We start from the raw sequence: 72,089 nt of genomic DNA, 5'->3' as shown, positions 1-72,089 counted from the left end.
TTCATCAAAAACTTGTTTAAATCTATGCAACTTGTGTCCAACACATCTCATACCTATGTCCTAATGCTTACAACTTATCCCATGGTTGGTTAAGCTTAAAAACAAGGTTGAGACATCTAAATCAGAGGTTAAAACCTCATAAACTTTCTGTTTTTAATTAGGGTTTTACCCACAAGTAATGTTCAAGTGTGAAACTTGTTGAATGTGTGATGGTTGGATTAGCTTGGGCTATCCTTCATAAGAATCCACTCATTACTTGATGTTTTGCTATAGATTAGTTGTTGTTAATACCTTGATACTTGTATGTTCATGACCCTCCTTGTTGTTTATAACAACAAGTGTAGTGGTGAACAATAGAGGTGCCTAAATGGAAGCTTGTTCTTCCTACCTCATGTATGTATTCTATGACACAAAGAGGTACCTAAATGGAGACATTAATCTCCTACCTCATGCTTGAATCATAAGACTTGTAAACTATATAATATCTAAGTTATTCTATATGTATACATCTAAGTAACTAAGACTTGATGATGACTTAATAGTTATTTGTTAAGTGGACGTTACATCATCTATGACCATGCCCTTGTTATGACTCTAATGGATCTTAGAATCCATGAAATCATACCAACTCTTTTGAGTTTCAATAGTGTCAAGAACAAGAGTTATGCGTACAAGATGATTATTTTCACCTATGTTACTTTCTATATATTAAAAACTCCGAATCTATAATCTTCCGTTATACGCCAAACTCACACACCTACGTTTCCTTGTGTAGAAGGACAGGGTGCTCCGAACTAATTCATCTACAAACTTGCTCTCGGAATTTCAAGTCACCACTTGTAAACCGTGAGTATACTCGTATTTCCCCCTTTTTACTTTTACCACTTTTGGGGTGTAACATGTTTACCTATTAACTTACACATGAACACTTTGTTAAACACTTGAACGTTCCTATAACATGCTTGTATACGTGATGACTTGATACTTTAAACTTGGGTTATTCTTATGTGTTGAACTTATCATTAACTTCGTACGAGCCAAACCTTGACATATGTAGCGCTATAGGATTAACGACCCGCCCGTAAACTTGAGGTTATGTCTTGAGCATATTGCGTTTTCTTGGTTTGATATGTTAGACACATGCCATATTTAAGGTTTATCTTGAATCATATGCTTGCCATGAGGAATTGATCACACTTTTTAACTTATGCTATGTACGTACCAAACTTGTATACTCGCCTTTGCTTTTGCATTGAATTGTATTTTTAAACATGTTACAGGTTGATGATGATGAAATGAAAACGGATAGCAAAGATGCCTAAATACTCACTTAGACGTTTAGGTTTAAAGTGTTGTATCAATTTTGTTTATGTTATGTTGAACAATGTTGTTATTTGCTTTTCTTGTAATGTTTTGACATTTATTTTGGAAATGAAATTTGGATTATTAAATTATTGTCACAAATAGCGTTATGATGTCTCGAGCAATCTTCACACTTCGTCTCATCCCGATGTTTCCGCCATTGGTTGGGGTGTGACAAGAGCAACTTAGAAAATACCTTCGCCTTCTGGCACGGGTGCATTCATCACATCACGTGTGGGAACGTGGAAGTTGCCAACAATCTGCAAATTAAAACCTTCCCGTACATCACACGGAATCAGCTCAACTTTGCCCTCAAAATCGGGCTCAAACATCCTCCACAGACCGACCGCATCCTCTGATAAAACACATACACATTACTAAAAGGATAATGAAGCAAGGAAAACAATAAAGAGTAACAAGCTTACCACCACTCTTTTCCCGCAGAACAGGCCTTGCCTTCCTATCCGGTCTGGTGAGCATCATCCGCAACACCCACAACTGGTTGTTGTCTAACTTCTTGAGTTCAATAGGCCGCAGCCTAGAGAACCATTCCACAGTCTTCGCGGTGGCAATTGGAATATCCTCATTGGTAACACCCACATTAACGTCCCGAAAAGTCATGTTGGCATACACCTCACATGCTTTAACGTAAAAGAATTTCCTCTTCCAATGGGTCACACCCTTGGGAGGTGTCATCAACTTCAAACTCCCATGTCGTTGATTAAAAGAAAAAAATCCGGTGTTCAATGTCAACTGGTAAAACCGCCGGAAATTCTCTACGGTAATGTCCAAACCATGGGCACGAAAGGTGTACTCAAAGTTCCTAATCCGGAACATCCCAAATGGACTTAGTTGGGAAATATGGAGATGATAGTATTCTAACACCTCAGCAACGAACACCGTCACCGACAATCGAAGGTTGACCTCGGTGAAACAATTAGCCCACAAGGTGATATAGCCGGCCGGAGCATCGGCACCGGTGTCCCCCTCTTGTGGGTAAGCGGCATCCCAATCCGACGCCATATGTATGGTGGTCATTAGGGTCTTAAAACCACCTTTCGACCACTTCAGTACCGGTAACCCACCACCGGGAGCGCCACCGTCATCATCTTCATCTTCCTCAGCCCCTGCCAGTGGCTGCTCAGGGTTTTCACCCTCCACATTGTGTACATTTGATGGTTCAGCCATCAAAAATATGGACGAAGGGAAGAACGTGAGTGGAAAAACTCAAAATAACCTCACCGTAAGTTCAGAAAATCTTTTCGGAGAAGACAAAGGAATTGTTTCTCTCACCGGAAAAATTTTGAAATTTCGAACAAGTGAGGGGAAACCACGAATGGTTTCCCCTTATATACTCATCGCAATAAATTGTAACACCCTGCTTACTAATTAACGATTTTATATGTAATTACCAACAATTAGATGTGTAGTTAAGACTACACATGCTATAAAAATACGGGTTTACTAAAACTTTTACAATTCATAAGTTATTCTACAAAACGTGATCGAAATCGTTGTTTAAAAATTTACAACGTTACAAAGTGCGGAAGCGTGTATCTTTATCGTGTTCGGTTCTTCGTTGAGCTTGATCGTCTTCCGGCATCCCATAGTGTACCTACATTTCATAAACATGAAATGCTTTAGTCTTACGGGTTTAAATCATGTCCAAACGAGTCCGGGAAACAATTGATTATCAAAAGAAAAACAAGAACTTGAGAATCATCTCCACCGTAAATTACGGTGTCACCGTAATTTACGGTGGCTCCTGTATTCATATCCCTCTACCGTACAACAGTAGGTTACCTCCGTAACCATATCAGCTCCACCGTAAATTACGGTGTCACCGTAATTTACGGTGGACCCTGCATCTAACTTTTCCAATTTGCCGTAGTTTTGACCCGTTCATGTTTTTATCAAACGAAACATGTTTGTTTGATCCTTATTCTCACGGTAATCATAATTTCAATGATTCCTATCATATTAGGTTCAAGTCACGGGTTTCTTACGTATCTTAAACCCGTTTACGCTCATATGCGTAATTTGACCCGTTAAGGGTATTTAGGCATATTTTGAGCATGAAACGCTTTCATTTGTTTCTAGCGTTATTATACCACATTACTTATTATGAGATCTTCAACCACAACTAAATTTGTGGTGAGCTCAATGAGATGATCTATATAATCCGAGTTTTTCTTGTCGGATTGCTAATTTACGACAAAGACTCATATTGAGTCTTTTGACCCAAGATTTACCCTTTTCATTCTCTATACTTATTCAAAGTATTTGCTTGATCATATAACTTGTTTTTAAACGACTCTTAAGGTTCATTTACTCGATTTTGCTTACGAGGGCGTTTTAGTCATCTTAAACCCTTTCTTTACAACAAGGACTTTTCATGTCGTAATTGACCAAAATTCCACTGTTTGAACTAGGATCCTGTTTAAATAGACATCATGTTCTTAAAACACAATGACAATAACTTAAATCATTCGGTTTACTTAAAAGATAACCCAATGTCCATTTTAACTTGTTTAGCCCTCATTGAACTTCAAGTTCTAAAGATGATTTGACCAATTATACATACCTGGCTCGAATCAATATATTGATTCGTTTCGATACCTTGCCTTAGTAGCCGCTAAGCGATAACGATGTACATATCCATCCGATATTTATTTCTATAATCACATAGCTCAACAACTATTAGTCAATATTGTCAAAGGGTCATAATTTCACCTTTTGACCCGTTTGGTCTAAAGGACCATGAAACTCTATGAGGTGGCATTTATTACCATCTTATCTATATGACTAACTTCGGTTTACACCGTATAGTCGTTCTACTTGTAAATCATTTATTGATTTCTTTGTCCCATTATGACCCAAGCTATAATGTGTCTTTCCCCAATTAAACGGTTGTTGTCCACAAATGACCAAAGTACCATTTTACCCTTATTATTTGCAATGGTTTACCTTATAAGGTAACCATTTAAAAACTCATTATCTTTTAGTCATTTCATGACTAATTAACCGCATTAGCTCCTTTTTATCCATTAAACATGATTTATGACCGTTGTCTTTTGTTCCGGACCGCACTTGCCGTGTCGGAACATCATAATTTAAAACAAGACTTATTATTCACGACCTATCAAACCAATAGGTATCAAATAACTAGAATGTAAGCTTTACTTACCTTGCATCCGAATTGTGTTTTTCCTCCATTCTTGATTTGTTTGACCCGCTTCCTTTCCCATGCCTCCACCTAGCTCGTTAGGCGTCAAACTATTTTAAATCATTTACGAGGCGGTTAAATTAGTCATAAAATCACGACTATTCCACCTCACTTATTTTCTATGCCGAAGCTACTATTCGACTTCATGGTTAGTTAACTTCGCTTATCAAAAGTTAACTACTTTTTGATCACATGGTTTACGCAATTAAGTCGAATCAACATTATGATTAGAACCCGCTTTACCCCATCTTTCACGTAATTAGTCAAACAAGGCAATTATGCGTTTCATTCAAAAATTCACAATATGAATATTCACTTAGGCATTTTAACAAACACCTTGTGGGCATATTCTATAAAATCAACAATCAATTTTCATAACTAGTTATTTAGCCAAGCTTAATACCAATTAAGCATGTTCATATCAATTTTCACATTAACAAAAATCTGAGTTCACTTCCTAGAGCTCAAATTACACTAGAACAACAATCAAAATTCTAGTGTTTAACATATTCTTACAAAACCCACTTATCACCTTCAATGGTGATTGTGAATTAACAAGAATTAAGCAAAATTTCAACAAGTAATTGACTAGGGTTTATCCCTAATCACTATCTCATTCCTATTTCATCCAAGTAACTATCATGCATCATGAATTTCGAGTTTCAAGTATTGGTTCAGAATTTCAATTGGAAACATTCAACGAAATTTCACATACCTTATGATCATTTCACTGAGGTGATCACTAATTTGTGTTCATGCATAGATTTGGCTCTTGATTTGGGCTTCAATTTGATCGATTTGTTGAACTAGGGTTTGGAACCCCTTGTTCTTGCTCCTGGGCGTACGCACACACACACACACACAATGTGTGTTGTGTTTTAATTTTTGTTTTTATAATTCAAATCTCCTTTTTGGCAACTTAGGTCCCTCTAGTTTAGTTAGTCATTAAGTAGACCATAACCCATCTATTTCTAGTAACATTCCCTTTATTAACTAGGTTAAACATTCCTAGTTAACTTAACGGGTTCGGGAAGTCATAACCCGTTTTTATTTTAAGTCCCGTTACTCGGCCTCTTATAAATTTCATTTCATTAAAAGCTTTTATTCACTTCTTATTTAATATTAGGATTAATTATTTAAATCCTAATATTTACCGGGTAAGTTTTACCGCTAACGGTATTTTACCCGTCTTTTAGTGCTAATGGGGTTTTATTACCAAACCCATTTTCGGGGTGTTACAAGTCTACCCCCCTTAAAGAGGTTTCGTCCTCGAAACCTTGCTTACATAGTTCATTGAGTTTCTAAACTCAATGCGTTTGACTTGAGTAATCTCTTAAGCATTACTCATACTTTAATCAATTATTATCATTACCAGAAAAATTATGGTAATATCTTTTTGGTTACAGAACCTCTACATATCTCATGTGACATAATGTAACTTGAAATAACGTAATTCCGTTATTTTTACTAGTTTAGTTAACTTAGCGATTTCCATCGCTTTTATATATTATCGAACTCTTGGTGCATTTGTCACCTTGACCCGTGTAAGGGTCCTTGGTGAAATATTTCACTTTTAGCAATACTTTCTTTTGTTTTCAGATTTATTTATTTGGTTCAGTTATACCGAACCTACCGCTTACAAGCAAACCCAATTTATTTAAATGACCTTGCTAGGTCTCACTGTTTAGACTTATTAGTTGTCACAGCCCCCGATCCCTATCTCCCGGGAACGGGCGGCCGTGAGCCAGTTTCGGTGGTATCACATTTATTTATTCAATTTGGCAGCGGAAATTTTCATCAGGACCGTAGTTAGGAAATATTTTAATCAGAGTAAACCACCATGTTTATAACATTAAACATATGGGTAAAAACCCAAGTTTTCAATACACACGTTTCATAGGAATACATCCTATTTATTTGAATAAAAACATCCATTTTATTCTTAGGTAACTTTATTGCCACTTTTCCAAGCCTTCAGTGCTGTCCAGCTGGCTTCTATTTGGCTTTCACATTTTGTTACCTGAAACGCGTTTTAAAAACATTTTGTCAGTGGGAAATACTGGTGAGTGAATCCCAGTTTAATCAAGTTTAAGTAAAAACCAATTTGCAGTATTGAGGGCACATCCGCAATTACATTTGTATCCAAGACATCACAATTAACATCAGTGGTACGGTCATACTCAACTTATGGGATGTTACCACGCCAGTAACCAATTTTGTATACAAAACCCCAACATACCCACTATAATTGTATTCTTCACAAATACTCAATAACTGTCATTTGCATGGAAAGGTATTTAAGGTTTTGTAAAAACATTTAACAAAAAGGAGATTACTCACAAAAATGAGCATATAAAAAGAAGGATCAACTCACATTGCTGTTTTAGGTTTTTCGTAAGGGTTTCCTGGAGATAATCTATAAATTACACAAATGCACGTGTGTTAGTATAATAACCCATTTTAACATTAGTAATACCCTCCCCGAGACGGCATTCCAACGACTACGTCGGGCAGAACCACGACAGCCGTTACGGAACCCTAGATCAATCGGGCAGCGTATCTAATACGTCTCCAGGGGTTATAATACTTACATCGTAGCAGAACCTCGCTATTTTAGGGGGTATTGGACTCGGGTATAATGCCCACTATTTAAAAGCTAGAGAGAAAGAAAGAAATTTGAGCGAAACTGACTGAAGGCCGTTGCCCTCTATTTATAGTTGTGAAATCGCGTTCCCAAGCGGCCCGCGTGGAGTTTGGCCAGGCCTTACGCGGCCCGCGTTGACCCAAAGTCAACGTATAGCTTGTTCCGGTCATCATCTAGGGTTGACACGAGTTGGACACGTGGCCGCACCGGGTCACGCCACAATTCCGGACACTCGCGGCCCGCATGGACTTAACCCACCATGTACGCGGCCCGCATCAACTTGTGTTTTAGGAAAAGTCTGGTTAAACACTCTCGCGGCCCGCGTTAACTTGAGGTGAGGCCCTACGCGGCCCGCCTCAACTTAAGGATTATTGTTTTTATTTGTTTTATATAATATAATCTATTTTGGGGCTTGGTTTTCACATACGGGGTACATATAAAGACACATAGATACATTTAAAGATATATTAGGGTATCGGAATTATTATGAGGATGTCGGTTTTACCGAGGGTTGTTATATCCTCCCCACCTTGTTTTAGAGCTCGTCCTCGAGATCTACTGGAACAAGTATGGATATTTCTTTTGCATTTCGGATTCAAGTTCCCACGTGTACTCGGGTCCTCTTTTGGAGTCCCACTTTACTTTGACCAGAACCAATCTCTTATGCTTGAGATTTTTAACTTTCCTATCTTCAATTTGTAGAGGCTTCTCCACAAACTTGAGTTGCTCATTAACCTCTATATCCTTAAGAGGTACTACGAGTGATTCATCAGCTAAACACTTTTTAAGATTGGATACATGAAACACATCATGTATTCCTGCCATTTCCTCTGGCAGTCGTAGCTGATAAGCTACAGGTCCTATTCTTTGGATAATTTCAAAAGGTCCAATATACCTGGGACTAAGCTTTCCTCTTTTGATGAATCTTACCACTCCTTTCCAGGGAGAGACTTTCAATAACACTTTATCTCCCACTTGAAATTCTAATGGTTTGCGTCTGTTATCAGCATAGCTCTTTTGGCGATCACGTGCTGTTTTCAGTCGTTCCTTGACTTGAATGATTTTATCAGTTGTTTCTTGTACTATCTCAGGTCCAGATAATTGTTTTTCCCCAATTTCTGCCCAACAGACTGGGGTTCTGCACTTTCGTCCATAAAGTGCTTCGAATGGTGCAGCATTGATACTTGTGTGATAACTGTTATTATAAGAAAATTCTATTAAAGGTAAGTGTTCGTCCCAGTTACCTCCAAAATCAATTACACAAGCTCTAAGCATGTCCTCCATTGTCTGAATTGTCCTTTCGCTTTGTCCGTCCGTTTGAGGATGATAAGCTGTGCTTAGATTTAACCTGGTTCCCATTGCTTTTTGGAAACTTGACCAAAAATGAGAAGTAAAACGGCTATCTCTATCAGAAACAATTGATAAAGGAATGCCATGTAAAGAAACGATTTCATTTACATACAATTTGGCTAATTGTTCCATACTAAAGGTTTCCTTCATTGGTAAGAAATGAGCTGACTTGGTTAACCTATCTACAATCACCCAGATTGTATCATTACCTTTCCTTGTTTTAGGCAATTTGGTAACAAAATCCATTGTTATCAATTCCCATTTCCAAACTGGTATTTCTAATTGTTGTAATAAACCTGAGGGTTTCTGATGTTCAGCTTTAACTTGTGAGCAAGTTAAACATTTAGAAACATAAGCTGCTACATCCTTTTTCATTCCTATCCACCAGAAATTTTTCCTTAAATCCTGGTACATTTTATCACTTCCTGGATGCATCGTATATTTAGACTTATGGGCTTCTTCTAATATACGGTGACGTAAATTTCCTAATTTAGGTATCCACATTCTCTTTTTATGGAACCTCCAAATTCCATCTGTTCCTTGTTCTAATTCCTTAATCATTCCCTTTAACTTTTCAGTATCTTCCTTGATTACTGATTTTTGTGCTTTTCTAATCTGATTATTTAAATCTACTTGTAGATTTAATTTAAGAGAACGTACCCTTTTTGGTTTTTCGTGATATTTTCGACTTAAAGCATCAGCCACCACATTGGCTTTTCCTGCATGATACTGGATATCACAATCATAATCACTAAGCAATTCCATCCAGCGTCTCTGTCTCATATTCAACTCTTTTTGCCCGAAGACATATCTTAAACTCTTATGATCTGTGAATATGGTAAACTTACTACCATAAAGATAATGTCTCCAAATCTTAAGGGCAAAAATTATGGCTCCTAATTCCAAATCATGGGTTGAATAATTTCCTTCATGACTCTTAAGCTGTCTAGATGCATAAGCTATAACCTTTTGACGTTGCATCAATATGCATCCATAACCTAATTTAGAAGCGTCACAAAAGACTACAAAGTCTTCAGTTCCTTCTGGTAATGCTAGTATCGGTGCATGGGTTAATCTTTGCTTAAGGATTCTAAAGGCTTCTTCCTGTTTTGGTCCCCATTCAAACTTAACAGATTTACAGGTTAACTTAGTTAAAGGAATGGCTATTCTAGAAAAATCTCGAATAAATCTTCTATAATACCCGGCCAATCCTAAGAAACTTCTAACTTCAGTTGGTGACTCTGGGGTTTTCCATTTGGTAATTGCCTCGATTTTCGTTGGATCTACATGAATTCCTTCATGGTTAACTAAATGTCCGAGAAATTGTACCTGTTCTAACCAAAACTCGCACTTTGAAAACTTAGCATAAAGCTTTTCCTTTCTTAATAAACTTAAAAGTAAGTGCAAGTGCTTTGCATGCTCATCTTTACTTTTAGAGTAAATTAGAATATCATCTATGAAGACAATTATGAATTTATCCAAATATGGCTTACATATTCGGTTCATCATGTCCATAAATGCGGCTGGGGCATTGGTTAAACCAAATGGCATGACAGTAAATTCATAATGACCATACCTTGTTCTGAATGCGGTTTTAGGAATATCCTCTTCCTGTACCTTTAATTGATGATATCCTGATCTTAAATCGATTTTAGAGAAAAATCGAGCTCCTTGAAGTTGATCAAACAAATCATCGATCCTCGGTAATGGGTACCGATTCTTAATCGTGACTTTGTTCAATTCACGGTAGTCAATGCACATACGCATTGATCCGTCCTTCTTTTTAACAAATAAAATTGGCGCTCCCCATGGCGATGAGCTTGGCTGTATGAATCCCTTTTCCAACAACTCGTCTAGTTGTTTCTTCAGTTCTTGCATTTCAGCGGGTGCTAAACGGTAAGGTGCTTTGGCAATCGGTGCTGTTCCGGGTAACAGATGAATTCTAAATTCAACTTCCCTGTCTGGCGGTAGTCCTGGCAATTCTTCTGGAAAGACATCTGAAAATTGGGACACTACTGGAATATCTTTTACTTCTTTTCCTTTAGTGTTAGTGATTATTGAAATCAAATACACTATAGATCCTTTTCTTATACAACTTGCAGTTTTCATCACAGAGATGAATTTCGTGGATCTAAAAGGTTTATCTCCTTTAATTGAGATCTTTTCACCTCTTGGTGATTTTAATTTAATTGTCTTTTGATCACATAAAATACTGGCTTTATTGGCTATTAACCAATCCATTCCTAATACTACATCAAATCCAACCAGATTCATTGGGTAAAGGTTTGCCATAAATTTTTGATTAAAAATTTCTATTCTTGCCCCCTGCAAGATTTCAGAAATCTTAACAGTTTCTCCATTTGCGGTTTCCACTAGACATTCTTGTGGTAGTTTAGTTAATGATTGATTTAGGAGTTTGCAAAATGAAGTATTAATAAAACTTTGGTTTGCACCAGAGTCAAATAATACTTTAGCAAAAATATCATTAACTAAAAACGTACCAGCAATGACGTCTGGAATCATCCTGGCTTCCTCTGTAGTTAGCACGAATGCTCTGGCATTTTTAGGATTTTTGTTGGTTGCAGCTGGAGCCAATTTCGGACAGTTTGTCCTAATGTGACCTTTTTCCCCACAATTGAAACACATTCCATTACTGGATTTCTTCTTGCAATTCTCTTCCTTGTGTCCTGGGGCCTTGCAAAAATTACAGTAAGTAGAGCATCTTCCAGAATGCTTCTTTCTGCAGGCTTTGCAGTAGGGTGCAGAGGTAGAACCTACATTCCTACGATTGGAATTCCCAGAACGGAATTCTTGAGTAAGCCTTTGGGTTAGGTTTCTCCTCTGATCTTCTTCTCTAGTACGGATTAACTCATCTGTCAAGGTATTAGCTAGTTCTACAGCTTCCTCTATGGTTTGGGGTCTAGCTGCCTTGACTACATGTCTAATTTCTCCAATTAATCCCCAGATGTAACGGGAGATTAACACTAGTTCAGGTGATGCAAGGGTAGGTACTATTCTGTGGTAGTGTAACCCTTACTATCTACCCCGGTCATTCTTAGATTCAGAAACTTATTTGCTATCTGTTCTTTTTCATTGGGAGGGCAGAATTTCCTTTCTACCATGTTCTTGAATTCTTCCCATTCCATATTATAAATCCTATCACTTCCTCTGGATTGGAGGATAGTGTTCCACCATTCTAAGGCTGCATTTTTAAACAGATTTGAAGCAAACATTATTTTATCTTCTTCAGCACACTTGCTTATTTTCAGAACTGCCTCAGTTTTCTCTATCCAGCGTAAAGCTGCAATGGGTCCTTCATTGCCCGAGAATTCTATTGGTTTGCAGGACCAGAATTCTTTGTAAGAACAACCATGTGGCATGGTTCTTCTTCTTTTGGGAATGGGCGCTTGAAGTATGGGTCCATTGTTCACGCTGTTTTCGGGTTCAGTTGGTCGCTTACTGCTATGCTTACTTTTATTATTCGCTTCCTGAACTGTTTGAATAATAAATGGCATCGCATCTATAATTCCCTGTGCCACAATATGCTGAACGGCACTATTATCCATTTGATTTCCGTTGTTATTATTGTCCGAATTCTCATTAACCACGTTAATGTTACTCTGGTTATCGTTATTCAGATTTTCTTGATTTCCCGCGTCGGCCATCTGAATTTTAGACATTTACCAAATATTAATATCACAAATAATATTTATATATAGCCAATCACATGACACGCACTTTTTAACCAAAAGCGTCGAGCATTGCGACTTTTACTCTTTTTATATAGTATGCATCAGTACACACCAGTACAGAAATAAAAATTACAGTACCGACTGAAATGTAAAGCTACAATACTAATAGTATGCATCCGTAGTTTTTTTTTTTTTCTAACACATACACACATATATTATTTTATTATTATTATTATTACTGTTTCTACCATCACCTTCACTGATATGGATTCATCCAAAAATACATATTACGCTCATCGTATTTCCATACGAGGCGTTCTCCCACCTGTCGCATACGATCACTGCTTTCTAAAATTTCTTCCCCAAAAGTCCTAAGTTCCTGGACATTTTCTGCACTCATTGGGGGTGCAGGTTCTAGGACTGGGTTTGGAAACTGAGGTACGGGTTCCTGATACGGAGGCATAGGGGCTTGGTACGGGTATGGATTTTCTAAAATTTCCCTAACATATGCGTCACTAATGTTGTAGGGATCTTGAGGATCTAACCCTGGATAAGCTCCTAAGTTGGGTATTGGCACATTTTCCTGAATTGGGTTTTGTTGCACGTAGTCCCGAACATCGTCCCACCAGGGGTCGTAATTGTTTGGGTCTAGAGGATCAGGTGCAGGTACCCTAGGTATCTCCTCCGGGTTGAAATCAGGCATTTCTATCTGGTTTTCTATTTCCATGGGTTGATCAGGATTTTGTGGTTGTGGTGCTAGCATTTGTTCCAGGTTTGGGTCGGCAGCAGTGGTTGCTAAAATATGGATATTAGCGATACCCCTATTGAGCATATCCTGATTATAAGCATCAGTTTCTCTTTTTGCTGCGGCTAACACTCGCTGTTCCTGCAACTTTTTCATTCTTTTCCTACGTTCGTGCGCTCCCCTACTGAACCATCCCCTCTTTTTCTGAGGAAATGGCTCTTCAGACTGAGCCTTAAACACAAAGATCCCTTCTTCTGTGTCAGCAGAATACCCTGAGAGGGCAGGCTGAGAAGAGGAGGTGCCTTCGCTCCTAGGCGAACCAGACAGTTGACGATAGGCGTCAGAAGGTCCTTGGTCACTCATACTGTAAACTAACAAATAGTCAGATAACACATAGCAAGAAATACAATTATACACGTATTTCCATAATTTATTTCCTAACACTTTGAATTTTGATGTCAGCAGAACACTTCTGTGGCTGAATCAGTGGCATAGCTCTGATACCACCTTCTGTCACAGCCCCCGATCCCTATCTCCCGGGAACGGGCGGCCGTGAGCCAGTTTCGGTGGTATCACATTTATTTATTCAATTTGGCAGCGGAAATTTTCATCAGGACCGTAGTTAGGAAATATTTTAATCAGAGTAAACCACCATGTTTATAACATTAAACATATGGGTAAAAACCCAAGTTTTCAATACACACGTTTCATAGGAATACATCCTATTTATTTGAATAAAAACATCCATTTTATTCTTAGGTAACTTTATTGCCACTTTTCCAAGCCTTCAGTGCTGTCCAGCTGGCTTCTATTTGGCTTTCACATTTTGTTACCTGAAACGCGTTTTAAAAACATTTTGTCAGTGGGAAATACTGGTGAGTGAATCCCAGTTTAATCAAGTTTAAGTAAAAACCAATTTGCAGTATTGAGGGCACATCCGCAATTACATTTGTATCCAAGACATCACAATTAACATCAGTGGTACGGTCATACTCAACTTATGGGATGTTACCACGCCAGTAACCAATTTTGTATACAAAACCCCAACATACCCACTATAATTGTATTCTTCACAAATACTCAATAACTGTCATTTGCATGGAAAGGTATTTAAGGTTTTGTAAAAACATTTAACAAAAAGGAGATTACTCACAAAAATGAGCATATAAAAAGAAGGATCAACTCACATTGCTGTTTTAGGTTTTTCGTAAGGGTTTCCTGGAGATAATCTATAAATTACACAAATGCACGTGTGTTAGTATAATAACCCATTTTAACATTAGTAATACCCTCCCCGAGACGGCATTCCAACGACTACGTCGGGCAGAACCACGACAGCCGTTACGGAACCCTAGATCAATCGGGCAGCGTATCTAATACGTCTCCAGGGGTTATAATACTTACATCGTAGCAGAACCTCGCTATTTTAGGGGGTATTGGACTCGGGTATAATGCCCACTATTTAAAAGCTAGAGAGAAAGAAAGAAATTTGAGCGAAACTGACTGAAGGCCGTTGCCCTCTATTTATAGTTGTGAAATCGCGTTCCCAAGCGGCCCGCGTGGAGTTTGGCCAGGCCTTACGCGGCCCGCGTTGACCCAAAGTCAACGTATAGCTTGTTCCGGTCATCATCTAGGGTTGACACGAGTTGGACACGTGGCCGCACCGGGTCACGCCACAATTCCGGACACTCGCGGCCCGCATGGACTTAACCCACCATGTACGCGGCCCGCATCAACTTGTGTTTTAGGAAAAGTCTGGTTAAACACTCTCGCGGCCCGCGTTAACTTGAGGTGAGGCCCTACGCGGCCCGCCTCAACTTAAGGATTATTGTTTTTATTTGTTTTATATAATATAATCTATTTTGGGGCTTGGTTTTCACATACGGGGTACATATAAAGACACATAGATACATTTAAAGATATATTAGGGTATCGGAATTATTATGAGGATGTCGGTTTTACCGAGGGTTGTTATATTAGTCCAGTTACTCTTTACCGCTTGCTTGGTTATATTGTGATTCTACTTCACATTACATTTCTTGACCATGATTTTGTTACTTCATGTTTAATTTATATCAAATTTTCATTTTCGAAAATATCACTTTTCGAATATATAGTCTTGCGCCTATCAGTGTCAAGACTTGTATCTTTCATGCTTACTATTTAATTTCCTATCAGAATTTATGTTTGTAAAAACATTATTTCTTACTAAAGCCGAAGTTTTAGTTTTAGAATCTTCCCTTTAACTTTTGTCAATCATCCATACCAGGATATTGACAGTCCATAATTTAACCCTTTACAGTCTTAGTTTTTATGCGGGGATTCTTAACTGATTTCCTCGCTTTATTCCATCTAACCCGTAGGTTTTATCACTTAGCCTTAAGGGCTATTTTTGATTAGACATTCACCTCCTCAAGGCGGAGTCCTTATAACTTCTTTCTAATCATGACCCATGGGTCGTTTTAGTCCGTATATCTCTCATTTGTTTATAACCCTAAAGGTTATGTTGATCCCGTAGATCACTCTTTTATTCTTGTCTGTATTCAAATGTGTATATATATATATATATATATATATATATATATATATAGCTTCAAGGCATCTCTTATTATGTTTGGAATCGTTTATTTTCGCTCTTGAACTTCAATTGACCTTGACCGTAGTCTAAGGTTTCATTTTTTTTTTATATTCCGACTTTGTCCTTAAGTTTGACGTTTTACAAAAACGACCCGTTAAGGGCATATTTGCATTTTTCCGGGTTCGAGTGTAAGTACACCCCCTCCCAATACTTGTCTAAATCATTCTACATGCTTGCGTTTTCTGGGTTCGAGTGTAAGTATCACTCCCTCCCAATACTTGTCTAAATCACTTTACTTGCTTGCGTTTTATGGGTTCGAGTGTAAGTATCACTCCCTCCCAATACTTGTCTAAATCATTTTACTTGCTTGCGTTTTATGGGTTCGAGTGGAAGTATCACTCCCTCCCAATACTTGTCTAAATCATTTTACTTGCTTACGTTTTATGGGTTCGAGTGTAAGTATCACTCCCTCCCAATACTTGTCTAAATCATTTTACTTGCTTCTTTGTCCCTTTGCTCGGGCTCATTATCCTGATGTAATACGCTTCAGTCATTCGGTTGTGCGTTTACATTATTATCAAATATTTTGCTTATCTGATTCATTTGGGGTACTTTTTAATTAGTCCCATTTACTCTGCCCTTACTACATCGGATGTAAATGTGTCCGCTATAAGAAACTCGTGGTATCATATGCCACTACTTACTTGGCCAGAGTAAGCGATTTAACACATGACGTACACGAACTTTTTATAGTTTTCACATCACGCCCTATGTAAGTAACGCCTCAAATTATCTCCATGTTTATGGTTTCATTTGGTAAAACTTTATTTAATTGTTAGTTAACAATTATTAGTTTTAGTCGTTTATTCCTTGAACATGTACAATGTCTCTTTTTGTAAACGTTTATTCACATTCATTGATGTGATCATTACTTTTCTCAATAGGATTTATATTGAGAATATTTACTTGGATGATCACTCTTGTCCAAGTTTCTATATAAACAAGTCTTGTTATTTATTTGTTATTCATCATTGTGAATAACACATTTCCTATTAAATTTCTCTTGGAAATCAGGTTTTCCAAGTTCTATCATATGTGTATGCAACCGTTATTACTTGCGCGTTTGTTGCATATAACGACTCGTACGATTAAATTTAAAAGTGTGCACCTGGTAATGCTTGCCCTAACGGGCTTCTCTTGTCATTAGTCTTGTTCGCGGCCGTTACGCGATTTTGGTCCTTGATGAGTATGCTCTTCCTATCATACCTCGGACCGTTCCATCATCATATCCATAATTCGTTCAACTCCCGCCATCTTCAGACGCGGTTGTCCTTCAATTGCAACATTCACAAGAGTTAGTAATGTCAACTTCAATAATCGCTCGTATTATAATACAAGGCTTTTTCTACTATACGCGTCAACGCGCGTATTTTCGTCAACCATATTAATCATTTTAATTGGGGTAACGTGTATCACACGATAGCCCTATATGTTGTTTACAACACTTTAGCATGCTAAGCTATTAACATACATGTACTTACCGGATTTGCGATCAAGCCTCGAACCGAACACACCTTACTCTTTAACCATGAGCTCTGATTACCAACTTGTAACACCCTGCTTACTAATTAACGATTTTATATGTAATTACCAACAATTAGATGTGTAGTTAAGACTACACATGCTATAAAAATACGGGTTTACTAAAACTTTTACAATTTATAAGTTATTCTACAAAACGTGATCGAAATCGTTGTTTTAAAATTTACAACGTTACAAAGTGCGGAAGCGTTTATCTTTATCGTGTTCGGTTCTTCGTTGAGCTTGATCGTCTTCCGGCATCCCATAGTGTACCTACATTTCATAAACATGAAATGCTTTAGTCTTACGGGTTTAAATCATGTCCAAACGAGTCCGGGAAACAATTGATTATCAAAAGAAAAACAAGAACTTGAGAATCATCTCCACCGTAAATTACGGTGTCACCGTAATTTACGGTGGCTCCTGTATTCATATCCCTCTACCGTACAACAGTAGGTTACCTCCGTAACCATATCAGCTCCACCGTAAATTACGGTGTCACCGTAATTTACGGTGGACCCTGCATCTAACTTTTCCAATTTGCCGTAGTTTTGACCCGTTCATGTTTTTATCAAACGAAACATGTTTGTTTGATCCTTATTCTCACGGTAATCATAATTTCAATGATTCCTATCATATTAGGTTCAAGTCACGGGTTTCTTACGTATCTTAAACCCGTTTACGCTCATATGCGTAATTTGACCCGTTAAGGGTATTTAGGCATATTTTGAGCATGAAACGCTTTCATTCGTTTCTAGCGTTATTATACCACATTAGTTATTATGAGATCTTCAACCACAACTAAATTTGTGGTGAGCTCAATGAGATGATCTATATAATCCGAGTTTTTCTTGTCGGATTGCTAATTTACGACAAAGACTCATATTGAGTCTTTTGACCCAAGATTTACCCTTTTCATTCTCTATACTTATTCAAAGTATTTGCTTGATCATATAACTTGTTTTTAAACGACTCTTAAGGTTCATTTACTCGATTTTGCTTACGAGGGCGTTTTAGTCATCTTAAACCCTTTCTTTACAACAAGGACTTTTCATGTCGTAATTGACCAAAATTCCACTGTTTGAACTAGGATCCTGTTTAAATAGACATCATGTTCTTAAAACACAATGACAATAACTTAAATCATTCGGTTTACTTAAAAGATAACCCAATGTCCATTTTAACTTGTTTAGCCCTCATTGAACTTCAAGTTCTAAAGATGATTTGACCAATTATACATACCTGGCTCGAATCAATATATTGATTCGTTTCGATACCTTGCCTTAGTAGCCGCTAAGCGATAACGATGTACATATCCATCCGATATTTATTTCTATAATCACATAGCTCAACAACTATTAGTCAATATTGTCAAAGGGTCATAATTTCACCTTTTGACCCGTTTGGTCTAAAGGACCATGAAACTCTATGAGGTGGCATTTATTACCATCTTATCTATATGACTAACTTCGGTTTACACCGTATAGTCGTTCTACTTGTAAATCATTTATTGATTTCTTTGTCCCATTATGACCCAAGCTATAATGTGTCTTTCCCCAATTAAACGGTTGTTGTCCACAAATGACCAAAGTACCATTTTACCCTTATTATTTGCAATGGTTTACCTTATAAGGTAACCATTTAAAAACTCATTATCTTTTAGTCATTTCATGACTAATTAACCGCATTAGCTCCTTTTTATCCATTAAACATGATTTATGACCGTTGTCTTTTGTTCCGGACCGCACTTGCCGTGTCGGAACATCATAATTTAAAACAAGACTTATTATTCACGACCTATCAAACCAATAGGTATCAAATAACTAGAATGTAAGCTTTACTTACCTTGCATCCGAATTGTGTTTTTCCTCCATTCTTGATTTGTTTGACCCGCTTCCTTTCCCATGCCTCCACCTAGCTCGTTAGGCGTCAAACTATTTTAAATCATTTACGAGGCGGTTAAATTAGTCATAAAATCACGACTATTCCACCTCACTTATTTTCTATGCCGAAGCTACTATTCGACTTCATGGTTAGTTAACTTAGCTTATCAAAAGTTAACTACTTTTTGATCACATGGTTTACGCAATTAAGTCGAATCAACATTATGATTAGAACCCGCTTTACCCCATCTTTCACGTAATTAGTCAAACAAGGCAATTATGCGTTTCATTCAAAAATTCACAATATGAATATTCACTTAGGCATTTTAACAAACACCTTGTGGGCATATTCTATAAAATCAACAATCAATTTTCATAACTAGTTATTTAGCCAAGCTTAATACCAATTAAGCATGTTCATATCAATTTTCACATTAACAAAAATCTGAGTTCACTTCCTAGAGCTCAAATTACACTAGAACAACAATCAAAATTCTAGTGTTTAACATATTCTTACAAAACCCACTTATCACCTTCAATGGTGATTGTGAATTAACAAGAATTAAGCAAAATTTCAACAAGTAATTGACTAGGGTTTATCCCTATCTCATTCCTATTTCATCCAAGTAACTATCATGCATCATGAATTTCAAGTTTCAAGTATTGGTTCAGAATTTCAATTGGAAACATTCAACGAAATTTCACATACCTTATGATCATTTCACTGAGGTGATCACTAATTTGTGTTCATGCATTGATTTGGCTCTTGATTTGGGCTTCAATTTGATCGATTTGTTGAACTAGGGTTTGGAACCCCTTGTTCTTGCTCCTGGGCGTACGCACACACACACACACACAATGTGTGTTGTGTTTTAATTTTTGTTTTTATAATTCAAATCTCCTTTTTGGCAACTTAGGTCCCTCTAGTTTAGTTAGTCATTAAGTAGACCATAACCCATCTATTTCTAGTAACATTCCCTTTATTAACTAGGTTAAACATTCCTAGTTAACTTAACGGGTTCGGGAAGTCATAACCCGTTTTTATTTTAAGTCCCGTTACTCGGCCTCTTATAAATTTCATTTCATTAAAAGCTTTTATTCACTTCTTATTTAATATTAGGATTAATTATTTAAATCCTAATATTTACCGGGTAAGTTTTACCGCTAACGGTATTTTACCCGTCTTTTAGTGCTAATGGGGTTTTATTACCAAACCCATTTTCGGGGTGTTACATAAATGCAGCATGGAAACTGAATCATCACGTCCAAAAAAGAGCGAATTATGTGGCACCACGTGTCAAGCGACGTTTCCGCTGACGGTTACCACGCGCGCGTGGCCGCCCACGCGCCTGACAAAAGAGACGTTTACACTCCTGCTACAGTGCATTTAATGATCTTGGGCAGTGCAAATGTCCTTTCATTTCAGCACATGCCAGAAAATCTCACCAACTTCCACCAACTCACACGTGCGCTCAACCACGTATACAACAAAAAGCGACAGCATTATCCAAACACAAGCGGCATGCGGTTTCTCTGGTATACTGCACCATAACCCATACCGCATGTCGTTTTTTTACATACCCCTAAAAATAGGCAAAAGATATATATCTCTACACTATAAGGGGGTATAATACCTATCCGCACATACCCACGCGCACACGTGGAATATGCGGAGATGACACAAACGAGCCCGTACAGGTGTGTCAGATGCTCAGAACCAGCGTTGTTCTTTGGACTGAACCGCATCTCAGAAACAGGTAAACCGCATTGCCTTCATTCTCTTCAAGCTTCAAATCCCTCCTGTCCGGTTCACAACCACAGAGGGTGCATAAACAACTTCTTCAACAAAAAGAAGGAGGGGAATGTACGCGCACGCACATCAGCAACCCTGACTCCTGATCCTTCAAGAGCCACATCCGAGCAACACACCCGTTTCAAGCGAGTATGGGGTGACAAGACCGCAGACACTCATGAGTCGCTGCGGACACACCCATAACTCCGCAAATGGTTGCTACGGAAGAGCCACAACTAAGTCATCACATAGATGAACGAAGCCACTTCAAGGAAAACTCCTCGGTATTGGAGCATGAAGGAAGGTGGCTAAGGAAGAGATGCGGACGAGATCCCCAATGTTCATACGAGATCTCGTCGAACAACAAGCGGCCGAACAGCGGTAACAAGTCTGCTTATGACTTTGTTACCCTACTTGTAAGACGGATAGAATAAACAATGGTGGGCATTACCATGCCTATGACCATGTTTATTTGACCATTATCCAGATTCACATTGTTCGACCAAACATGGCCAACAATGACGCAAATATCTAACATTGTTCACCCAACCGTGGCCAACAATGTCAAGCAACGAGGTAACCGCAAAGGACGTACGGTTACTAGAGAGCTAATTGGAAGAACATGAATACCCCACAAAAGGGATCATCATTAGATGTCCAATTATGCAGAAGAACACTCTCTTCTTCATTCACCACCTCAAAGGTTGGTTCGAAGTTTGTGCACATCTTCAACCACCATCTCAGAGATTGGTTCGAAGTTTGTGCATACTCCCAGCAAAGTCCCAAGGTTGGTTCGACACACCAACAGGTGGCACCCAACCCGAGGCTGAGAATTTCGCATCAGACGAAACTTTCTCACCGGTACGGAAGAGGCATCACATGACCCTTCCAGATCTCCAGCTTGATTTACAAAGAGCAAAGACCATCTACATGGCCTAGGATCTTCTCCAGACTCCAAACTACCTTCTAGACACCATAGTCCAGTACTCATCCCACATGCAACTTGCATATGGCAGCAACACTAGACTGGGGGGACTTGAAGGGGTATGGTCCCAGATCTCGCGTCAGCATCGACCGCGAGTGACCATTACCCTTATCAAAACCCCCACTAGCTAACAACCTACCTGTGTCCATGCGGGGACGCATCGACACAGTGGTTGAATCCAATCTGCCCAATGATGGAGGAGGACTTACCTGGAATATGAGAACGGTATAGTGATGCGGCATGGCACCGCATCTGGTGTATGAAAACGGAAGCGTCCACAGCGATGCGGCCTAGCACCGCATCCAGTGAACACTTCTATCAATACAAGGGAGCAGGATAACAGCAACAGTCACCACGGACGACGATGCGGCTTGGCACCGCATCTCGCGTATTTCTTGATCAAAGAGTGAGAAGCCGGAACGTCTACAGTTACCGCAAAAAGCGATGCGGCCCGCACCGCATCCTGTACACTCAGCAAGTGGGACTGACACCACAGAGCAAGTAGCACCAATGGTAGCCGCTTGTCAGGTCTACGTAAGCGACAGACTGACGTGGCATCACCTCCACAACCGACATGCCTGACACACCTGCAAGGATGCAGCATGCCGTCAGTCTATCCATCCACCTCCTTCTTCACTCCTCGGCTATAAATACCAACCCCAAACCAGGTTTGAGGTATCTCTTCACAACTCTCTCACTACTACTACTATCATACTTTGCTTCCCAAGCAGACTACTGATTCTAACGCCGGAGAGTGGTAACAAGGAGCACCCCCCACCCCATCCTCCTTGTTACGAGTCACGGTTTGTTTCCTTGTGCAGGAGATCAACCCACCGGTGATCCAGCCAGCGATCCTCGGGAGGAAGGGATTAACCCTTCTTGACGAGACCAATGAGTTAACCCTGCCCGGTTAACCATTGTTTCATCACATGTAATCTTTGAAAATGATACAAAAATAAATATATTATATTATATAATACTTATTATTGTATTTATTAGATTTTTAGCTTGATTTTAGCGACGTATTGCAACATTTTGTTTTATATATATATATATATATATATTTAAAGTTAGATGGTAATAAATTATGAAAATAATATGTTGAGTAAAGTATATGGATGATCCATGTGATTTATCAAAATTTTGAATTTAATCTCAGAACACTATAGGTGGTTAGTAATAATAATCAAGTTATATATTTAGTTATAATATTATGCCAAACAAATTAAGGACCTAAGTACGAACAATCAAGTTATATATTTAATTTAATAATAATAATATGACAAAACAAATATTAAACCTAACTATGTATAAATTTCTTAAAATAAACTAATAGACAATAATTAAAATCCCCATAATAAATAAATAAGATATTTGAGTGTGTTCCCTTTTCATCAAACGAATTTTAAAATTTATGGTTAGATAATCTATATATACTCTAAAATTTAGTTACATCTTCTATTTTAAAGCCTAATTTATAATGTTTTAAATGCAATTCTTAAAATAAAATTGATTAAAATAATATAATACAAAATCATAATCCCCCTCCATCCCCGTTATCCCTTTTAATTAGGGTTCTCTCATTCTCTGAAGATGGACAATTCATCTTCCACAACCAAACCCCTCCTCGACGAATTTTAAGGGAAATCCCCAAACTGGCACCATCTGTCTTTCTCACACTTCGACTTTTGAAGCTGGAGAATCCATCTTTCGCAACCAAACCCCTCCTCGACGAATTCTAAGGGAAATCCCCAATCTGGGATCATCTGTCTTTCTCACGGTTCGACTTTTTGAAACCCTAATCTCCATTTGCCTCAATCACTACCGTGATATGTCTCAATCTCCGACGGCAATGAAGTCGCTGATGTGTGCGAAGGCGGTACTGGACGGCAGTGATGGACGCTTGAATGTGGCGACACTGAACCCTAAACCACTGACGATGGTGTGATTCGTTTAAAAATGGTACTTCCTGAATTCGTTTGATCTCACATGTTCAGTTCAAATTTTTGTTTTGGTCTTTTGAATATGTAGTGAAGAAATTACTTGGGTTAATTTGAGTGTTTTATATTTGGTTTGATTTGATGATTTAAGTTTTGATATTATGAATTAATTCGTTGTGGTTTTTTGTTTATTGTTCATCTGTAAGTTGATTAGGTGTTTTTGTGTTCAACATCCGTAAACCAGGTTGCTAATTGGTGTTAGTTTTAATAATGAAGCAGCCTAATATAGTATGATGTTGATCAGGTTGGGGATTTCGGCCTTTCAAAATCGAAGCATTCAACCTTTTTGTCTGCTATATCCGGGGGATGGACGGTAAGAACATTCTCTTTGGCTATTTTCATGAAGTGTGAAAACTGGACGGTAAGAACATTCTCTTTGGCTATTTTCATGAAGTGTGAAAAATGGGGAAAAAAATATTGATTGTTGTTATGTCTTTTGCAGCCTCAATGGATAGCACATGAAGTGCTTCGTACCGAACCTTCAAACGAGCTGTAAGATTCAGTTAGCATCTTGAAATTAGTCAATTGAGAATATGAGTTCCAAGATAATATAAACTTTTACTGCATACAACATTTTAATCGTTTTATTTGACCAAAAATTTATTTTTGAGAAAGCAGACTATTTCACACCCCAAAAAAACTGCTAAGAAACGAATTATTGGTTCATGGCAGAAAGTCATTCGGGTTATCCCAACCCGAAATATTTGAGAATATGGTTGTCTTTAAAGGCAAATAGTTTTGTTGTTACAAGAAAATTATTTTTGAGAAAGCAGACTATTTCACACACCAAAAAACCTGCTAAGAAACGAATTATTGGTTCATGACGGAAAGTCCTTCGGGTTATCCCAACCCGAAACATTTGAGAATATGGTTGTCTTTAAAGGCAAATAGTGTTGTTGTTATTATTTTTATTATTTTGTTTTGATTATTTTTGGGTGAGCTAGGATTGAAGTTTGGGGATTTCGATTCATCTTATTCATGAGATGAATCTGATGGTGAAGTATGTGTATATCTTCTTGGTGTTGCAAGCGTACGGCATTGTTGGATATTTGATTGTTCGACAATCTTCGGGTGATCATTTCCATTTTTATCCTTCTCAAAGTTTTGTTTTTTGGCTTATGATTTAAATCTGCCATGATATTCACTAGGTTGGTGGCTTCGGTGTTTTAAAGTTGAGGCATGCAGCCCTTTTATCTGTTGCCTCCGGAGAGGGATAGTAAGAACATTTTCTTTCGTTATTTCCTTGGTTAAGTGTCAAAACTGGCAAAAAAAAGATTGGTTATGCTTATGCCTTTCACACCCTCAATAGATGGCACCTGAAGTTCTTCGTAAGGAACCTTCAAACGAGAAGTAAGATTCAGTTAGTATCTTCAAGTTAGTCATTTGAGAATATGAGTTGTCTTTAGGGACAAATAGTGTTTTTAATTTAGTTGCAAAACCAAAACATTTGAGAATATGGTTGCCTTTAGAGACAAATAGTGTTGTTATTGTTTTTTTGTTATTATTTTTTGATAATTTTTGGGTAAATAGGGTTTGGAGTTTGGGCATTATTGATTCATCTTCTTCAATGAGATGAATCTAATGGTCAAGTATATGTATATCTTCTTCCTGTTGCGCGTCTACACCATTGTTGGTTCTTTGGTTGTTCAAGAAACTTTAGTGATATTAATTTTAGGAATTATTGTGGTCAGGTAATGATTCTTCATACTATTAAAATTGTGGCATTATACCATATTATTTAAGAATAAATTATGTACAGATTTTAGGGTTTTAGCTAGGGATATTGATTAATGAGGCCTTTTATATACCACAGTTGCATGAACATTCAATGGGGCAATTTACGGTAGGTTTTAATTGCATTGATAATTACCCAATTTCTTCCTAGGAAGGTGAATGGTCTTACTTTCTATTATATGACCTCCACCCTCCCTAATGTTGTTCACCCATATTCAGAGTTGTTAAACTACTGTCATGTCTAGCTCTGTTAGTGTTAATACATCAGGAATTGGTGTTGGCAACCAATTGGTCCTTGCTGACCTCCGTGAAGGGAGTACTGGCCCCATCACGGTGATCGTTTGCAGAAAGTGGGACGTCACAAGTGTCAATGGCCGCTTCATGAGCACTGATTATGTCGTCAGTGATATAAAGGTAACTATCACCCTTTTACCCCCCATACCCTTTCCCTTTTACGAGTTTCATCGTTATTGAAAGTCTACTGTTTGGTTTACGCAGGGAGGTGTCATGCATTGTACCGCCCGGAATAACATTGCACATTACTTCTTTGACAAGCTAAAAGAGGGTGGGGTATATTTACTCAAGGGTTTTGTAGTCCAACGCACCGATCAATACCGGATTCTGAAAGACAACCCCTTTGTTATCGGGTTTAATGGCTCCACGGTAGTTAAGAAGGTTGACGATGCCGGTAGTTCATTTACGCGCTACCCGTTCTTACTTACGGCGTTTGAGGAACTCGAACCAACAGAGGGCAAGTACTTTGTAGGTATGTTTACTCTCCTCATGCTGGTGTAACGGTTTTGCGGGGGAAATCAGGCTCGAAAAACAGTAGTAACCCCACATAGTATGAAACTGATCTTTTATTTAGTTTGTAGAATACTATAACGGGCTAAGAGAAATAAAAGGGAATCCACATAGAGTGTATAACATTGAAAAATAGTAAAAGTCGGGTGTTCCATTGGTGTTAGTGAGGCTTTGATGTCTGTCCACATAAACTGGTAGGAACCACCCGTTTCTACCTCTAGATTATCCTTCGACCCATCCGAAAGGGCACACCTGGGTTGAAAAACATTTTACTCTTAAAATCTACAAAACCTACTATTTCAATGTAAAACATGTGCATAGTAAACGGGCCAAGTAATGGGCCAAACGGGTTGGAAATTTAAACGTAAGAACCATTTTGCTTTACGAATCTACAAAGAGTAATGACTATCTGGTGTAGAATAGCATCTACTCCTTCTACCTTCGAATGCATTAGAAATTCTCTAGGGAGTTGGAATATGTAAACGTTATTCTTCTAGGTAAAAATTCACTTGCACACAAATCATTGAAACAGAAAAGCCAAAAACCAATTGAAGCTGTACGTACGAGAAATAACTGAACGAATGGTGAATCCGGTTTTCAGTTCAGCCCGTAGTCGTGTTTCAATATAAATTCAGAATCCGGTCTCCACAAATATGTCCAATATAGCGATAAATATGTCCTCTGTTGGTTCGAGTTCCTAAAACGCCGTAAACTAATTTATTCGGTTTTGGTTAAATATACATGTAAAATATACATACTAAACCGAATAAATTAGTTTACTCAGCCGAATTTATATGTATATTATATCAAAAATACCCTGTTATATATGCTATTTTACATGTATATTTAACCAACTGAGTAAACTAATTGGTTAGCTAAACCGAATAAACGCTGGATTTTAGGTTTTGGTTAAATATACATGTAAAATAGCATATAAATTCAGAATCCGGGTTCCACGAATGGTTCGATCAGCTACCTAAACCGAATAAATTAGTTTACTCAGTCGAATTTGGCTCAAAATTGGATCAGTTAGGCTATTGGACATATTTATAATTCAGGCTAATTTTCGTTGCACTACAGATGTTATCGGATATGTTACTGAGGTGGGGCCGCAGTCTGTGAAATCATCGGGTGCTCGCGCGGTTGAGTTCAATCTAACCAACGAACGGTATGTACCTAATCCTTATTGCCTGTTTGTTCTTTCTTTTTCCCTAACCTAACCCTTTAACTTTTTGACCTTATCAAAATTCTCCCAGCAATCGCCGGGTTAGAGTGACGCTGTGGGGTGATCTCGGTGATGTTATGCTTAAGAAGAAGGACGAAAACCCGGCTGTCTACTGTCTAATCCTGACTTCCATGAGCGCAAAGTTTTACCTGGGTACGATTGTTTTCCGACACGTAAATTATGATGCGCACTACTTAAAAAAACTTCACCTAACTTAAGATATTGCAGGTGTCCTTGGTTTGTCCAGTTCATCGTCAACTATTCTCATTGATTCCTCCGAGGTTCCCGCACTGCAGACTTTTAAGTCGTCTGTCAGGTACTGTTACAGCCTTTGTCGCACACACTTTAATTATCTATTTTTTATACGTTTATTGCTCTGGCTGAATATGAAGCTATGCTTCCCAGCTGTGTTCCTATTGGAGATGCTAGCGATCCAGTGACCGAGGAAGTTGTAAGTGTTGGTACTCTACAAGAGCTTGTGGACAGAGTTCGTGCTGACAAATCCAAAAAAAAGGTATTCATCCCAACTGACTGTTTGCATACGTCTCTCCCCTTATACCGCTTCAACCAGTATCCCAGTACTTTACCCAACGCACTCCTCAAACCCTTTTCTAAAAAAAAATCTGTCTTCAGCAGCTACCAAGAAACTAAAAGAAATGATTAACCGACTTTATGAGCTTTAACCCACCCTAATGATTGGTTGAAAGTTACAAATTAAATTAAACAAGACCTTTTTCATAGGTTCAGAAATATATATTTGAGAAAGGGTACGTTGATGTTATGGTAGCGGCAAACTGGTGGTCCTCGCTTTGGTTGGTCGGGGGAATGATTACTGAACTACTACACACACTCTGCATTAAAACCATTCATGCATACTAGATTTTATTGAATGTAATTTAATAAACACTCATATCCTGCTTTGTTTTCTAAAATCTTTTACTATTTTATAAGTTAGTATAAGATAATGAATAAATCATTCCACGTTCGCCATTCTTAGATTAAAACATCAGAAAATGCACCAGTGCCCAGAGTATGTGCAGGAAACCATTATTCTGTATAAAATAAAAAGAACATAATTAACGTATGCTTTAAACTCCAAGATTTACCACCACCGCTACCGCCGGCGCCACCCCACCACCATTGTGACCCACCACCGTTGGGATCATACCGATCTCATTTCTTCAGCTTTTTATCACAAAAAAAAAAACAAAAACAAAAAAAACACCTAGGGTTCTTATTTTTTTTATTAATCTCCTACTAAACAGAACTGCCTAATCTATCAAATGTATGGAAATAGGGATTACCCTCCCCGACACAACCTGTCCATCTGCCTACTTGTGTTTTTGTTCGTTGTAGGCCATCCTTTTCCGGAACGTTGTAGAGATTACGTCTATTAGAACCAAGAACAGCTGGTATCTTTTCACGTGTTCCGGTAGCCAATGTCGTAGGGGACTAACAAGAGAGGGCGGTTACTTCATTTGCAAGGCGTGCAAATCGAAGGTTGACTATCCAAGGACGAGGTATACACTTCAACATCTCATGCCCAACTTCATGACTTTGTTCCCATACCAATATGAGGCGATGATTCTTTATTGTCCAGGGTGATTTGATACCCTTCTACCTTCGCCACCAAACAATTTTGTCCCGTACTACCATTATTATTGATCTACTTTAACCTGCTAGGTTTCGGATTCAAGCGGATGTAACTGATGGAACAATGAGCACCGTTGTCACCCTCTTTGATGAAGTTGCTGAGCAGTTGGTCAAGAGGACCGCAAAATCCTTAGTAGAGGAACAGCTAAATGTATGCGCACTCCTCATTACAAGATGGTTTTGAAGCATATGTGAAATTGGTACGATAACTTTTCTGGTTTGTATTTGGTATGCAGGATACTTCTATAGATGCTCCCATATTACCCTCCGCCCTCGAATCCCTTATTGGAACAAAACACACTTTTGAGATAAAGAGCCACACATACTACCGTTATGGAGAATATGAGAGCTTCAATTGTGCGAAGATTGTCGGCCCTGGTTTGGATGATACAGATGGGAATGTTAAGTGTGTCACGTCGGATTTGGGTGCCATACCATCTGACTCCCCAAAGCGTGGTTCGAGCCTCCCGCCTCCGACACCCGGAACTGGACGCAAACTTAGAAAACTGTAAGTTACACCTGCCAATTGTCCCCTGTTTCGAATGTTTACATGTTGGAACTTTGCGCCAATACATACTTTTCCATCTTTATTTGCAGCTACCTTGAAGAATCGGATGACGATGATGAGGGGGTGTCCGTTGATCGTGCGCATGTTACCGGTGTGGTTGACAATAGTGGGGATGCTAAGAAGGGCTCTCATTGATATGGCGGTGGTCATTTCTCATTTTTTTCAAGTGTTTGCGCTCTTGTGACTTTTTCTTTTATGGATTCAAATAATGTGGCAAAATATATGACTTGTGCCCACGCGAACACTGTTTAATTTAATATTGTGCAATATATGTAATTTTCACGCCTTACCAGCCTCTCTGAAATTCTTAAAACAATACAGCCACGTATTTACATCGCATCAAGATACTCCGCATAAAAAGGGATGGTATAGTCCAAATAGGATCATAATATGCCACCTCGGAACACACGCTACCAAATACGTTTACCCAACCCTTTTGTTACATCTTTAAAGTCACATATAACTTCCAACCACTGTAAAAGGGTTCTATAAATGTTTGTTCGGAATCATGCATACTCCAATAGAGTAATACCAATGAACAATGTAAAATAAGTTTTGGAATCATATAAGACTTACATGAATTTTTATCTAAGATGTTGAATAAACCATATAGATAAATGCAAATATACAAGCGATGACCGTGTCACTATACAACCTTCGTGAGCACTTACGTAGAAGACTGCATTACAAACAACAACGAAATAATCAAATCATGACTTGAGCTACACAAAGACCTAACCACATATGACCTTTTCTGACCGACTGTGCCTGCATATGTTATTTTGGAAAAAAAAAACAGGCGCGTGGCCAACAATAAATATGATATTTACACCAGCTTTAGTATGCATTCTTTAAGAATTATTTTGTTGTAGATACTATGCCTTTTCCTTGCCAGCAATTTACTTTGTTTTAACCCCCCCCCCCCCCCCCGGGGCGGGGACGTATATGAATGCTTCATTTTGGACGATGTATTATGTAACATTGTATGCAAAATACAGATGGCTGTGCGCCCCTTTGTGATGCTCGAAGCCTCTTTGGCCTTTCATGAATATTCACGTGGTTTGCCTAACGGGTTGGTCCAATACGTTTGTGGGCTAAAACTGATTGAACAGGCTGGAACAAACAGAGGTATGAGACTTTTAATTGCAGTGTTACCCCCGACCCCGCATATGGGGTTTTAAATACTAAATTCTAACCCTTCCTGTTCCCTTATAAAAGACGAGGTTTGCAGGTTATGGCCTACTGCTCCTGATGTGGTTAGTAATTCGATACAGACCCGTCGTTGTTCCCATACGTTGCCTGATGGAAAGATTCAAACATATTTTGGCCTTGCATTGATTAACAGCTGCAACGATTCTAGCATCATGGGTAGCAAACATTCTATCCATATACAAAATCGTAATTATGTGGGTCTTAGTGGGAAGGTCGTGACATACTGTGGGCCTACCCTAACTACCATAGATGCAACTACTTCCTCTGCTGACCCCAACGCAGGTTAGTTATACTCTTCATAAAAACGGAACCTTTTAGCCATAATGTCCACTTACCGACATGCGTGCCCGCTCAAATTACAACTCTAACTAGGCTGCAAACAGTTTAACCACTCCAATTTTGATGTCGCCGCTGTAAAGCCGCACGCAATGGATTGGAATTTACTTTCTTAGTCAGTTATTTATAAGTTTCCTACCTACTATGTTGTGTTTATCCTATCTGCATGTTTTGTACCTCTTGCAGGTTGCAGTCACATACAACCGCCAACTGTTACAGTGACCACTGGTCCTGACGCTAAAGTGTGCATAAGAGAATCAATAAAAGGTCGTCCCCATATTTCCTCATGAACGTCCCTCTGGGGCGCAGTACGCCTATTCATACTTTCTGGAATGCACGCTTACATCATCCCTCAGCCCGCTCCGAGCACTACATAACAGTTGTTTTAAAACATATGTTACAGGTAAAAACGCCACGCGGAGCGATGCAGTGCAGATGCAGCCTGCTTTATGTCCACCAACAACATATTCTCCCTCCGTATCTGCCCAAGGTTTGCAACGTTATCTACGATGTTTACTACTATCCTTTTATCATTTCCGTACTATTACGTTTTCCCAGACAATATTTCCTGCACTACACGGATTTCTCATCAAAGCGTAGTGGGCCCATCACGCCTGCGCCCTTCTCGGCCTAAAAAAACAGAAGGTAAACCACCATAACTGCCCTGTACCCGACTATCCTTCGATCTGCCTATCATGCAACGTAGGAATAACATTGCCATATTTTAATATGTTACCAGGTATTCGTGTTCGCACCCCACGTAGGGCAGCGTTTGCATCAACAGGTATTTTCCGACCCTGTTTCTTGCCATGCACGTTTTGCCCCCTTTTGCATCTGGCTTCACTATGCTGTTTGATACGCTTCTCTAAATCGTGCGTTGTGCTAAGCTTTCCTGTTACAAATATCATAGGTGCGCATGTTAGGTACCAGAACCTTGGCCGTCCAACCTTCACGTGCCATAATTGTGCGGCGATCATGTGGTATGAAGAGAGGAATAAAAATACAAAATCGTCTGATGGGACGACTTTCTCTTCGTGCTGCCAGGATGGCAAGGTTTTGCTTGCTCGCCTTCTTGATCCGCCTGAACCATTAAGATCATTACTTGATTATAACGACCCGTCGACACTTAGATTCAGAGAACATATTAGAGTTTACAATAGCATGTTCTGTTTCACATCATTTGGGGGAAAGATTGATCATGCTATATGTCACACCCCCAAATTCCACCTGCGGAGTAACATCCGCTTGAGGGCGTGACTGACCAGGATCCAGCCACCAATTATACTAAGCATTGGTTAATAGTAAAATAATTGCTATCTAAAGTAGTTAGCAACATCGTAGTTTAAGTTCGATAATTAGTTTAAACAAAAACAGCGGAAGCATAAACCAAAAATATAGTTCAAAGTTCAAGATAATTAAAACCCAACACACGGGTTTTGACGAACACTACACATTCCCAAGCAGCAGCTCCTCAGTCACTGGTTACCTGCAAAGCATGCAGTAAGGTGTCAACAATAATGCTGAGTGATTTCACTAGTTGTCCAGTTTTAATTACCAAAAACTTGTTTCACCAGTTAATTTACTCGTTTATACATGCCAAGGGGAGCTACCCCAAAAGTTAGCGACTAAACTGTTTTTCCAATACCGAACACTAGGTAACCGTTTGCGTTTCCGCAGGATGCCCCGATGTCAATGTTCTATCATCATTGACGGATGCCTGAGTACATTAGTTCACGACCGATCCCATGCCATGGCACGGTGTGAGGTTGGTAAAACCTAAATAGCGCTATCAACTAATAACCCGTTCGCCTGGCCCCGGCGACTAATCGGTATTATGTAGTAGGGACTTGAGTGATAGAGTTTCGTTTAGTGCCGTTAGTTGCATTCCGTATAAACAGTAATTAACTAAAGGTTCCCAATAACAAGGGAAGAAAAGTAAGTTGTATCCCTCCTAGGGGATAGTGTTGTTTGTAGTTCCGTTTCCCAAACCACCGGGAACGCATGCTTTAGGTTGTGAACTCACCTTGGGTTGCTCGGTAGATTAAATACCCGGTCAATCACGTTGGTCACCACGTCCTAGCATGGTTACCAGATATAGGTCAAGTAGGGGTACAAGTAATCACGTATAGCAAACACGTATAGACACACTTAAAATGCACACATTCAACAGTTGGGTTATTGGGCCTGTTCTAACATTCACAACAGTAACAGATACACAAGCAGTCCAGTCAACAGATAGTCCAACAAGCTTTTGGCCCAATAACACTTAGGCAGCCCAGTCGAGACAAGGGCGGTTTCGACTCGAGAATGCACGGTTTCGAGTCGCAACCAAGGGTTCCGACTCGCAACCTCGGTCTCGGTTCATCACGCTTTGGTCTCGAGTCGCAAGCAAGGGATTCCGACTCGCAACCCTGGTTTCGGTCTATCATGTGCTGCTTGCGAGTCGCAACCGGGAGATCTCGACGAATCACGTTTTGGTCTCGAGTCGCAACCAAGGGTTCCGACTCGCAACCACTGTTACGTGCACCTGAATCCTTCTAGAACCTGTCCACTGTACTGGCCAATAGCATTTTGATTTCATGAAATTTTGTACTACCCAACCATATTGCACTAACATGTTTCCTTGTCTGATTACTAAGCAAAATGGATTAAAGCAAGCATTTTTGAATGTTCATATCACCTTCATCTAGTTCATAATGCATATTCAAATATTCAAACAATTTAACCCACATTTAATCCTTGGTTCTCAACACAACTTTGTAACATGAGATCAGTCAATCATTAAGCACCAAATTTTGCCCTATTTCATCTTTATAAATCGGATGGTAATAACCATCCACCATTGATTCATACACACACATGTTCATACATCATAACTAAGCATTTATGAGCAAAAATGGCTAAGATGGAAGTACTTAACCTAATTCGAATGATTCTAATTACCAAACCGTTTACATCTAAAATCATGAAGGAGCATAGTTAATCAAGCAAAATATGTTACTACCTCATCAAACAAGCATCTTTACATAAACATCACACACAACAACATTCTTTAAACATTCAAACCAAAAGGGATACTAACCGGCTAGACTTAAGGTGTGAGAATAGGATGGATAATCTTCCGAGTAAGATCCGAAGCTTGAACCGGAATTCCTTGCTATCACCGGTTTTGATCCGAAAGAGAAAGGAGATGAGAGGAGGTTGATGATCTAGGGTTTTAGGGTTTTAGTGAGAGGTAGAGAGTGTGAGAGTTGTGAGAGTGAAATGAATGAGAGTGTAAAGGAGAGTGTGGTGAGGGTTTTGGGTTTTTATACCCGTTTCAAGGCCGGCACATTTGGTTCCGAGTGGCATGGCCCAACCGGCCCAAATGTTCATTGTTCACTCGAGACCGGGTGGTCTCGAGTTGGGTTTCGTGGTCTCGGCTCACTAGTAACACGCATACATAAATATATAATCTACATACATACAACACACTTAGCACAAGGATCACATAGAATCATCAAGATAACACGCAACTTTTCATTTAATAACGTATATACACATAAGGCTATTACAAGGTATTTGTTCGGGAAAACCTAGAGTGTCACATTATCCCCAAGTTTTAAGAACTTTCGTCCCGAAAGTTAAGGCAGTCACTGTCAAGCTAGTATAAGTGAGAACGTTTCAACGGGGTGTCACATCATCCCCCCGTTAGTTTGGAATTTCGTCCCGAAATTCGGTCGTAGCTTCAGTGCTGGGGTTTTCGTTTGGGAACAACTGGGGATACTTGTGCTTCATCTGGTCTTCCCGCTCCCAGGTAAACTCTGGGCCGCGTCGCGAGTTCCAACGGACTCGTACAAGAGGTATCTGGCTACGTTTGAGGATTTTGATCTCTCGATCCGTGATCTCAATCGGTTCCTCAGTAAAGTGTAGCTGTTCATCAGTAGTTAGTTCCTTGAAAGGAATTACGAGCGTTTCATCTGATAGACACTTCTTCAGATTAGATATGTGAAATACGTTGTGTACCGCACTCAGTTCTTCAGGCAGGTTCAATCTATAAGCAACCTTACCGACTTTCTCGGTAATTTCGAATGGTCCGATATATCGCGGATTAAGCTTGCCCCGTTTACCAAAGCGAACCACACCCTTCCAGGGTGAGACTTTAAGTAGAACCCGGTCACCGACCTGGAATTCTAGTGGTTTCCTACGCTTATCAGCGTAACTCTTCTGACGGTCACGAGCTGCCGCTATGCGTTGTCTGATCTGGGCAATCTTTTCCGTTGTATCTACCACCATCTCTGGGCCCGTGATTTGACTATCACCGATTTCCGCCCAGTAGAGAGGGGACCGGCATTTACGACCGTACAATGCCTCAAAAGGTGCTGCCTGAATACTAGTGTGGTAGCTGTTGTTGTAGGAGAATTCCACTAGCGGTAGATGCTTCTCCCAATTCTTGCCAAAATCGATCACACATGCTCTAAGCATGTCTTCTAGGGTTTGGATGGTGCGTTCGGACTGTCCATCCGTTTGCGGGTGATAAGCGGTGCTCATGTCCAAACGTGAGCCAAAGGATTTGTGCATAGCTTGCCACAATTCCGAAGTAAAACGAGCGTCTCGGTCGGAAATAATTGAGGTTGGCACCCCGTGCCTCGAAACTACTTCCTTTAAGTAAATCTCCGCCAAGGTAGAAAACTTGTCTGTTTCCTTAATAGCCAGAAAGTGTGCGGACTTGGTCAATCGATCTACTATTACCCAAATGGTGTCATTTCCACGTTGAGATCTAGGTAGCCCTGTAACAAAATCCATGGAAATTTGCTCCCATTTCCATTTCGGGATTTCTGGTTGTTGGAGTAGGCCTGCTGGCTTCTGGTACTCTGTCTTGACTCTCGCGCAAGTCAAACATTTGCTGACGTATGTTGCTATGTGGGCCTTCATGCCAGGCCACCAATATGTAGTCCTCAAGTCGTGGTACATCTTGTCCGAACCAGGATGTACTGAGTAACGGGACTTGTGGGCTTCGTCCATCACGAGTTCACGTAAATCTCCATAGAGTGGAACCCAAATGCGCCCTGTTACATAGTAAGCGCCATCTTCCTTCTGTTCTAATCGCTGTCTCGATCCTCGCAGAGACTCAGCCCTGATGTTTTCCGGCTTCAATGCTTCGACTTGAGCATGTCGGATCTGGGTAGGGAGGTTAGACTGGATGGTAAGTTGCAATGCTCGCACGCGCTTTGGTATAGTGTCCTTTCTGCTGAGGGCGTCTGCCACGACATTGGCCTTGCCCGGATGGTACTTGATGGCGCATTCGTAGTCATTCAAGAGTTCGACCCAGCGGCGCTGTCGCATGTTCAATTCCTTTTGCCTAAAGATATGCTCGAGACTCCTGTGATCGGTGTAAATAGTGCACTTGGTACCGTACAGGTAATGTCTCCATATCTTAAGAGCAAAGATCACTGCTCCCAGTTCCAAATCATGCGTAGTGTAGTTTCTTTCATGCGTCTTGAGTTGTCGAGAGGCGTAGGCAATAACTTTCTCGCGTTGCATTAACACGCAACCGAGCCCATGGATAGACGCATCGCAGTAAACCACAAAGTCGTCAGTGCCTTCAGGCAACGAGAGAATAGGAGCGCTACAGAGGTTATCCTTTAGCCTTTGAAAGGCCGACTCCTGAGCTTCATTCCACTTGTAAACAATGCCTTTCTGAGTAAGAGTCGTGAGGGGTTGTGCAATCTTCGAGAATCCCTTGATGAATCTGCGGTAGTATCCTGCCAATCCCAAGAATTGGCGAACTTCGGTTGGAGTCTTGGGTGTAGGCCAATTCTTTATCGAGTCGATCTTAGCGGGGTCGACGTGAATGCCGTCCTTGTTGACCACGTGCCCAAGGAAATGGACTTCTCGGAGCCAGAAGTCACACTTCGAGAATTTGGCGTACAATTGCTCATTGCGTAAGAGTTCGAGGATAAGGCGTAGGTGTCGTTCATGCTCTTCTTGACTTTTCGAGTAGATCAGAATGTCGTCGATAAACACAATCACGAATTTGTCGAGGTAAGGCTTGCACACTCGGTTCATGAGATCCATGAAAACCGCAGGTGCGTTAGTCATTCCAAAAGGCATAACGAGGAACTCGTAATGACCATAACGAGTCCTGAATGCAGTCTTAGAGATGTCTTCATTACGAACTCTCAGCTGATGATAGCCTGATCGCAGGTCAATCTTAGAATAGTAGCTCGATCCTTGCAACTGATCGAATAGGTCGTCGATGCGCGGGAGGGGGTAACGATTCTTGATGGTAACCTTGTTCAGCTCACGATAGTCGATGCACATTCGGAACGTGCCATCCTTCTTCTTAACAAAGAGTACTGGCGCTCCCCAGGGTGATGAACTAGGACGGATAAATCCTTTATCCAATAGTTCTTGTAGTTGCGTAGAGAGTTCCTTCAGTTCTGCAGGGGCTAGACGATAAGGCACACGAGCTATAGGCGCTGCTCCGGGGGCTAGCTCGATTTGGAATTCGACCTGACGGTGGAGAGGGAGTCCAGGTAGTTCCTCAGGAAATACCTCGGGATAGTCACGTACTACAGGAAAATCTTCAATCCTCTTCTCCTTTTCGTGGGTGTCGGTGACAAGTGCTAGGATAGCGGTGTGCCCTTTTTGTAAACACTTCTGGGCTTTCAGAAGCGAGATAATGCCTGTGACTTCTCCACCTTTGTTGCCTTGAACGATGAGGGGTCGGCCAGAACGACGTGGAATACGAACCGCTTTCTCTTGACAGAGGATCTCAGCGCGATGTTTAGATAACCAATCCATACCGATGACGACGTCGAAGCTTCCAAGTTTGACAGGGAAAAGATCGATACTAAACGTGTGACCAGACAATTCTAGTGTGCAGTCGTGGATCACGTGTGTGGCCTCGATGTTCTTACCATTAGCTATCTCGACGATGTGCTTAGAACTTAATAATGCAGGCGGGTGCTTAAGTTTCTTACTAATGCGAAGGGATACATAACTGGCATCGGCACCGGAATCAAATAACACAGAAACATAACGATCATCAAGTAGGAACTTACCCGCCACGACGTTGGGGTCGTTCCTTGCTTCTCCAGCTCCAATCACAAAAGCTCTTCCCCTTGCACCATTCCCAGCATTGTTGTTTTGCTCAATGTTCCCAGCTCCCTGATTGTTGTTGCGATTCTGATTCAGTTCAGGGCAATCCTTTCGCATGTGCCCAGTTGCCCCACATTTAAAACATCTGCGGTTGTTTCCCTGCTGCTGTTGCTGTTGGGGTTGTTGCTGATTCTGCCTTGCTGGGAACTGACTTCTACAATCCTTGGCTTCATGCCCCATCTTGTTGCATCGCTGACACTGACCCTTGTTACATGCCCTATTGTGGTGCCTGTTACACTTGTTGCACTTAGGGTAGCTTCCCCGGTAGCCACCCTGTTGCTGAGTGCCTTTGTTGTTGTCAGTTTTCCTTTGCTGAGCTGGGGCCTAAGTAGAGTTAGCATCTTTGCCCTGATTTCCATCCCACTTTCGCTTGCCATCACTAGAAGTTCCTTCCGCAGCACTGATCCTTTTGGGCAACCTGCCCTCTTCCACAGCCTGGTTGGTGAGTTTGTGGGCAAGACGGACCACAGGCTGTATGGTAGTGAGGTTGGCCGAGGTCACATGGCTCCTGATTTCTGGGGCTAAGCCTTTGATGTACAATTCGATCCTTCGATACATGGGTCGGGACATGTTTGGGCAAAGTGCAGCATAGTCGTTGGACAGCTTGGTGTAGGTCTCAATCTCTGACCCAACCATCTTGAGACCATAGTACTCGTCCTCGAGTTTGTGGATGTCATCCCTGTGACAATACTCTTCCTTGATCATATCCTTGAAATCTTCCCATGCAGTAGCGTTAGCAGTCTCCAAACCAAGCATTTGAATTTGCGCCTTCCACCACGAAAGCGTGCTTCCCTCAAGAGTACCAGTAGCAAACTTCACCCAATTAGCAGGGGGACACTCGCAGACAGCAAAGACAGCTTCAACCTTCTCGATCCAGTGCAGAAGACCTATGGCACCCTCAGTGCCATTGAATGGAAGAGGCTTGCAATCCATGAAGGTCTTGAAAGTACAGACACGTGGTTGCACAGGCGCATGCTGACCTGTTGTGAGAGTGATACGAATGGGCTTAGAGGTGAAAAGACGATGTGACGGTAGGATCTACACATCCTAAAATAACGAGTTTTACCTCCAGGGTGAGCTGCGAAAGCTGCAGCCACCGTGTTGATCAGGTTAGTGAACTGAGCCTGAGTCATGTTGACGTTTCCTCGTCCGCGTCCACTCATTGTCTTCATAACCAGAAAACATAGTATGAGTGTGGTGTCGTAACATAGCGAGAATGAGATAGAAGAGGGGAGGCGTATCTATCTAATTAGGCAAACTAGTACGTATAGTAGAGCAGAAAGCATAAGACAAACAAGCATGTAAACATGGGTCCGAGCTATGAGGTCAAATAAGTCGAGCTTTGCACTTGGAGTGTAGTGTCATCACGAGTCACGGGTTATAGTCTGGTTTTTCTCAAAAAGATTTTCCCCCTTTTTTTCTTTTTAAAACCAAGTTCACTATAACCAATGGCTCTGATACCAATCTGTCACACCCCCAAATTCCACCTGCGGAGTAACATCCGCTTGAGGGCGTGACTGACCAGGATCCAGCCACCAATTATACTAAGCATTGGTTAATAGTAAAATAATTGCTATCTAAAGTAGTTAGCAACATCGTAGTTTAAGTTTGATAATTAGTTTAAACAAAAACAGCGGAAGCATAATCCAAAAAGATAGTTCAAAGTTCAAGATAATTAAAACCCAACACACGGGTTTTGACGAACACTACACATTCCCAAGCAGCAGCTCCTCAGTCACTGGTTACCTGCAAAGCATGCAGTAAGGTGTCAACAATAATGCTGAGTGAGTTCACTAGTTGTCCAGTTTTAATTACCAAAAACTTGTTTCACCAGTTAATTTACTCGTTTATACATGCCAAGGGGAGCTACCCCAAAAGTTAGCGACTAAACTGTTTTTCCAATACCGAACACTAGGTAACCGTTTGCGTTTCCGCAGGATGCCCCGATGTCAATGTTCTATCATCATTGACGGATGCCTGAGTACATTAGTTCACGACCGATCCCATACCATGGCACGGTGTGAGGTTGGTAAAACCTAAATAGCGCTATCAACTAATAACCCGTTCGCCTGGCCCCGGCGACTAATCGGTATTATGTAGTAGGGACTTGAGTGATAGAGTTTCGTTTAGTGCCGTTAGTTGCATTCCGTATAAACAGTAATTAACTAAAGGTTCCCAATAACAAGGGAAGAAAAGTAAGTTGTATCCCTCCTAGGGGATAGTGTTGTTTGTAGTTCCGTTTCCCAAACCACCGGGAACGCATGCTTTAGGTTGTGAACTCACCTTGGGTTGCTTGGTAGATTAAATACCCGGTCAATCACGTTGGTCACCACGTCCTAGCATGGTTACCAGATATAGGTCAAGTAGGGGTACAAGTAATCACGTATAGCAAACACGTATAGACACACTTAAAATGCACACATTCAACAGTTGGGTTATTGGGCCTGTTCTAACATTCACAACAGTAACAGATACACAAGCAGTCCAGTCAACAGATAGTCCAACAAGCTTTTGGCCCAATAACACTTAGGCAGCCCAGTCGAGACAAGGGCGGTTTCGACTCGAGAATGCACGGTTTCGAGTCGCAACCAAGGGTTCCGACTCGCAACCTCGGTCTCGGTTCATCACGCTTTGGTCTCGAGTCGCAACCAAGGGATTCCGACTCGCAACCCTGGTTTCGGTTTATCATGTGCTGCTTGCGAGTCGCAACCGGGAGATCTCGACGAATCACGTTTTGGTCGCGAGTCGCAACCAAGGGTTCCGACTCGCAACCACTGTTACGTGCACCTGAATCCTTCTAGAACCTGTCCACTGTACTGGCCAATAGCATTTTGATTTCATGAAATTTTGTACTACCCAACCATATTGCAGTAACATGTTTCCTTGTCTGATTACTAAGCAAAATGGATTAAAGCAAGCATTTTTGAATGTTCATATCACCTTCATCTAGTTCATAATGCATATTCAAATATTCAAACAATTTAACCCACATTTAATCCTTGGTTCTCAACACAACTTTGTAACATGAGATCAGTCAATCATTAAGCACCAAATTTTGCCCTATTTCATCTTTATAAATCGGATGGTAATAACCATCCACCATTGATTCATACACACACATGTTCATACATCATAACTAAGCATTTATGAGCAAAAATGGCTAAGATGGAAGTACTTAACCTAATTCGAATGATTCTAATTACCAAACCGTTTACATCTAAAATCATGAAGGAGCATAGTTAATCAAGCAAAATATGTTACTACCTCATCAAACAAGCATCTTTACATAAACATCACACACAACAACATTCTTTAAACATTCAAACCAAAAGGGATACTAACCGGCTAGACTTAAGGTGTGAGAATAGGATGGATAATCTTCCGAGTAAGATCCGAAGCTTGAACCGGAATTCCTTGCTATCACCGGTTTTGATCCGAAAGAGAAAGGAGATGAGAGGAGGTTGATGATCTAGGGTTTTAGGGTTTTAGTGAGAGGTAGAGAGTGTGAGAGTTGTGAGAGTGAAATGAATGAGAGTGTAAAGGAGAGTGTGGTGAGGGTTTTGGGTTTTTATACCCGTTTCAAGGCCGGCACATTTGGTTCCGAGTGGCATGGCCCAACCGGCCCAAATGTTCATTGTTCACTCGAGACCGGGTGGTCTCGAGTTGGGTTTCGTGGTCTCGGCTCACTAGTAACACGCATACATAAATATATAATCTACATACATAAAACACACTTAGCACAAGGATCACATAGAATCATCAAGATAACACGCAACTTTTCATTTAATAACGTATATACACATAAGGCTATTACAAGGTATTTGTTCGGGAAAACCTAGAGTGTCACACTATAAACAGTGGTCGAAGCCTATACACCTTCCGAATAAGTGGGCAGAACTACCACCGAATAGGCTCCATGTTGCCAGTTGAAGGTGAGCAACCAAGATATGCTCAGCTGTATTTCTACGACACGCAAAACGAAGTTAAAAACCGTATAACTGCTTTGTTTGGCCAGACCCATTGTCACGACACATGTGATGAAGCAATTGTTGCGTCCCTCATCAGAATGTTAGACACCCACAGTCCTTTGGCTACCGCCTTCCGCATGGCACGTGACTGGTGCACTCAAAATGAAAGAAAGAATTGTCAACTACGCTTACTTGGCCAAATAACAAACAATCCACAATACAACCGCCCTAATGTGTCTGAGGTTGTTGTTCTTATCACAAACGACTTTGGGGACAACACTGAACCACGTGATGTTATCGTTAGCACAAAGCGCGGCGCGCTTCAACGCATATCAGAATTACATCAGCTTTACATGCCTTTGCAATATCCGTTGTTGTTTCCGTACGGAGAGACCGGGTTCCACGAACGAATACACTACCATGACAACACCGGACGTCGGGCGACTAAACGACAATGTGTCACAATGCGGGAATACTACTGCTACAGAATCCATTATCGCAATAACGAAGGCACCACCCTGTTAAGAGGCGGTCGTTTATTCCAACAGTATTTAGTTGACTCATACGCAGCTATCGAAGAACAAAGATTGCGCTGGATGAGGAATAACCAAAATGAGCTGCGCGTTGAGCTCTATCATAATGTTTGTGACGCTGTGACGCGTGGGGATACAAATGCTGAGGCTATCGGGCAACGTATAGTTTTACCGGCAACCTTTACGGGCAGTCCAAGATATATGATCCAAAATTACCAAGATGCCATGGCTCTATGCCGCACTTTTGGGAACCCCGACCTGTTTGTAACGTTTACAGCTAACCCAAAATGGCCTAAAATCGAAGACATGGTGTCTCTCATACCAGGCCAAAAGTCTCATGACCGTGCAGATGTTGTATCACGCGTTTTTAAGCTAAAGCTAACCTCCTTGATTGAAGATATTATGAAGAAACAAATCTTTGGTAGCTGCCAAGCAGGTACAGTTTGTAATACCTCGCCTCTTTATTTTGGTATCAATTCTCCCACAAATACTAACCTTTTTAAACTTTCTAATTTTCCCTTTTTCCCCTTGCTGACTTCAATCTTTGTTCCCTTGGTTATATACAGCTGTTTATACAATTGAGTTTCAAAAACGAGGCCTACCGCACGCGCACCTTTTGTTGTGGCTTGAACATTCTGCCGAGTCTCGCACACCGGCTGGCATAGATGATTTGATTTCTGCAGAGATCCCATCGGAAATTGACGATCCATCCGGCTATAAGGCTGTAACAGATTACATGTTGCACGGCCCATGTGGGAACGATGCGCGCAGTGCTCCGTGTACAACAGATGGAAAATGCATGAAACACTTTCCGAAACCATTTTACCGAGAAACAATAATTGACGAAGACGGCTACCCGGTTTATCGCCGACGAGATACCAAGATCTTCTTTAAGAAGGGCAAAACGAAGCTTGACAACCGGTTTGTCGTCCCATATAACCGCTACCTCCTCTTAAAGTATGAATCGCACATCAATGTGGAATGGTGCAACCAATCCTGAGCGATAAAATACCTGTTTAAATACTTAAACAAGGGGCCAGACAGGGCTACAATGGTTGTTCAGGAAAACATTGGCAATAACGGTGAAAAGCGTACACAACAGATTGTTAAGGTTGATGAGATTAAAAACTATCTGGATTGCCGGTACTTATCACCATGTGAAGCTGTGTGGAGAATGCTTGCATTTCCTGTACATTACTCATTCCCATCCGTCATAAAACTAACGTTCCATACACCTAATCAACATCTGCTCACGTTACGTGATTCAGACAACTTGTCGGCCCTGTTAAACCGGGACGGGATACGAGACACGATGTTCACCCAATGGTTTGCGCTAAACAACAGAGATGAAGCAGCAAGAGAGTTAACGTACGCCGAGATACCAACAAGGTATGTGTGGCAAGAGGATAACAAGGTATGGAAAACGCGGCTGGAGCGGACAGCCATTGGGCGGATTGTGTATTGCAATCCAGCAGCTGGGCCAAAGTATTATCTAAGAATGTTGTTGAGAATTGTGAGAGGACCTCGAAGTTTCGAAGAAATAAAAACGGTCGACGGAGTCGTATATGCAACGTTCAAAGAAGCCTGCTATGCGTATGGCTTGCTTAATGATGACAAGGAGTGGAATGACGCGCTGTCAGAGGCTAAATTATGGGCGTCCGGTTCCCAACTACGGGAATTGTTTCTTACCATGTTGTTGTTTTGCGAAGTGAATCGCCCGGCGCAACTCTGGGCACAAAATTGGGAGATACTATCTGATGATATTTTGTACCTGAAACGTAGGCTCTTCATGTTCCCAGGGTTACATTTATCTGACGACCAGCTTAAAAACTACTGCCTGATCGAACTAAATGAACTATTGGAGAAAAATGGAAAATCGTTATCGGATTTCACAGATATGCCCCAACCGGATACGTCGCTCCTCGATAAGATGGATAATCGTCTAATTAAGGAAGAGTTGAGTTACAATAAAAAAAAGATGACAGACGAACACGATCGATTATATGCATCACTGAACACGGAACAAACGGCCATATACGACACAGTCATTGAATCTGTTACCACCCGAAAAGGCGGGTTCTATTTCGTGTATGGTCCGGGTGGGACAGGGAAGACGTTCCTGTACAAAGCCATTCTGTCACGCTTAAGATCTATGGGCATGATTGCCCTTGCGGTTGCATCTTCAGGTAAAAAAATAATTTTGGAATGTTGTATTATTATTCTTGTGCAACATATGTATGTGGTCGCGTACGCAACTCCATTTTTTTACTCACTTTACCTATCTCTGCACATCAGGTATCGCGTCCCTTCTATTACCCGGTGGTCGGACAGCTCATAGCCGTTTCGCTATCCCTTTAGAATTACTTCACAATAGCACGTGTGCCATCAAACAAAATACCCAATTGGCACACCTGTTACAAGAGGTAAGGTTAATCATCTGGGACGAAGCACCAATGATGCAAAAATATGCTTTTGAAGCGCTTGATAAAACGCTTAGAGATATCTTGGGGTTTCTTGCCTACACAAACAGGGAACGCGTGTTTGGTGGCATGCCTGTTTTGCTTGGTGGTGATTTCAGACAAATCCTGCCCGTCATCCCAAAAGGAAAAAGAGAAGATGTTGTTCAGGCATGCATAAATAAATCGTATCTGTGGAAAAGTTGTAAACTCTTCAGACTCCACCGTAGTATGCGTGTCAACGAATACACCTCAGCAGGTGTGCTAGACATGGATAGGCAACGTTTCGACAATGGTGGTTAGAAATCGGCGATGGAATTGTTCCTTCAAAAACCAAAGAAGGTGAGGATGAGCCAACCTGGATCGAGATACCCAGCAGGTTCATCGTAGATGGTTGTGGCCTTCCTGTGGAATCGATTGTTAACGCTGTCTTCCCGTCGTTTGCAGAAAGGCAGGTTGATGACGATTATTTATGTGAAAGAGCAATACTAACCTCGCGCAATATAGACGCGGACGAAATCAATGATTACATGTTTGCACAACTGAGACGGACCACAAAGACCTACAAGAGTTCTGATGAGATATGTCGCGCGTCCACGGATGTATTAGAACAGGAACAACTCTATCCATCTGAATTTCTAAACTCTTTGACATTCCCAGGTACCCCCCACCCCCCCACCCCCCACCCCCGGCACTAAAATATTAGTTACAGACAAAAAAAATGTGCCCAGTTAAATTCTTTAATTATTTGACATTGTCAGGTATGCCACCGCACGCTTTGCATTTAAAAGAAGGCCTCCCTATCATGCTTTTAAGAAATGTGAACCCCTCGCAAGGATTATGTAATGGCACCCGCCTTATTATAACAGACCTTGGGAAATTTGTTATCAAGGCTAGAATACGTACTGGGTCTAATCGTGGAGATACTGCATTAATACCGAGGATAACCCTTTCATCGACGAAATCAAAGTGGCCATTTATTATGAAAAGACGCCAGTTCCCAGTGAAACCATGCTATGCAATGACCATTAATAAAAGTCAAGGCCAATCATTAAAAGTTGTTGGTCTGTATTTACCCCGGCCTGTGTTTAGCCATGGTCAGCTATATGTCGCGCTTTCAAGGGTTACGACACCTGAAGGTTTAAAGATTGTCATCGTCGGGGATGGCAATGGTAGCATGAAAAACCATACCAGAAACATCGTTTATAAAGAGACGTTTAACAATTTGGCGACATCAGATGAGACACAATAAACAATACTTGCCATACCGTAATTTTTTGGACCACCAAGAAACTTTTATCGCCTTTATTGCTCTTAATCCAACATAATAACTGATGCATACCCTAAACCCATTTTTTTTGTTTGTTCTGTCCCAGACACAACAACTATATACGTACCACGTTGAGTATTATGCATCTGCCCTCCAACGACCAACTCGCCCCGTATTCTGCCAGTAACGCCACCGCAACAGCTATTCATGCGCCACGGGTGGTGGGAATGTAAGTCTTTATAGCTTCCATTAAAATTTGAAAACTAATAGTCTTTTTAATTTCTTAGTTTTTTGTTTGTTCATTTTATTCCGATACATGTGCTGCTTGGTTTTTTTGTATATTTTAGGGAGAAAAGGCACCGATGATTCAAAAACTGTTGTTTGTTGCTGGTTTGAACACATTTACACAAACGCATATTGGGCCACGGTTGCCAGCTGTCATTGGGGGGGGGGGCATACGCTTTCGTGCCCGCAACTATTTCAATCATTTTGGCTGGTCAATATAGCGACAACGTTGACCCTCAAGGTTGCTAAATGTGTTGAGGTTGGATTGTATGAGCTTGATTTGCCCTTGATATGCATATATAAATATGTGCGTCTATATATATATATATATATTATCTGCATATAGGGGATATGTATATAGATTGCTGCTAATTATGTCTAAAAAAATTTGTTTTATATGCTTCCTTAACGTTTAGCAGGTTACTAAATGTGTTGACATTGGCTTGCCTCAGATTATGGCAAGCAGCTTTTATCATCTTTATCGCCGTTAATCCAACATAATAAGTAATGCATGTCCTAAACCCTTTTTTTTGGTCCGTTCCAAACACAACATCTGACAACCAGCTATCCACATAGCCTGCCAATAACGATAGCGCGCCAGCTACTTTTGTGCCACAAGTGGTGGGAATGTAAGTGTTTACAGCTTCCACTAAATTTTGAAAACTCATATTCTTTGATATTTCTTAGCTTATCTTAATTTTATTCAGGGACATGGAATGGTTGGTTTATTTGTCTATTTTAGGCTGGAAAAACAACGATGATTCAAAAACTATTGTTTGTAGCTGGTTTGAACACATTGACACAAACACGTATTTCGAGCCGGTTGCCATCTGTCGTTTTGTGGAGGGGGGGTGTCATAGTCTTTCGTGCCTACTACTGTTTAAAACATTCTGGCTGGTCAATATAGCAACACCGTGGAACCTCAAGAAGTGGTTACACCCTTGCACATCAACCTTTTATAAAACTTATAGTGTTTCGCTCAATATTACATCCAATTGACTCCCACATGTTGATGCTTATATAGAAAATTTAGAGGATTATGAGAGGGGCTTAAGGAACTACTGTTATTGTTGCTTCAACTCTTCAAATTGTGCTTCGTTTTACTTGGCTTTGGCGTAATGCCACACGGTTAGTTTTGAATCATCTTACATATTCTATCTTTTACAATTAAGAATTTAATTGGTTGGAAATGTTTCTGTTTTTATGATTTCAGATTCATGCGACCACTACCTGCAGTTTCATTGGCAGCTCTAAACGGTTATACATCATAAGAGCTTGGTTTTACCTTGGTATGCATATCTAAATATGTGTGTGTATGTATATATATTATCTTCATACAGGGGATATGTATATACATTGATATAGATTTATAGCTTTATATAGATTTAATAATTTCATTTATAAATGTATACGCTCCTCATACTCAACTTCCATAACATCAACTTATTACTATTGACACAAACACGTATTTTGACACGGTTGCCATCTGTCGTTTTGTAGGGGGAGGGGGGGTCATACACTTTCGTGCCTACTATTGTTTCAATCAGTTTGGCTGGTCAACATAGTGACACTGTGGAACCTCAAAAGGTCGTTACACACTTGCACATCAGCCTTTTATAAAACTTATAGTGCTTAGTTCAATATTACCACCAATTGACTTCCACATGCTGATGATTATATAGAAAATTGAGAGGATTATGACAGGGACTCAAGGAGCTCCTACTATTGTTGCTTCAACTCTTCAAATTGTGCTTCGTTTTAGTAGGCTTTGGCGTATTTTCACACGGTCAGTTTTGAATCATCTTACCCGTCCTGTCTTTTCCCGTTCAGAATTTAATTGGTTGGAAATGTTTCGGTTTTTATGATTTCAGATTCATGAGACCATTATCTACAGTTTGCTTGGTCGCTCCAGCCGGTTATATATCATATGAGCTTGGTTTTCCCTTGGTATGCATATCTAATTATGTGCGTGTATATATATGTATATATCTATATATATTATCTGCATATAGGGGATATTTATATAGACTAATATAGATTTATAGATTTATATAGATTTAATAATATAGTTTTATATATGTATAGACTCCTCATATTCAACTTCCATAACATCAAATTATTATTATTGGTTATCATTAATGCAACTAGATGTGTAAGCACCTTCACATTCTCATATTCAGATATTGTAACATCTTTGCTTTTTAACTTCCATTAAAATGAAAACTGCCATAGGTCATCCCAAGAGGCTACTTATCATGTTTCTATAAATTCACAACCATATTCAAGCATCCTACCTTTCATTATACAACTTGTGGCTGAATATCGAAAGACCCCTGCAAACATGAAGAAAACTACTGCTGTTGCTAACTGTACAAAAAGTCTGGCAACTGTTGAAGAAATATTAAACCATGGTCGAGAAAATAAGAAACACACGGTATAAACACTTTCTATAATGTCGAATGTTTCCCCCAGCATTATTATTATCCATACATTGAACGTGTTTCTTCTAATCCATGCAGAATGCTGAGTTCAATTGTCGTGTGGTGATTAAAGGCGTACGTAATAGCGAAGAGTGGTTCAGACTTATGTGTGGAGGAGGAAAATGCATGAAAGGTGTATCGCATGATCACAGGCAGTTGTGGTGTGAAGGCTGTGAAAACCCAGTTATGTTTCCCCGAGCAAGGTTCGTCTTTGGTATTCTATAGTTATGTACATTGGCAAACGTCTTTACACATTTTCACATCTGAATAAAAAAAATATATCAACAGATTCCATCTTCAACTTGATGTGGTCGATTCCACGGCTAATGTGGTCATCGTGTGCTTCGATGACACTGCACAGCTTCTAACAAGCACCACCGCTCAGTCTACACTCAATGTGGAATCGGGTCTCTCGCACATCTACACCGTTTCTTCCGCAATCAACCAAGACAGCTTCACACCAGTCATGATACGGACCTGTAACGGTAACATCTCAACGCTCCCAAGCTGCTTACATTCACTTATAGGCACCACCCGAACCATCCAAGTTGATACATCCACATACTACCATCATGGGGCCTTTGAGAGTTTCAACTGCAAACGTGTGCTCCCAGCCGAAACCAACTATCAATCCGTTGGATCTACCACTCCTACTCCCATGACTAGGAAGGGTAAAGGGGTGATGTCAATTCCAACACCGGTTAAGCTCAAAGAAACAGTCAGCAAGTACATGTAAGTTTCTATACATACTTTTGAATTACGAAATTCCATGAACCACGTAACTACCTGTCCATTTGTATTGTGTTTTAGAAAATGTTCAAAATTGAATAATACATGCTACAAACATCATGTTTATTTCTTTATGACTACAATGACACCACCGGTTTTGATATGTGTTTTTCGACTTGATATGTTTATTTCGTTAGGATACTTAAGCTAAATCGTTAGATTATGTTCTTCCCCCTGTTTTTACATGCCAAATAGCTAAATGGAATTAATTGATTTTCAACGAGTTTGAATTGTAGTTCATAGATGGAGATTTGCTTGAACGTAGTTAAATTCTTTCAATTTTTAGTGCAAAATAATGGAGATACATAGATTGTCGAAATTAAGGTTCAGGCTAACATTTCCCTTCTTTTTCACAGCCCTAATTATGAAGATTCTGATTCAGATGGTTCTGTGGGTAGCTAAGGGGAACGACGGTTGCATGGTCATGCATTAGCAACAGAAGATTTCGTTGATTATTGAATAAAAAAGGAGGCTTTATGAACTACTTTAAGTTTTCCCCTGTAATGTGTTTTTTTAGACTTGGCAATTTTCCTGTGCTATGCACGTCTTAAATTTTGTGAGGCCAGTTTATGGTACAAACTCTTATCACGTTTTGTATGGCTTCTCTTACATTGTCTTTTGGCTACTTATCTTTTACCCATACATAAACATTTTTCCTAAATACACAACACAACGAAGGACACTTAAATGTCGGTCATGCCGTGCATCGCACGGGCCTTCCCTCTAGTTTATTAAAAAAATATGTTTCGTTAATAAATAATTATGAATTTTTTTCTAGAAGAGATTAAATTAAAATTAAACTAAATAATAATTATTTATAAGAGATTAAACTAAATAATATTTAATAGAAGGGTTATCTATAATTAATTAGAAGAGATTAATTAAACTAAATAATAATTATCCATAAGATACATGGCCTAATATGATGACAAGTGGCCCAAAATTGGTTTCTTTTATTATATAGTACTAGCGGTAAGACCCGTGTGCAAACACGGGTCGTTTCTTAGAAAACCATGCATAACACATATTGACAGAACATATAGATATGTGTATAGATATTGTAGCAAAACGTGTTATCTATTATAGCTAAAAGACAACTATAAGTAAATATAAAAGATATTTAACAAACTTAATAAAAGATGTCTAAAAGATGTCTAACAAACTTAATAAAATTCATCAGTTACATATGATTATTTCCATTCTTTTATTCAAAAAAGAGAGTACATATGAAAGATGTCTAACAAACTTAATAAAATTCAAATACAACTTAACTTTAACAAACATTAACTAAGAACATACGATCACCTGCCTAAACAACACACATCAAACCTCACTCAAGAATTTGTTACGCAGCAACATGTCCTTCACTACATGTTGTGATCTGGTTAAATATGCTACTGCAAACAATGTAATAGATGTTGATTCAACAATCTCCCTATACAACAGATGATATGAAAACCCTTCTTTATTATTGATTTTTATTTCTCATCAACATCTCCCTAATTTGTCCTTTGAATTGTAGTTCAAAGTCCAGGGAGAACATGTCTTCTTCATCATCCCTATCAAGTTGAAGGTCCAACAAATCTTGGAGATCGTATGCATTCAGATTATATGCACTATCCATTTTAATCTCTTCAACACTACCATCTGATCTGATCAAAGTCAATACTTCGGTTTTTGAAAATGACTTCCACTTTAATATTTTTGGATCAGTTGGCTTTCTTGGGCAAAGAATTATTGAAGATGAGTTTGGTGATTGTGGTCTGCTAACTAAATTTTGCAATTGATTCAGACAAATCAGATGATGAGAGAAGGTTTTTTGGAGTACCGATTTTTGGAGACAAAGCAGCAGTTGTAGGATAGACTGACTTTTGAAGAACATTTGAATGTTCAGCTCTATCTTCTTCCAGCTTTTTGTAGGTCTCAACTATTTTCAGTTTAGACCATCTGGCAATGGATCTAACTGGACCATAATCAGCAGCCACAAGCTCTGCTCTCATTCTTTTAAACTTCAATACCTCATCTGAATCCACTGTTTTGACTTTCTTCCAATTAGGTTGAGTTGGCTTTACCAGAGGATCATTGTTCATTTTTGTGATTCTAACGATATGAGTTTTTCTCTTACGTGTGGAGATAATTTCTGATGAAGGAGAATGTTTTGGTAGTGAAGATGAATGTATGGGAAATCTTTGTGACGTTGGAGATGCTCGGATTGTGGTTGGTGTAGTAAAAATGATCATGGCAGATGTTTGAGAAACTTCTGCTGAAACAACTGGTGTCTCAGCAGCTGTTTGGTAAACATCTGCTGATACTTTTGTGTTCCCAACATCTATTGACAAAATGGGTGATGATGGTGTGGAAGGTATTTTCTCCTTCTTTTGTAGTGGTTTATTTGGAGAAGGTTGGGATTTAGGTTGAGCAGGCAATACAATTTCTGTAGGATTAGCTTTTGAATCTGGTGGCAACTTTCTCAATGAATCTTTCTCCCCTTTTTGGCATCATTATCATGATCATCATCTTTCTCAAAGATTGATGTAGAAGTGGAGCCAGTAAGTTCCAACAGATGTTCCTTAATGTTCATAATGTCTGCTTGTGTGTCTTTATACTTGGCATCAACCAAATTTCTGATAAATTCCAAACTGAAATTGCGGTTACTTTCAGCCAAATTCCTCTGAGCTTGAAGGATGGGTTGCATAGAATTCCAAAGCTCATTGGCAATTTCCTGTCTGGTAGGTTGACTTTTAAAAAGCTATATCATCTGCTTAATCAATTCTTTCATTTCAGCAACATCTGTTTCAATGCTAGATACTCTAACCGTCAAATCCTTATAAGTAAATTCATCACCTACTTTAATAGGATCATCTGAATTGCCACTTGTAGTGATTGTTTTTATTTTGATAATAGGAGAAGTCTCCATATCATCAGAAACAGATGTGCCTTTTTCTTCGTTCTGGGACTTCCTAGTGAAGCAGAGATTACAGTTGTAACCTCATCAGTAGTTGCCTTCAAAGGAGTCTTTATGATGTAACCACTGTCCAACTGATCACCAATGGGTTCAACAGTTGTAGTGGCTGCTCCACTTGAACTACCACCAAGAGTTTCGTAATACTCAACGGGGATAACCTCCTCAACTGTTTGTAGAATAGAAGATTTAATTGGTTCAGACGCAGTCATTTGTTGCGATCTACTCTCAGTAATGTGTGCATTAGAGGAACTGTTTTCTTTCTGAAATTCAATTGCTTCTAACAGAGGTAACATTGTTAATGGAACTTGAGCCGAGGGTTGTGGTGTAGAAAAAGTGATTGCCCTGGGAGAGGGACTTTTAAACATACTTTCATATGAAAGCTCTACTTCATGTTGTGGTGTCCCAGTACTTACAACATGATCCTTTTGTGACGATACATGAGGAGTTTGGATGGGTTGAGATCTTTCCAATAACTGTGAAGAAGTAGCAATAGTGGTTTCAAGTGACATTTGTGTTGTCACTGCATTAACCTCTGGGATCTCATCTTCTAGAGGAACCTTTTTATTTTGTTTAGTTTTGATGGACTTTTTGGATGTGACAACTTTCTTTTTGCGTTTTCCTGTTGTGTGTTTCACAACACCGGTTGTGGTGTCATGATCACCATGAGCAGTTCGCCCAACAACAGAAGTTTGAGCAACTGATGTAGACGCATCTAAAACAGGCTCATCTCCCTTTGTTTCAGTTGTTGAAACTTTTGACTCTTTATCCATAAGTTTAGTAAAAGTTTTACTTGTAAGACTATTTATTTGAAAAGCTACACCTTGTTCAAAATCTGCTTGTGACACTTGTTTTCATAGGTAGAAGCTTAGAAGTCTTGGATACAACAAAAAAGCATTACTACGAACACCTTTTTTCAATTTTTTCACATTTTTCAAATTATTCAACAAATCAGAAAATAGTGCTTGTGATAAATTGTAATCAGATTTTGATAAAATAGCATAACCCAAATACTGAATGTTCAAATGTATCTCATTAAATGCGGTGGTCTTGGCTGAGAGACAAATTAAAAGAGTATGAAACAAAAATTTCATTGGCGGAGGGATGTTTTGTTTGTAGATAGTAACTTCCTTTAATTGTGCATCATACCCTCTTTCAATGAACTCTGTATGAAGTTCAAATTTTTCAAAGTTGTTCTTACCTGCCAAGTCGTCTAATGCAAATGTAGTGGAAATTGTAAAGTGAGAAATTCGTACCACACTTTCCCTGACCTTAGACGCGATGGCAACTGGATTATTATCTTCAGCCTCTATTTCAGCATTAAACCAAAATTGTCGGAGTGTTTCTGTATGAACCGGAGCATCAGCAGTAGGAATTGATTTGTATTTCGATGACGTTAAAAGGTCAATTATTGAGTGATAGCTTGTATTTTTGCTAGTTTTCTCGAAGATGGGGAGGTAGTTGTGAGGGTTTTTGATGTTCAGAGACATGATCGGAAAAGAAGGTGATTTGGGGATGAAACAGGATTTAAATTGGAGGGTTTTAGATATGTTGGAAACTATTTTTGAGAATTTTGAATTCGAGACTGCAGTGGTAGAACCTCGATTTAGGGTTGAAACAACTTTTATATAGAGAGAAGAAGTGAATTCTGACGTGGCAGTAGTTACAAATATTTGATGGCTAAGATCTGTCCACGTCAGAACCTCTCTTGTGCCAACCGATGACAGTTGTTTGGAAACCTCTATTGGTCATTGGGAACAGTGTGAGCCAAACAGTCGTTAGATAAACAGAAGTTATGAGAACAGATGATAACTTTCAGCAGTTGTTTTATTTTAAGCTAACATCTGTCCACATCAGAACCTCTGTTGTCATAATGGATGACAGTCAGCAGTTTAGTAAATCAACAGTCATTAGGATAAATAGAAATTATGACAACAGATGGTAACCTTTAATAGTGTATGTATTTTTAGACAAGCAGAAGTTTCAAAAACAGTTTTTTTTCAATCGGTGTAACTCAACAGTCGTAATTCTAACATCTGTTATTAGCCCAACCACTGTTAGTATCAAATCCTCTGTTAAGCATTTTAAGATTGAATATCATCTGTTGTTCGTTAACATCTGTTCACCCATAGCAGACCTTTGCATCTTCAGACATTTATTCATCAGCAGATGCTCTCTTTTGTCAGACTTTAGCTACAACACACCTTTTATAACACAAAAATATACGGTAAATCCTTCCAAAAAATTGTTGTTGATAAAAAAAAATTATATAATAATACTTATAGCAGACGTTATATAATAATACTTATTCATCATTAGCCCAACCACTGTTGACCCATAGCAGACCTTTGCATCTTCAGATATTTATTCATCAGCAGATGCTCTCTTTTGTCAGACTTTAGCTACAACACACCTTTTATAACACAAAAATATACGGTAAATCCTTCCAAAAAATTGTTGTTGATAAAAAAATTATATAATAATACTTATAGCAGACGTTATATAATAATACTTATTCATCATTAGCCCAACCACTGTTGACCCATAGCAGACCTTTGCATCTTCAGACATTTATTCATCAGCAGATGCTCTCTTTTGTCAGGCTTTTAGCTACAACACACCTTTTATAACACAAAAATATACGGTAAGTCCTTCCAAAAAATTATTGTTGATAAAAAAAATTATATAATAATAGTTATAGCAGACGTTATATAATAATACTTATTCATCATTAGCCCAACCACTGTTGACCCATAGCAGACCTTTGCATCTTCAGACATTTATTCATCAGCAGATGTTCTCTTTTGTCAGACTTTAGCTACAACACACCTTTTGTAACACAAAAATATATGGTAAATCCTTCCAAAAAATTGTTGTTGATAAAAAAAAATTATATAATAATACTTATAGCAGACGTTATATAATAATACTTATTCATCATTAGCCCAACCACTGTTGGTATCAAATCCTCTGTTAAGCATTTTAAGATTGAATATCATCTGTTGTTCGTTATCATCTGTTGACCCATAACAGACCTTTGCATCTTCAGACATTTATTCATCAGCAGATGTTCTCTTTTGTCAGACTTTAGCTACAACACAAATGTTCTCTTTTGCCAAACTTTAACTACACAGACCTTTTACAACTCGAAGTATTGACTCTCTGTAATTTGCAGGAGCACTGATTCTTCAAAAAAAACTGCTATTTCTGATCAAATTCTAAACATTTGTTTTATCTTTTTATCATCTGTTCACCATCAAACCAACCCTTCATACTATTAAACCTTTGTTGACTTACCAAACAGATGTTCAAACACAATTCAACATGAACATAATCTAAATCTTACTCAAACACTAAATAACTAAAAACAAAACACAACATAGATTCATAAAATTAAAATTTATTCATTTATTCATAACATTAAAACTAAAACTCCAATAATAATAATAACATCAAATACTGAACAACATTAATTTTCAAATCTAAAAATAACAGCAAGAATTAAGAAACTTTAGCTTCAACTCCATCGATTGCTGAACCTCTCGATGTATGTCCTTCAACATCACCATGAACTCCACGTCTCTATCACCGCACTCTATATTACTGATGTTAGGATCGGAGGCTATCATGATTGTGCTTGTTTGTAGGAATTTGACAAATCAATGAATATAAAACAATGTAAAGTGCAGCGGAAATGGATACAAACTTTGTAAACACAATCAAAGAAGAGAATAGTTTGATAAACACATGCTTTCTCATTAAGTTGAAATATTACAATGAAAATCAAAAGATTACAAGCATGCTTACATAACTAAACTCCCCCTCAGCCTGATACCCCAAGGTTGGTTGCACAAGATGAAATGATTGGACTGAAGAAGAAGAATCCACTCAGTCAATCAAATGTAACAGTACAGGGTACTGCTCCATTTATAAGCAAACCAAACCACTGAGGCATCAAGGCTGACGTCGCCATAAAAGTGACATCTAACAGACTAACAAACTTTATCTACTAATCTATACAACTACTGCTTTGCTAACTACTGATATTGCATTTCATTACATGAGATGAATAACACTGCTGCTGCATCATTCTACTGCTGTGAACCCAGCAGTACTTGTCATGATCAGCAGTACTTGACTCAAGGCAGCAGATTGAACAGCAGGGCTTTTAGTCTTCATCAGTCCTTGAATAGAACAACAGTTGTAGGTCAGCAGTTGTTGATAAGGGCAGTACTTTGGAGTGTATCAGCTGTTGGAGCCACAGTCAAGGGGAAAGCTTATAGTAAACAGCTGCTTATTGTGAATCCATTGTTGTGATCCGGTTTTGGCTTTCATTATCTGTTCTTCTGGTAGGGTTCAATCCCAACAATCTCCCCCTGGAACAGATAATGCCAAAACCCTTCATTATTCAGGATTTTTATTACTCATCAGAAGTTCCTTGGCTTGTTTTTTAAATTCTGCTTCAAATTCCTTGGAACTCAGGTCATCTTCATCCCTACACAGTGTAAGTTCAAGGAGATCCTGCAAATCTTCAACACTAAGGCCTAGTGCTTCTTTCCTTGATATATACTTCACTTCGCCGTTGGATCTGAACAAAGTCAGTACGTGGGTCTTTTGATTGGACATCCACTTTAGTATTTTTAATCCAGACGGGTTTCTTGGGAGAGTGTTATTTCCTGATGAGTTTGGAGATATTGGCCTTGAGAACACTTGCAGACTTTCAGACATTCTTTTGAAGGCCAATTCAATGACATTGTTTGTTGCAGCTATGTCTTCTGCAGTCTCTTTTTCAATTAGCTCTTGCCTCTCAATGCTTGTCATGTCTGTTGAAGTGTTTGGTGATGCAGGCTTGGTTAGTACCTTTTTAAAAAGGTTCTGAAGCTTTGTTGAGCTCTCTTCTTTTAGACCCATTTTCATGATGGTATCATTGAAGTACTCAGCTTCCTTTTCTTTGACCTCTTCTTCAGACAGTTGTTTTCCTTCTTCTTGGTTTGTCACAAGAGTAGGATTATCTGCTGATTTGAACAGTGTTTTGAGGTTTTCAATCTGCTGTTCAAGCTTCATCATTTGTTCACGTTTCTCCGAAGTGCCTGAAACAGTTATCTTTCTCTTCTTCAGCCTTTCATAGGCTTCATCAGTCTGCTGCTTTGACCATTTTGATATGGCTTCGGCAGTATCCATTTTTGCATCCACCAACTCCTGTTTCTTCTTTTTATATTCAGAAGTAAGATCAGCAATTAGCTTTTTATTTTTGTTCCAATTTGGAGCTGTCTTCTTCTTACTTGGATCACCTTTAATCCTATCAATCCTGTTTGCTTCTTGCTTCAGAGTAACTATTGGCCATTCTTCAAATTGGTTTTCTTCAGCTGGATAAAATATTTTCTTTCATGATATATGCAATAAGTTCTTTTCTCATCTTCTTTCTTTGATCTGTCTTTTCTTTGCTCGGAACTTGTGCATAATCTTTCATCAACTTGACTTTTGTAAGTAGGAGCTCCAATCTTTCAGAGATGGCTTCATCACCTTGATCTTTGCATTCGAGTTTAGCTCGAATCTTTGCTTGCCTTGCTTTCATTTCGAGATATTCATCCATGTCTTCTGGAACTACGAAGCCTATGAGAGAAGGAAATCTTCTTTTTGAAGGATCATCCTCGGTGTAAAATTGTTTCATCTCATTTTTTACAGCATCTAGTTCCAGTGGATATTTTGCTGTAACAGGATCATATTTTTCATCAGTGGCTTGAGTTGTTTCTCTTTTTCTTTTGTAAAGCTTTGTTGATGAAATGGATTTTGCTTGTGACATAGGAATGGTGAGAGCAGTGGTGGATGATTGACTAACAGCTGTTGAAACAACTGGTGTCTCAACCGCTGTTGTCATTACAACTACTGATATGTCAGCAGATGTCTTCTTCTTTTGAGCAGGGGTTGTGATAGCAGTGGTTTGAGTGGTGATGAGTGGCTGACTAACAGTAGTTGGAACAACTGGTGTTTCAACTACTGTTGCCATTACAGCAGATGCTGTAACATCTGCTGTCTTCTGCTTTTTGGCAGGAGGTGATGATGGTTTTAGTGTTGTAGACGCAGATGGTGGTGGAGCAGTAGTTATGGTGGTGTGTGTTGATGTGGTGTGTGTTGATACTGCAGTTTTGGTTTGGCTATTTTCTGGCTCAACATATATACCATCATCAATTCCCTTTTTCTTCCACTTGATCTTCTCCCCCTTTTTGGCATTATCTGTGAAGGGTTCATTCATGAAGAGAACAGTGGAGGGAACGTTTCCAGAGGCACTTTGAATGTGGGCTTTGATAGCTTTGATATCTGCCTGGGTATCTTTGAACCTTGATTCCACCATATTTGTCAGCTTTTGAACATGTATAGCATGCTGCTGATCTGCCATCTGCTTTTGTCTTTCCAGCAGTGGTTGGAACATGTTCCATAACTCATTTGCAGCAGGTGACTGTTGTGCAGGTGCTTGAGCAGGAGGAGCAGTGGATTGGGCTTTCTGAGCTTTTAACAGCTGCCACACCATATCCTTTATTTCAGCAACTGAGGTTTCCAGGTTTTCAACCCTGCCCGTCAATTCCTGATATTTTGAATCATCACCTGAATTAACAGGATCATCTGAATCCCCACCAGCAGTGGTTTTACCAATGTGTGACTTAGGGACTGAATCCCAAAAGTCAATCATTGATGCCCCTTGTTCTTGGTACTGGGGACTTCTTTCTTCAGCACTTGATAACCTTTTGATGTTGCCAGTGGTTAAAACAAATTCACTGGTGGTTCTCAGTGGTGCTATTGAAGAAATTGCCTTCAAGGGAGTCTTATGAATGTAACCACTGTCCAAATGCAAACCAGTGGGTTCAACATTTGTAGTGGCTGCTCCACTTGAACTACTGACAGGAATTACTTGTAATTCCTGCATTGTAACATCCTCAGTTGTTGCTGGGATAACAGAGATATCAACATCAGACCCAGTCACTTGTGGGAGTATATTCTCAGTGATAGGTGTTTGAGAAGAACTGGTTTGTGTCTGAGTAATACCAACTGTATGCAACAAGGGTATCATGGATTGTGGTAACATTGAGGGTGAGGGTGAAGGGGTTGAAAGAGACATGTCCTTGGGATTAGGACTGTGGAAGATGGATCCGAGTGGGTCCAGAGCTTCATATTGTGGGGTCCCTGTGTTTACAACCTGATCCTTTTGTGAGGATGCAGGAGGAGTTTGAGGCAACGGTTGAGATCTTTCTTCCATCTGCTGTAGGAAGTAGCAGCAGTGGTTATTGGTGACTTTTGTGCTGTCACTGGCATTGACTCTGGGGATCTCATCTTCCAGAGGTGCCTTTGGTTTGGGTTTGGTGGGCTTTCTGGATGTTTTCTTTTTGGTTCTTTTTGTGGTGGCAGGTGTGGGTTTCAAAACAGTGGGTGTGCTGCTTTGATCACCTGGAGCAGTGAGCTCAGCGGCCGATACCTGAGGAGCAGTTTCATCTACTAAATTCTGCTCAGGCACCTCTGCTTTTGTTTTTATTAGTGCCAACATTCTAGAGAATGTTTCAGGTGTTAAACAGTTTATTTTAAAAGAAGCACCTTGTTTGGGCAATTCTGCATCTTCCTTTACAAATTTTTGTTCAAAATAGTAGCTTAAAAATCTTGGAAAGAGCAGAAATGCTTTATTATCAACGTTTTTTTACCAAATCATCAAATATTTTCTGGGAATAATTAAAATTTTCATTGTTTAAAATTGCATACCCCAGGCATTGAATTTTTTATGGTATTTCATTAAAAGACGCTGTTTTATTAGAAACACACATCAATAGTGTGTGAAACAAAAATCTGGGTGCAGAAGGGAAATAGCCTTTTTGCAAGGTATCCCTTTTTGGTTGCTCTGCATAGCCCCTGTTCATGAACTCCTTTTTCAACTCAGCTTTAGAAAATGAGGTTTTACCTTTCAAATCATCGAGTTTGAAGACTTCTGAAATGGATTGTGGAGTGATTTGAATCTTTTTACCCTGTATCGAGGAGTTGATGGCTTTGACGATGTCTCCTTGTTTTTCAAGGGTGGCATTTTTCTAGAACTCTCTCTGGGTTTGTAGATAAATGGGAGCGTCTGCTGTTAACAAAGTTTTATACTTTGATGCAGATAAGGTATCAATGATGGAGTCGAAGGTGTTGTCGGTTGTAGGTTTTGTGAGTATACCCACATAATTGTGAGGGGATTTATAACGAATTTCTATGGTTTCAGCCGCCATTTTAGTGGCGTCTGTGGGGGTGGATGAAGAAGATGACTTTGATTTTGACTTCGATTTTGATTTCGTCATTTTTTGATGAGAAAGATCGAAGAATGTTTTGGAGTTATGAGAGGGAAACTGCTTTGTGAAGAGAATGTTTGGAATTCAATTCGACAGTGAAACCCTGTTTGGGTTTAATCAGGGTTTTATCTAGAAAAAAATGAATACTGACGTGACAGCAGTTATAATGATCTGACGACTAAAAGGCTGACCACGTGTCAACCCCTGATGAAAAAGTAAATAATGGAGGACAGTTGTTTTGGGAGACACTGATGAAACATACATCAATGGTTACAATGGTAACAAATTGATCAGTGGGTGATTTTTACCATCAGTGGATGCTTTTACTACATCAGTGGATAGCATATCAGTGTGGATAGAGCACTGATTTTGTACAACAGTGCTTATCAAGAAAATGAAAGAGTAGGGGTTGACTTTCAGCAGTGGACAGACTTTAGAGAGCAGATGTTTGAAAACACGGCAGCAGTTAAGGAAAAACAGTGGTAGAAAGTAAAATGAAGACCATTAGTACAACAACTGTTAGTGCAACAGTGTTTTAACTTTTGACAAATAATGTTAGCATCTGCTTGTTCAGGTGAAGGAATTGATTTTGCCTTGTGTAAACACAATATCATGTCCAACATCTATTTAGCTCCAGAAATGCTATGCTTAACAAAATACATTTTAGATGTAGATTATCAAGTTTAAATTGCCAGCACTTATCTCAGAAATCTTTGTTCAAGGTTTTGCCACATGTTCATTATTTCTGACAGTGGTTTAGCATCCCAGATGATGAAGACTTTTCTATTAAGGCTACTCATTTTGTGTCTAAATTTTATTTAACTAGAACATGAGTATCTTAGTAGTTCAAAAACAATTTGCAATCAGTTTTTGATCTGTAATAAACTAACTTGAGCTTGACATGACCTTGACATGTGTGCCATTTCCTATTGATCAGTTTTAGGAAAAGTAATTTCACACAAAAATAAGGAAATTACATCCTGACCAGAGATGAACTTTTTACTATCAAAAAAGAGTAAAAGAACAGAATATATAATATATAAAAACAATAATATATCTGGTTTTATTTTGGATTTTTTTTTTTTTTTTGAGAATAACATCAAAAGGATCTGGTAACTTTCCAAATAAGCTCATGATCATATCATTCTCAAGCTATTTTGATCACTGTTTAGGATCATTTTCTTGTCAATTGATTGTAAATTCTTCTGTTAAGGTCAATCACTGGAGATGCCATTGTTACCTTAACAATTCCTGTATTGATGAATGCACATAGTTGTATGATGACCATTGTTTATCCAATTTTTGACTCATAAGTGTTTTATGTTTATACTCTTTTTCTTTTGGCTTCAAAAGTTTTAAGATAAACACACTTTTGAGTTTTGTTCATTTTCTTCTTCCCTTTTTACCCTTCCCATTCATAAGTACAGAATACTTACTGGGAGATCTTATTTAAGAAAAGTTTGGTCCAGAATCATTTTGGAGAGATCTGGGCACATTTGTACATGTTTTATTACCAAATCTCACATTACGTATGATTTGGACTGTTTTGACCCCTTATTTTCTTAATGTGTTTTGACAAAGTTGATTTGGTCCTTTTGAGGATTCTCAGCCTGCTTTTTAGCACATAAGAAATTTTGACTAAAGCTTTATTTCCCTCTTTCTATGTTAGCAAAACACTAATGTTTATATAAACATAGGTTTCGCTAATCTGAGGTACATACTTTAGTATAAATATGATGAAATCATCACAAATTCCATAACAACAGTTGAAATCAATTTTGAATGAAGATAGACATACCATAGTTACCAAATAAGTTTCCAGATCTGGACACTATGAGTGATTTGTGCATGACATCACTAGTTGTATGAGATTTGTGAATCTTATGACATCTTGGTTGTTTTACAGAGTATCAGATTTATCATTTTGAACATGATTTCTCTTGCTCTGTTTTTCAACTAAATGCAATCAACCTTAGTATCAATGGATTTTGAGCTGAACTGTTATGTCAAATTGATTGTTAGATCGAATTTGACTGTCCTAGCTCTGATACCAATAGTTAGGATCGGAGGCTGTCATGATTGTGCTTGTTTGTAAGAATTTGACAAATCAATGAATATAAAACAATGTAAAGTGCAGCGGAAATGGATACAAACTTTGTAAACACAATCAAAGAAGAGAATAGTTTGATAAACACATGCTTTCTCATTAAGTTGAATGATTACAATGAAAATCAAAAGATTACAAGCAAGCTTACATAACTAAACTCCCCCTCAGCCTGATACCCCAAGGTTGGTTGCACAAGATGAAAGGATTGGACTGAAGAAGAAGAATCCACTCAGTCAATCAAATGTAACAGTACAGGGTACTGCTCCATTTATAAGCAAACCAAACCACTGAGGCATCAAGGCTGACGTCACCATGAAAGTCACATCTAACAGACTAACAAACTTTATCTACTGATCTATACAACTACTGCTTTGCTAACTACTGATATTGCATTTCATTACATGAGATGAATAACACTGCTGCTGCATCATTCTACTGCTGTGAACCCAGCAGTACTTGTCATGATCAGCAGTACTAGACTCAAGGTGTAACAACTCTCACTAAAATTAATACTTAGTAGATTAATTATCTATTAAGGAAACCCTAATTGAGAAACCCAAGCAATTTTGCATAAACCCTAAAATTTTCATAACAATCGGAATCAGGATCAGGGCCCCTAAAACTCAAGGGGGGGTAAACCCTAATCTATATTTAACTTCAAAATTCGTTGTAGAAACTGAAATTAATCGTACTGACAACTCACCAAGGCTATCTAGGACACGAAACACCCTACCCTACTTTTGTCACCCGTCGCGACACGCGACAGATGTCGCGCATTCCTTCGCGACACGCGGGGGGTGCATATTTTCAGTATATATAGAGGGGTCTGGCACTTGACAATCTGCTTTACTTCGACGATAAAATTCCAAACCTACGTTAAGTTATAGCAGAAACAGTTCACAACACACACGAATCTCGAAACGCTGCCACAATCAGGGTAATAACTCGATCGCTATTACGATTCAACGTCCGATCGATTATAACTATCCAACGATTGTTTAAGTGCCGCTCAAATTGAGTTTATACTTTGTTATTCACTGTGATTTCGACTTGAATGTTTGAGTGCTGTTCGAACTCGGACTATACTCTGTCATTCGTTGTGAATCCGCTGAATTGTTAAGTATTGCACTTGCAAATCGTTGTGAGGGTTTAATCTCGTGAATTGTCGTAACTGCTGTATTAGTTACTAACCCGTTTGTGTGTGCATTGTTATTTAAATTAGGTTAATCAAGGCTAATCAGTAGGCTTATACTCTGCTCGTTAAAATCTGCAATGTGAATCATTCTCTTTTTATCAACTGTTTTACAATACTCCAAAGTATTTTCCAAAAGTTATAATTACAGGGATTAAGTCTTTGTAATCACCAAATTACAGCCGGTATGTGGGGTATTGTGCACATTACTACTGTTTGTATCATTTTAGGTGAGCGAGCCTAAATCATGATATACACTATTAGGTAGTCGGACCTAAATAGTGATTTACGTCACTTGTGGGTGAACGGACCCAACAGTGATATGACCACAGTCACAGATCCGGTCGAGTGACAAGTACTGTGGGTAGTTGGTTGATATGGAAACATTGTAATCGCTCTTAATACTGTAAATTATAACAACGTGTCATTTTAGTTAAAACTGAATGATTCACTCAGTATTTCCCTGCTGACAAAACCTTTTTCAAACATGTTTCAGGTGATCTGTTGTGAGTAAAGAAAAGTGCCGTGGAGCACTACAAGCTTAGAAAAGTGGCTCAATGTAAATAAATAAAGAAACATGTTTTGAGAAATAAAGATTTCCCCGGGAAATCTCCTTATTGTAAATTATGGGATTTATCCCTATATTATATAAAACGAGCAGTTTTAATATTAGAAAGATCCTGTTTAAAAAGACTTCCGCTGTCATTTAATTAAATACCACGGGATTTCCTGCCTCGCGGCTCTAGACCGGGTCAAACCGGGGCCGAGGGCCGTGACACAAGGCAGCAGATTGAACAGCAGGGCTTTTAGTCTTCACCAGTCCTTGAATAGAACAGCAGTTGTAGGTCAGCAGTTGTTGATAAGGGCAGTACTTTGGAGTGTATCAGCTGTTGGAGCCACAGTCAAGGGGAAAGCTTATAGTAAACAGCTGCTTATTGTGAATCCATTGTTGTGATCCGGTTTTGGCTTTCATTATTTGTTCCTCTGGTATGGTTCAATCCTAACAACTGACAACACAAAGCTCACGAACAGAGGTTGAAGGCATCCGCATAAGATCTCTGGAAACCTGCTCTCTAGTGAACAGGCCAACTTGCAATCCATCAAAACATCTCTTCAACTCTTGAAGAGTAGCGCTATCTTCATACACCTGTTCCTCGATTTGCCTGACAAAAAGCTGCTTGAAATCATCTGATTTTGCATTTGTGAATGATGCCATTTGAATAAACTATATTACTCGATGATGTGTGTAAAATGCAACATATAAATCACATCAATTAAGGCATAAAACTAACCCTTTTTAAGTACTAATGTTGGAAAAAGAGTGTTTTTGTCTTCCTTTTGTATTTTCAGGATGAAATGAGCTCAAATTCACAAAAGAAGCAAAAAGACAACTAATTCTAGCATAAATACAAGAAAAGGAATAAAAGTAGACTGCCCGAACCCTCAACGGCATCCTCCAAAGCAAAGAAGAGAAAACAGAAGCCTGAACACGCCCCGTGCTCAGCCAGCACGGGGCCGTGCCCAAGAAGCAGCAGAAAAGACAAACCTGTAGAAGCTTCCATTGCCCACCACGGGGCCGTGTCCAGTAAGCACGGGGGCGTGGTGAAAGTACAGCAGGCGCATTAATTGTAATTGCGAATTACAATTAATGAGGAGAGAGAGTGTCAGACGGGCACGGGGGCGTGTCCAGCGGACACGGGGGCGTGTCCAGCGGACACGGGGCCGTGCCCAGCCTTCTGTTCAGCCTATAAATAGGAGTGCTTGGTTTCATTCCATCTCATCCCTTGGCACACCACCTCTCTCACACTTCATCCACCACCCACCACCACCATAACACCATCATCCACCACCATCATCCATTGTCCATCGTAGAGTGTGTGAGTCGTCTCGGGATCCAAGATTGATAGTAAGAGTTCTTGACAATCAAGGCCATGTTTGCCTAAGTCTCTTATATCACTTGGTGAAGACAAGTGTTTAGTATAATACTTTTTATTTTTAATCTTTTGCACTTTTTATTTGGTTTTGTATTAATGACTTTAATAACTAGTTGCTTATGTTGAAGGTGATCTTTCCTTATCGTTTGTCCGTGGTGTCTTGGCATTATTTTACTGTCTATATAAAATAAAAGATTTTCACCATTCATATCTCCACGGTCTATATGGAGGTATGTTGGCTACCTGGTCGGGGGTTAAGGGAACGGTTTGGTAAGGGTCTTGCCCTTGTTCAGCGTTTAGAGGTCCTGCTTGGGACCTGGGTCAAATTTAGTAGGATCTCCTTCAATGCCCATAGGTATTGGATGGCGGGGATCCAAACTCTTTGACCCCCTCATAAGTTAACTACTATTAATACTATAACCCGGCTATTTAGGACTGTATCCCTGCTGACTCAGACTACTTAGCCGAGGGTAACGTCACCGCCAAAAGCGGGGCCTACCATAATTTGCATTAATAACTTAATTCATTATCTTCCAATAATCCAACCCTTTAGGATTGTATCCTTGCTGACTCAAACTACTGGGTTGAGGGTAACGTCGCCTTCAAAAGAGGGGCCTACTACAATAACTAAGATAATCTCTTAAACAAGTGCAAAAGTGCGAAAATAATCAAAGGTTATACTAATACACGAGTCAGATCCAAGTGATTCATCTTGTCTATCTGTTTTTATTTTATTTTTATTTTTCAGCATTTAGTTAGTTTTTATTTTCTTAATTTAAAAAAACATTTTTCTCACTTTTTGATTTGATTAGACGTTGAGGATAAACCGGTATTAAAAGCTCTTGTGTCCTTGGACGACCTCGGTATCTTACCAACACTATACTACGTCCACGATGGGTGCACTTGCCCATATGTGTGTTTAGTGTTAGTGAATATCGTGTTTTATAAATTTAAAACTTGGTTAAAGGTGTAAAAAAGGCTTAATTATATATCAAAAATATATTACACTACACACGCATCAAGTTTTTGGCGCCGCTGCCGGGGACACAAGGATTTTAAGAAAGTTAGGAATCAATGGCCTAATCATATTTTTTATTTTTCTTTTTAATTTTTAGGATTTTCTTAGTTTTTCAGCTTCTGCAGAGCTCAGCACGGGTCGTGCCCGCTGAACACGCCCCCGTGCTCAATCATTGGAACTGGCAATCCTGTTTTAAGTCAGACAGTAAGCTGAACACGGGGCCGTGTCCACTCAACACGCCTCCGTGCCCAAGATTCTCTTACTGAAATCAGAACCGTTAGATCCCAGCGGTTGGTAATTTCTGACACAAACATGAGTGATAGTAATTCTTTTTACTTTCGGCACTCTTATGGTATGTGGTGTCAATTATGTGGAGGCGAACATGAAGAATTAAAATGTTATTTTCTAAATTATAGGCCCCACTATATAGACCCACCGATTCCTTATAACCTTAAGAGGGGCGAAAGTAAAAATAAGCACTATCTCTCCCTCGAATGCGCCCAGCCAGATATTCTAGGGGAAATGCTCCTTGACGAGTTATTTCAACTAGAAGAACTAATTCTAAATTGGTCAAAGGAACTTAGGAAGGATTTTATTGATCCGCCCCAAGACGATGACCATGAGGAAATGTTGGAACCGCATTCCGACAACCTTGTTGCTCCCGAAAATACCTTCATACCTAGAAAAGACTTGGACGATAGTCGTCCCTGTGCCGATTGTGCCGTGAAGGACTCTCCATCGACTTCGTTCGGTGCATACATAGACCTGAGTGATTCGGCATACACCTTCTTTAACGAGAGCCCGGGAAAGGGTTGGACTTGTCCACCTAGAATGAAAATAGGAATTACCTTCACCGATAACCTCTTGCGTTCTCGCCTTAGTATAGGACAATTAAGGTATCTTAGGCACTTTGGGGTTGTCCCTACCAATCAGGAGCCACCCGATAACAGATAAGCTCCCTAAAAAACTAGACAACTTCATAAAAAAATAGAGACCCCTCGACACGGGGCCGTGTCCAGCCAACACGCCCCCGTGTTCACCAAAAGATTCCCTTCTGATCAGAACATCAGAATACAGACAAACTGTGTCAGAATTTCACCTGCACACGGGGCCGTGTCCAGCGGACACGGGGCCGTGTCCAGGAGGCTGTCGTTTTCTATAAATGCAGCCAAGAATTCTGCACATTTGGACCAACTTGGGACAGAGATTTGAAGGAATCTTCTCTCAAACAATCCTAGGTAAGTTTAAAAGAAGGTTCCAACAACCCATCTTGTCCTTTCCTCTTCTAGCCATTTCCCTCTTTTTCATCTTTCTCCAAGAACTACCATCAAAAGTTTGAATTCTTCAACCTTTGTGGTAGGAAGCAATGAGTTTTGTTCATGGAATCTTGGTAAAAACATGTTTTGTAACATTGTTTAAAGTTATTCATATCCAAAAAGCCTACATAAATTCAGAAAATAACTTAAAACTTCAAGATTCCTTGTTTCAAAAATTCTGCAGAAAGATGAACACGGGGCCGTGCTCAGTGAGCACGGGGCCGTGTCCAGATACGGTTTCATCACATAAACTGTTTTTTCGGTTTATTTTTCATAGAATGGCGAGCGAAAACAGCGAAACATCATCCGTTCATTCATCAAACAGCCGAAGGGGAAGAAGGCCCTCCGTTGAAGCTACGCTTGTACACTATGTGATAGCATTAAGGGAGGCTCTCGACGAAATGACGTCAGTAGAGGAGGTCCTAATTGACCGTATTAACGATCTTACGGTGGGACTCGAAAGTAGCTTCCAAGAAATTAACCTCTTGCACCAGAGGTTAAATATTCTTGTAGCACCCCCGATGGAACCAGTCCTTCCACAACAGGACTAGAACTTGGCACTCGGGGTTAACAACCCTACCAGATGGGAAGACTTTCCCGCGGAACCTCCCATGGAACACCCACAAGAGATTCCAGCGGAAATCGAAACTCCTCAAACAGATGCAAATGAGCCCTCTTTTCTCCTTCCAAGGGAGGTGGAGGAGTGGCTCGCCGACATGTGAGGAGGACCACACCCGGAAGAAGGAGTTTCAAAAAGCCTTATCTAACCAAGATTAGTAGCTTCTTGGAAATTTTGCTAATTAAAATAAAACATAGGGCTAGAACTCCATGGTTTAATATTTATGTATTTTCATCTTTAGTTTTTATGTAATGTCTCTCTATGTTTGCAATGATATGATGGTTTCTAAGGATTGATGGTTTATGATAAATAAAACACACTAATGGTGGTGATGGATAAAAAGGGAACGAGAAAAATGGCCCCATGCACGAAGAACGGAGCAACCCGACACAAATCTCCATCACAGAAGGCTCAACACGGGCCGTGCCCAACCAACACGGCCCCGTGCTGAGCCACCTGCAGAAAAACGCCCAGTTCAGGTAACTGGACACGGGCCGTGTTCACCAGACACGCCCCCGTGTCCAGCCTTCTGTCTCATTTCTTTAATTTCTGTTACTGGCACCTGAACACGGGGCCGTGCCCGGTCACCACGGGGCCGTGTCCAGGCTGCCAGTAACATAAATCTTTGCTTTTTAACACCACATTGCACATCCAATCAACCTAAAAATTTATTTTTTGGGACACATTGAGGACAATGTGTAATTAAAGTGTGGGGGGGGGGGGGGGAAGCTAACACTTTGAAATTTTGCAAGTCCTAACAACAAGCCTTACACAAAACTCTATTGGAACCGCTAAACACCCCAAATTTTTTCAAAATTTTTATTTTTTCTTGTCTAAAGTTTAAGTTAGGAATCACAAGCTTAATAAGGTTATATTTTTATGAAATTTACAACCGAGAGCGTCGTGATAACAAGAACCAACATAAGAAAATTATGAAACGGCATAACAAGTCTAGTTAAAATTCGATTATATATATTTGATCACATTTAAAACCCATTCCCACAAAAGTGAGTTTTGAGCCTTTATTGAGCATTCAAATTTACATCTTTAGACTAAATGCTCATTTTTCGTTTCTTGTGTGAATAGCCGCTTGGTTCTTACAACTCTAGAACTTGCCACGACGATTCATTCCCGATCCTTACCAACTTAAACCCAAGTAAGTAAATGATGGAGGCATTAGGACTAACCATTTTTTTTCTACACCATTATTTTTCATTTTTTTTACCACCTACCCAAAATCCCCCTAGTTAACCCCTTTGAGCCTAAACCTTTCATTTCATCACCCTAAAACCATTTTTTACCCACCAAAAACCCTTTTTATTTTTCACCCTTTATTTTAGTAACAAGCTCGGTTTTTCGCAAGCTCGTTCTTTTATGTGACTATAAAAAAAAATTATATGAGATGAATAACACTGCTGCTGCATCATTCTCCTGATCTATACAACTACTGCTTTGCTAACTACTGATATTGCATTTCATTACATGAGATGAATAACACTGCTGCTGCATCATTCTACTGCTGTGAACCCAACAGTACTTGTCATGATCAGCAGTACTTGACTCAAGGTATAACAACTCTCACTAAAATTAATACTTAGTAGATTAATTATCTATTAAGGAAACCCTAATTGAGAAACCCAAGCAATTTTGCATAAACCCTAAAATTTTCATAACAATCGGAATCAGGATCAGGGCCCCTAAAACTCAAGGGGGGGTAAACCCTAATCTATATTTAACTTCAAAATTCATTGTAGAAACTGAAATTAATCGTACTGACAACTCACCAAGGCTATCTAGGACACGAAACACCCTACCCTACTTTTGTCACCCGTCGCGACACGCGACAGATGTCGCGCATTCCTTCGCGACACGCGGGGGGTGCATATTTTCAGTATATATAGAGGGGTCTGGCACTTGACAATCTGCTTTACTTCGACGATCAAATTCCAAACCTACGTTAAGTTATAGCAGAAACAGTTCACAACACACACGAATCTCGAAACGCTGCCACAATCAGGGTAATAACTCGATCGCTATTACGATTCAACGTCCGATCGATTATAACTATCCAACGATTGTTTAAGTGCCGCTCAAATTGAGTTTATACTTTGTTATTCACTGTGATTTCGACTTGAATGTTTGAGTGCTGTTCGAACTCGGACTATACTCTGTCATTCGTTGTGAATCCGCTGAATTGTTAAGTATTGCACTTGCAAATCGTTGTGAGGGTTAATCTCGTGAATTGTCGTAACTGCTGTATTAGTTACTAACCCGTTTGTGTGTGCATTGTTATTTAAATTAGGTTAATCAAGGCTAATCAGTAGGCTTATACTCTGCTCGT

General features: G+C 39.5%; 3 protein-coding genes across 3 annotated transcripts; all 3 read left to right on the top strand.

The window, feature by feature from the left end:
• Positions 1-26,254: 26,254 nt before the first annotated feature.
• On the top strand, positions 26,255-29,957 carry LOC118481846. Its single transcript, XM_035977150.1, has 9 exons — positions 26,255-26,327; positions 27,457-27,544; positions 27,633-27,754; positions 27,830-27,917; positions 28,007-28,115; positions 28,958-29,121; positions 29,285-29,405; positions 29,491-29,762; positions 29,852-29,957. Exons 1-9 carry the CDS (start codon positions 26,255-26,257, stop codon positions 29,955-29,957), a joined length of 1,143 nt encoding a protein of 380 aa, XP_035833043.1.
• Positions 29,958-42,429: 12,472 nt separating this feature from the next.
• LOC110876852 lies at positions 42,430-44,014 on the top strand. The gene is made up of 2 exons (XM_022125012.1): positions 42,430-43,450; positions 43,581-44,014. Exons 1-2 carry the CDS (start codon positions 42,430-42,432, stop codon positions 44,012-44,014), a joined length of 1,455 nt encoding a protein of 484 aa, XP_021980704.1.
• Positions 44,015-44,065: 51 nt separating this feature from the next.
• On the top strand, positions 44,066-46,722 carry LOC110876853. Its single transcript, XM_022125013.1, has 4 exons — positions 44,066-45,200; positions 45,310-45,729; positions 45,774-46,130; positions 46,232-46,722. Exons 1-4 carry the CDS (start codon positions 44,066-44,068, stop codon positions 46,720-46,722), a joined length of 2,403 nt encoding a protein of 800 aa, XP_021980705.1.
• Positions 46,723-72,089: the final 25,367 nt, after the last annotated feature.

The sequence above is a fragment of the Helianthus annuus genome, chromosome 9, assembly GCF_002127325.2.
Source record: "Helianthus annuus cultivar XRQ/B chromosome 9, HanXRQr2.0-SUNRISE, whole genome shotgun sequence".
Classification (NCBI taxonomy): domain Eukaryota; kingdom Viridiplantae; phylum Streptophyta; class Magnoliopsida; order Asterales; family Asteraceae; genus Helianthus; species Helianthus annuus.
This window is presented reverse-complemented; position numbering and strand designations above follow the sequence as displayed.

Bases quoted from the DNA above. Each gene is read 5' to 3' on its own strand.
- LOC110876852 (XM_022125012.1), top strand. From the start codon at position 42,430: ATGTTGCCAGTTGAAGGTGAGCAACCAAGATATGCTCAGCTGTATTTC. The intron at 43,451-43,580 runs GTACAGTTTGTA...GGTTATATACAG, and splicing joins CTTTGGTAGCTGCCAAGCAG to CTGTTTATACAATTGAGTTT.
- LOC118481846 (XM_035977150.1), top strand. From the start codon at position 26,255: ATGCCGGTAGTTCATTTACGCGCTACCCGTTCTTACTTACGGCGTTTG. The intron at 29,122-29,284 runs GTATACACTTCA...TTAACCTGCTAG, and splicing joins GTTGACTATCCAAGGACGAG to GTTTCGGATTCAAGCGGATG. The intron at 29,406-29,490 runs GTATGCGCACTC...TTTGGTATGCAG, and splicing joins TAGTAGAGGAACAGCTAAAT to GATACTTCTATAGATGCTCC.
- LOC110876853 (XM_022125013.1), top strand. From the start codon at position 44,066: ATGGTTGTTCAGGAAAACATTGGCAATAACGGTGAAAAGCGTACACAA. The intron at 45,201-45,309 runs GTAAAAAAATAA...TCTGCACATCAG, and splicing joins CCTTGCGGTTGCATCTTCAG to GTATCGCGTCCCTTCTATTA. The intron at 46,131-46,231 runs GTACCCCCCACC...TGACATTGTCAG, and splicing joins AAACTCTTTGACATTCCCAG to GTATGCCACCGCACGCTTTG.